This window comes from Cryptomeria japonica, chromosome 2, assembly GCF_030272615.1.
Source record: "Cryptomeria japonica chromosome 2, Sugi_1.0, whole genome shotgun sequence".
Classification (NCBI taxonomy): domain Eukaryota; kingdom Viridiplantae; phylum Streptophyta; class Pinopsida; order Cupressales; family Cupressaceae; genus Cryptomeria; species Cryptomeria japonica.
In genome coordinates this window covers 626,275,399-626,347,487 of record NC_081406.1, presented here as the reverse complement: position 1 = coordinate 626,347,487, position 72,089 = coordinate 626,275,399, and the positions used below count along the sequence as shown (strand labels likewise).

Genomic DNA, 72,089 nt, shown 5'->3' with positions numbered 1-72,089 from the left:
GCAGTGTTTTAATAGTGACAGTGGTATTTCACTTCTTTTCTCAGTTGTTTGCCAAGTGTTTGGCATTATGTTTGCAGGGCAGTAATAGGGGAAGGCTTTATTTGGTGTGGTAGAAGTTCTAAGCCAGTCTAGAGGCTTGATGAGTGGAGTTGGAAAGACCTTTCAATGTTCTTTGGTCTAAACCCTACCAAACCCTACAATTATGCCAGAAATAGTGGATAGTCCTCATTTTGCTCTAACAGTGGCCTAAACCATGAAAATCCATTAAAACGTACCTCTAAAACACCATCCAAAACAATTTTGTTGGAGGAGAAGCCCATCGTTGGGTAGGGTGAGCAAAAAGGTGCCAATTAGGCCTCCACGGGCTACAAGCCTTTTGACTGCATAACACACAAATTTCATGAACCCGATCACCTTGAACTCATTTAGATTGGGGAGAACTTTTAAAGACAGTCCAAGATAGTGAATGAACTCTTAGAAATCTCCATGGCACCCTTGTGAAGCATTTTGGGTTGTGAGACCTAGGGAGTTGGTTTGAGCAAGTGAAACTAAGAGGCCAAAACAAGAAGATGAAAACAAGTTTTTTGAACAAAACCTTCATCTCTTCCCCTAAATAGATTGGAGGTGCTTGTGAGAACAGAGAGTAGTTAGAAACATGCCCAAATGGACAGAGGAGTGTGTTGGAAGAAATGTAATGGTTTGGCAAAACCAATAGGGAACGAGTAAGGGAATGAGCCCACTCAAAAGGGGAGTTTGTTAAGGAAGTGAAGCATGGGTTGCTTAGCATGAATACCTCAAGAATGATTTGTAAACATATACAACTGCCACAAGTAAGTATTTTGGAAACAAATTTGAACCTTTAGACTCAAAACCTCCTTGTTAAACACTTCCTAGCAATCTCCCTATCAAGATGTCTCACAAAGTGAGGACACATGTCACAACCACATGAGGTGAGACAAAACCCCAAATAACCTATAAATAAACTTAATAAAATGTGAATAGGTCACCCTAGAAAGAAATAATAACTAACTAGATATGAAACGACTCTATTGACACTAGCAGCCCCCCTTAAGTGCAACTTAGGGAGTAATATATGCAATGATGATGATGGGTCTCAACCACTAGCCATGTTGGGTACCCATGTATAATGTATTTTCTTATAAAGATGAGAAAGAAAGAAAACCCAATGGGAAAAACTCTCCTCCAAAAGAGAGATGATATAAAAATATAAAAGAAAATGTCCCCCCCATTGGAGAGAAAAAAGAGACTATGTAGCCCCCCTATGATATGAATCTCAAATGCTCCAGGATTGCCCTACTAGAGAGAACAAGTTTGGATGCTCTTCGTGAAGTGCCTATGAAGTCTAATGCAATAGGTGATTGTGGAGGAGATGAAAAATCAATACTAGACAACACAAGTGCACAACCCTTATATTTTTCTTTGCCTTAGAAGATTCTAAACTTGATGAAGACTCTATTTTGGATTCAAGAATCTCATACCGCTCAAGAAGAGTGTTAGATGGTGAAATATTTTCTTCATACATTTGTGTTCATTATGTTCCCATTTCTTGTAAAGACACATTTCATTTTTTATAGCTTGGTTTACCCTTGATTTGAAAAAGTGTCATTTTGATTGGTGGATTGCTTGTCTTACTTAGTTTCCTTATCTTATTGATATTTATGTTTCTCCCCTTCGTGTGAAGCCTTATGTTTCCCTTTTCTTGCAATGAGAGCTTGGGGTTTATTGGTCTTCAAGGTGCACATATGGATTAACTTATCTTGATCCCTTATTAATTCTACAACGAATTCATCTGAGGATGACATTTTCCACGTAGCTCCAAGAGCTCTCTTGGTGTCATGTAAGGTGGATACAAAAAATATATATTCAAGACTTAGTCTTGAAAGAATGGAAAGGATGAGATGTTCGTCATTATTTTCTATGCCACATTATCTAAGCGTCAACTTCAATGATTTGAATTTTATGAAATAGTCCTCCAAGGTGTCAAAATCTGTTGGACTCAAACTTAAGGGAAATTTCTGTCTCATGACTTATTTGTTCACCAACCTTCCCAAAGAGTATTTTCAGGGCTACCCAACTTAATTAGGCATTTTTAAGGCCTCTACATGGAATAGAAGTTATGGAGATAGGTGTAGAAACAATAATACGAAGATATGGTTATAATTGTCAAGCTCCCGTTGAACATACCAAAATACAGAGGTGGGGGGGTGAATTAGTATTCCCCTTTAAAATAGATTAAAACTAAACTTTTCAATTTTAACCTTTTATCAATTAACTTTAGCCCAAAGGAAATGCATGGAACAAAATAAATGCACAACCATAAGAGAGAGACCAAAATTTTGTACATGGAAAACCCATGGAGAGGGTTAACTCTCAAGATAATATAAATAGTTATATGGGATTACAAAGGCTCATTGTCGGAGGGCTCACTTCCCAAATTACAGCGGCTTACTGTCAGAAGGCTTACTGCCAATAAAAAGAGACAAAAATGAACTAAGAAAGTTGTATCTACACATGCATGGGATCAGTTCTTGTTAAGCTCAAATATTACAATAACTACTTGTAGTAGATTCAGTCAAAAATCTCTTCAATTCTCTCAATCTGTCTTCTCCAAACACTATCGCATTGATTTTGTCTTTAACCTTCAACACCTAAACTCACCAACATTCACACTTGCACTTCCACTCAATCATCTCACTCTCTCTTCTTCAACTCATACCTCACACACCTACTGAATCAGATCATAACACACGCACACACATACTTCCAATATGCATCGAGTTAGCCTTAAGAACACTTTTCCCAAGAATATTTCTTCATTGGTCTTCTAAAAGAATATTCTAACGATCAAATTACATGTTGCAAGCACCAGACCAAAAACAAGAACAAAAACATTCAATGTCGTCCTAACTCAAAATGAACATATCCTCAAACTTTCAAAAGAGCACGCTTCCCAAGCATAAAGAACATGATCCAACTTAACATAAAGAAATTAAAAAATCATCAATGGATGATCATTAGAAATCAAAAGTCGGAGGAAAATGGAGCTCATAGAACTATCAAACACTACACGACCAAATCTATCTCTAGAGTAAAACTGCTGGATCATCAAATCTTGAGTACAACAATCTTAAGCAATGACAACTATTATATCAAAACTGTGCTATCATATCTGCAATGAGACAAAGATGCAGAGCACTGTAATCTTGGAATCAATCAATTGAATACCACCAGGCTGCATTATCACTATGTAACATGTACATCTGGAGAACGAAACCAATCGCCACAACCAACATCAAGAAAAACATTTCCACGTACTAACACTACTCATTTCTAGAGCAACAATCTACCAGAAAATATATCTGCAACATACATATCTAACTCTCATTGTTTTGCACACTGCATATTGCCTCACATCATCCAAACCAATCTAGATCATTGTGTTTGACATCAATCACAATCAATCAAGTAATTATAACAATCTCCCTCTTTATCATTGATGGCAAAACACTTATATAAAAAAACTCACCATATCTCCCCCTTAGAAAATGTTTCCCTAATTCTCCAATTTCTTAATATTTCTTCCTTATTCTCAAGATTTCTCCCCCTTTCACATCAAGGACAAAGGGTAACAAAGAATGTTACCACAAAAACGAAAAAGGATATTTCAGTTACACTTTGCCTGGAAAATTATTTTATATTTCCCTTTGAGTTTCAGAAGAAAGGTCTTCCAAGAATTCACAACCAAACTGAGACTTAAACACCTAAACTGTCATTTTCCACCAACAAATCAATAGCATCAGATAAGGAACTCGAGATGAAAGGGTTCCACACACACATTTTTGCTTCAAAAAGGAGATTGGAAAGATGTTCTAATCTTGCCTCAACTATATCTTTCACTTTCCAAAATGTATTCACAACATCTTCTCATTGCCTTGTGTAAAATATAAGGTCAAATTGCAAAGAATTTATCTTCTTTTTCCGAGAACCATCTCAATCACTAAAAATGTCAAATGATTTACCAATGGAATTCAATTCAGACTCAATGGAATCAATCTTATCTTTGAACTGTTCAATAGTCGTAGGTCACTAGAGACAATACTTATATACTCTAGTTGCTTCTCTGACACAATCTCTCATTTACTTAATGCATTAAGACAATCTCTTCTGAGCATAGGCACACCTTTTCTCCATATCTTCCTGAACTTCATCTTTTCCAATAGATTCTCTAGGGGATTGCTTCATACAATATTCAAGTAGCTCAAGCAAAACATCTATAAATATATTTGTTAAATTATTTGGAGTAATGCTATTATGGACCAAATGATCAACAAAAACTTCCTCAATCTTATCTTGATCATATGAAGGTTGCACAAGCCACAAATCTCCAATCTTCTTCAAACCATATTCTTCCTAAAGCATACTTAAATATTTTCAACTTTGCAGGGATCATCTTCATCCATACTGCCTTCATGCTTCTCAACTAAAGCTATATTTCCCTTAGCTTCTGTAGATGGTTATGGATCATCAAGGAAAATTATCTCTTTCTTCTCATCACTCTTTTTCAGCTTCATTAGTTCTAGAGAAGACACAACAATTTTCCTCTTCAAGATTTTTCTGTTAGAGGAGGGACTCTCCTCGAGAGTACTAGTAATAGGGAACTGGACCAAAGCACCACATCTTCTGAAGGTTCATGAAATGATTTTTACAAACCTAATCTTTTTTTGCCAAACAACTTAGATACCTGTAAATGTTCTTTCCAATAGAACACTTTGATTTCCACACAACATTCTCTTTTAATGGTAAGGATCTTGTGAAATAAAGCATTAAGCTCATTATCAAAGAACTAAATCGAAAAGGATGTCCCTAATCTTTTGACATGGTAATATTCTCTATTGATTGTGTTTGTAATAACTCACAAAAATCAAATTCTTTCCTCTTTTACCATCTAATGTGCAATATATACAGTTATCGTGCAAATTTGATCCTTCTTTGTTTCTAAAATAATTTTTGTAAGAAATTCCACAGGAAACATACCTCACAACAAGGTCGATGATTGTATCAATTATCAATGTTTGTTGATCAGCTATGATGCCAGTTAGGGTTTTGACTTCTTTGTTCTTGATAGATCTCTTCATCGGAATGGGTCCAACATCCCAAAGACCAGAAATCGCTGATATTGCTTCCTTCAAAATCGAATAGGGTTTGTCTAGTATCATATAGCCATCCTTAATATGATTCAAAAGGAATTTAAATGAATCCTCATCTGGAAACCATGGAAACTCGCTCCAAATATCTAAACCTTTGTGTCTTAATTCTCTGATTTTTTGTGAATCTTCATTTGACAAGGAACTTTCCAAATTTCTAATTTTCTCATGATCATATTCTTCCAAAAGTACATTTTCCAATTTTGCAATCGACTTCTTAGGATCCATAAAGAAAGATGTAAAGAAAAATACATTTATGTGCTAACTCTGCTCTAAATTTCCTTTTGCTCTTCAATAACTTTTCTCTTTAGACTCTTCAACACATAATGCAAAAATGATCTCAAAAAGTGGATATTTAATATGTTTGATATGCCTAGGGTTCTGTCACCAAAAACTATATTGTCATAATGATGTCAACTAAATCACAATCTACTGGAGCATGATCAATATCCCAATATCAACAACAACATGTCAAGCCACAACACATAACTCCTTCGCAAGACTGAGGAAACAAATAGATTTTTCTTTGAGACTCCCCGTAAGCCAAAGCTACCATATCAATTTCTAGAGGAAGAAGCACCTGTACTAGAATCAAGTGCAGTAGAATCAATCACTTTCTTCTTTCTCCATACCATAGCATTCTTGTTCTAGTTTCATCTGATTTTACTGGAGCAACCACATTCCTGCATCTGTTAGCAAAATGTCCATACTTGCTGCAATTATAACATTTGATATTCCTCTATCTAGAATTCATCAAAATTGATCTATATATGCACTAATTATCTCTATGAATGAATCCATAACATATGTGACAATAACCTTGAAATGACTTATTCATAAGTGGTCCATTTACTCCATTCACAAATGATCTATAGCTTCTATTCACGACTTGATTACTACAGTTATTAGCCTTGTGTCCAAAACCTTTACAATTAAAGCATTGAGTATTTTGATTTATGTTGCGCCTACATTCTATAGCTATATGTCCAAAACTCTTACAATGAAAGCAATAACCATTAAATGATGGGTACCTTTGAGCATTTGGTTGACAGAACGATGGTCTATTTGCAGCAAGTCTTGGATGCTGGACCTTGGTTGAATCTTCATGTTTCTTCTCGGCTTCCACCTTCTCCTTGCCTTTTCTTTTGTCATTCTAATTCAAGCATTCACTGGAAAAGCCTAACCCTTCTTTGTCCTTATGAGATTTCCGCATTTCCAACAACTTATCTAATAATGCACTACTTTCAATGACTTTTGCTTCTGACTTCAACTTCACGATTTCTTGTTCTAGCTTTCCCCATTCTTTTGTCTTTTGATTAATTGTATCCTTCAGACATTTTTCCACTTCATGCTTTCTTCAATCTGCTACTTCAAACTCACAATAGTTTCATTTGCTTGTTTCAACTCTTTATTAACTTCTCGATGTCTTGATTTGAACTTCTGGATCTAATCTCTCAGCTTCTTGACACATTCATTTGCTACCTTAACATTCTCTTTCAAATCTACATTCTTAGATTCCACACTCTCGAGATCTTCAAGGGATATCTTCAATTCTTCATCCAAATAATATTCTCCTGCCATATCCAAAGGAGCCATCTGGTCAAATAATCAAGATCTCCCTCAAGTGGTTTAGCTAGCAACAAGGGACCAAGCTTTGATTTCAATTGTTGAACATACCAGAATACTGAGAGGGAGGGGGTGGGGGGGGGTGAATCACTATTCCCCTTTAAAATAGATTAAAATTGAACTTTTGAAACACAACCTTTTATTAATTAACTTTATCCCAAAGGAAATGAACAACCATAAGAGAGAAACCAGATTTTTATACATGGAAAAACCAAATGGGGAAAACCACAGAGAGGGTTAACTCTCAAGATAATATAACTAGTTATATGGGATTAGAAAGGCTCATTGTCAGAGGGCTCACTACCCAGATTACAATGACTTACTGTTGAAAGGCTCACTGCCAATAAAAAGAGACAAAAATGAATTGAGTTGCATCTACACATGCATGGGATCATTTCCTATTAGGCTCAGATCTTATAATAACTCCTTGCAATAGATCATCAATGGTTTATCATTAGAAATCAAAAGTCAGAGGAAAACATAGCTCATAGAACTATCAAACACTACACAACCAGATATATCTCTAGAGCGCAACTTCTGAAGAATGACTTTTGGAGCATCAAAACTTGAGTACAACAATCTTAAGCAATGACAACTAGCATATCAAAACTATGCTATCATATCTACAATGAGATAAAGATGCAAAGCACTGCAATCCTAGAACCGGTCAACTGAATACCACCATATTGCATTATCACTACAACATGTACATACGAGGCACGAAACTAATTGCCACAACCAACACCAAAACTTAGACATGAAGAAAGACATGAAGAAAAACATATCCACATACTAACACTACTCATTCCAGAGCAACAATCTACCAAAAAAAATATTTGCAACATGCATATCTAACTCTCACTGTTCTACATACTACATACTACCTTATAGCATCTAGACCAATCCAGATTACTAGGTCTGACATCAATGACAATGGATCAAGTGTTTCTAACATCTCCAACTATATTATTGAACTTTGTGAAGATAGTCTTAGGTGCTCAAGTTACAGTGGCAAGGTATAGGAGAAAAACAACCATTAGGCATGTTTTGATCACTAATATAGTCTTTATATGTGTCAAATATATTTCTCAAGCTTACTCTTCTTTTAATCATGTTTACAAAAATAATTCATGGACATGAAGGTGTTGCAAGCTAGTCCACCAAATGATATGGACTAAGTAGAAGGGGGAGGCTCCGTGTATTTACACCTCTTTTATGGTTGGCTTTGAGATCACTAGAAGTTAACATACACATAGAAGTTCAAGATTTATAGGCTCTCCATGAATACATTAGGAAGATGCTTGTGGTTCTTCGTGTGTATCACTTTAGAGATTGCTTGGGGGTTGGGATCTATTCCATAGTTCCTCATTTCTATGCACCTGTACATCCCTACAGCACCCATGAATGCAATATGAAATGTGCCATAGTGTGTATTTTCCTATTTTGGATAGTTTTTGGTGAGATCGAGTATAAAATGAATATGAGAGGTAGATTAAGGATTTTTTTGGAATGGACATGCCTTCTCAGAAGCTTGTGAATGTTGGGGGTAGTTTGGGGCTGTGACAGACATTATGAGGCTTCATTCTCTCTCTTTTATTGTCTATGTTATTCCCTACTATGCATTTGGTGTTAGTTTATTTTATCACGCCCTTCTTGGGTTTGTGCTATTAGCTTATACTTGTTTGTTCTTTTATTTGTGGTAAGATGCTTATGAAGATTTATGTTTGTTTTCACACTTTCTCTTGAAAAGTCATTGTAATGCAAGATCCTTGTCAAGAGTGGGGCTCCTACATAACCCCTATTATTTTATCTAAAAAATAATGTTGCAATGACACCAAAGGTAAATTTTTATTTTTTATTTTTTGTTTATGCTTTTATGTTTATGACTATATGTGCATAGCAATCCTATGCTAAAGAACACAAACTAACCTTTAAAATCAATAAGCAAACAAATTCTTTTCTTTTTTTCTTTTTTGTTAAATGTAATTGAATGAAGTAGAAGAAAATAAACACTTTCAAATGATATTTGACCAAATATTTTTTCTTGTTGTTTTCCAATCGAAATTACACAATGCTTTCAAACTAGAAATATTCTTATGCTTTAAATAATTTTGCTTTGAATTCTTTAATGAAGAAGAATTAAAATTTTATTTAGAGAAATTTGATCGCATCATTGAATGAAATTCATCTTATTATTGTTTGTTGATTTGATTTGGATGTTTGGCTAATTATTGAGATAAACAATGTTGTTATGAACTTGTTTTTTTGCCATTAAAAATAAATTCTCTCTACTAAATTGAAACTATTTTATCCCAAATTCAAACTTTGCAATCAAATGTTACAATTTAAAGCAAGGAAATAACTAAAATAACGCTAATGACCAATCTAATCTACTAAAGAAACTAATTTAAATAAAAAGAAAGTAACTAAAATTATCACATCTAGGATATACATTATTTAGAGTGTGATAAATGATTGTTGTAGCTTGATATTATCCTTAGTGACCCAGTTGTTTAGTATCGCTTCTCCTCAACCATGGACTCTCCCTATAATCAAAATAAGGCAAGAAAATCAAACAAATAGATTTGAAAAGAAAAGAAGGGAATTTTTCTAGTAATGATGTTGGAATTGAAACTTGGAAGCTTTTGGGAGGAATAATATTGATTGAAAAAATTACCTTACAAAGCTAGAGGTCTAGTAGTTGCTAAAATAAAATAGGTGCTATATGAAACATGTTAAAGGCTTGAAATCTTGGTTTGATTTTTCAAAATAAAAGCTCAAACATGTTGTTGTTAATGAATGAATAGTGACAAAAAAAAGAGTTTGTTAAAAAGAAAAGTCCAAAGGCCCTTGTAAAAAGCTTCTAAAAATCTATTCGTACCAAAAGATCTACAATTAAAGTAAACAACTAAAGGTTAAGTATGTTGGTCACATCCACTTATAATTAAACAAGAGATCAATAACTCCAAAAATGGTACAAAAATATATGCATGCAAGAAATTATACGAATAAACATAACAAGTGTTGGCGATGACCACCAAACCCAAGAGCACAATCTACAAACAACCACCTTCATAATGTGAGAGAAGCAAAAGCTATCTCACTAGAATGAGATGCATTAATATTGAGATGAAAACCAACCATCCAACTACCAACAATAATTATTAAATGCATGCTAAACATCATTAAATACTGTTCAACTAAATGCAACTAATTATTTAGTAGAATATTATGTTGCAGGTGCATAACTGAAACTTAAGCATAGGTAAATAGGTAAAACCTCACCCCCCCTCCCCCCCCCCCCCCCAAGTGCTACTTAGGCAATAGATTATTATGCAATACAAAAGTAAGATGCAATATGGGTCCCAACTACAAAACCATGTTGGGTACCCATGTACAATGCAATGAAATCTCTCACAAACCAGAGAATAGGGAGAAAACCTTGTAGGACAAAACTCCTCTCCAAAAGAGAGAAAGAATGACTCCCCCCCCCCCCATAGGAAGGAAAGAAGAAGAAGACAACATAGCCCCCCATATGAACAATTTCCTATAGAAATGGTGAGTGCTTGAAGACAAAACATAGCCCAATGTCCACAAACAAAATTTCTCCCCTTGGAAAGAAGATAAACCAAGTACAAATGCAGGAATGCTTCCCATTTTGGATAGGAATTAGTAGGAAGCAAAATCCAAATGTATAATGATGATGTCTTTAAAATCCGCTCATGTGTCACCAAGTCCTTGGATGATGAAGATGCCACAAACCAATCATGTACATGCCCAATCACAATAGATAGTGACAAATAAGGAACTAATGGAAACTGATTTTGAACAATCTCCAAATGCAAAGATGAAGTGGCAACTGATGTGCCATAATTATCATCAAATAGGAGAGATAAACCCTCAAATGTGTCCTTTGAATCTAAAATATGAGGCTCCACAAGTAATCGTGGAGGGGAACTAACAAAAATAAGGATACATGCATTAATTAAAGGCCAAAAGATAACTTTTTGACAAATGGCAAGATATAAAATCTCAATAAAAGACAAACATACACAAAACAAAGAGAGAAGAGGGTCCTAGGAGTTGACTACCAATTCCATCAAAGTAGAATTAGTTAAAAGAGAGTTTGTTTTTATGTTTCATGCCATGTAGGGTCATGTGTTAGGCCATTGGATCATCATTGGATTTACCATGTGTGCATATCCATGTGGTTTTTGACTATTAGAGTAATGCACCTTGTACAACTACTAAAGTATCATTGACAATTCCCTCTCAGAAAGCTTAGTCCCCTTCTCAAGAGTGTTGGCATGGACTCTGTGATAATGGTCATAGACATGATTATCATGGTTCTTCACCACCTCAACATAGAGCTTAGGGTCACAATGCTCGATTACAATGCACATAATTGGCCTTAATAACTTTCTTTTTCTTTTATGTTCTCCAAACCTCATGATAGGGGCGCTCCTAGTTCAATAGATAATGACAAATGTTCTCACTTGACATTAGCTATTTCTCTCATCAAGAATGATACTTAATCATTAGATAGAAAACAAATATAAAAAAGATGTCAATACAATTTAGAAATCAAATACTAACAACCAAAATCTTTCTAATAACTTAAACACGTTTAATAATTATGACTCGCCTCCACCTCTTATTAAACTAGTGATTATAATTTATCGATTTAACTACTAATTATTTTATGTCATATTTAAATATATTCATTAAAACTTTACCTTACATAAATTAAAAAATATAATATTAATGCTATTCCCCCCTTTTAATATAATATATTTCTTTATACAGAATAATAAAAAAACTTATTTCTTTCTGTTTTTTTTAAAACCCTAATTTTTCTCAGCAACATTCATTGAGAGATTTTACAAAAACCTCCCCCTCCTCGGAACCACAGCCTCAAAATACTAAAAATCTAATCATGACTGGCTGCTCGCTCATTCCATTCTCACCAAATCCAGACTTTGTTTTGCCTAGAATTAGTTTATCTTCCTTCAATTGTTGGACGATTCTAAAAAGAAATCTTGTTTGGCATTCTCACAACTGTTCAAGGAACACAATAATGTTCAATGAAAGGGCGAAGGTTCAGTAGTGAGAACAACCCTGGGTTCATTTGTTTATTTGCTTGACTTCACTGGAGGTGATGGAAACATTTGCAACAGGAATGTACAAAATGAAGTTGATTGGTACAAGCAACAACAGATCACCAGAAAGAGGAGGATCAATTGCAGTGGAGTTCTTTTGGTTCAAAAGGACAGGTAAAGCTGACAGGTTTTCCAACCTGAATATTTGTTCGTGTACACAAAATAAAGTACTAAGAAAGAGCAAAATAACTAACATAGACACAATTGCTGAAAGTAGAAGTATCACTCCAGTAGTTAGGCATGGGAAAAGGTTAGATATCCACCGTATGATTCGGATCCTGAAATCGTATCCTCATCCAAACGAAGCATTGGAGTTTTTCCAATGGGCTGCCAGGCAGCCGGGTTTTAATCACACCACAGAGTCTTATAATTCCATCTTAGAAATCCTGGGAGCGGCCCAGATGTTGAAAGAAATGGCAAACATTTTCAGCTTGATGCAAAAACAACGATGTGGGCTTGATTCTCAAACCTATATAATAATGCTTCACGGCCTTGGAATAGATGGAGGTATCGAACAGGTTCCAGGGGCCCTTGAAAAGATGAGAAAGTCTGGGTTTGTGCTCAGTGGTTTTGCATACAATGGTCTGGTAGGTTTACTTCTAAAATCTGGATTCAGGGATGAAGCTATGAAAGTGTACACGAAGATGTTGTTTGAAGGAATTTTGCCCAGCATGAAATGTTTTTCTGCTCTAATGTATGCCTGTGGTAAAATGGGAGATGCATGGCTGGTGCTGGAACTTCTGGCTCATATGCAAAAACTTGGCTTGACACCCAATGCTTACACCTTCACAATCTGCATCAAGATCCTTGGGAGAGCTGGTAGGGTAGACGAGGCTCGTGCAATGTGGAGACAGATGAAGAGAGAGGGTTGTGAATTGGATGTTGTAGCTTACACCACATTAATGGGTGTACTTTGTAGTGCAGGTAGACTGAACGAGGCAAGGGTATTACTGAACGAGATGAAAAGCAGCCAATGCAGGCCAGATTATGTCACATACAATACTCTGATTGATAAGTATGGGGATTCGGGCAATGTTGATGCTGCTTGGGAGGTTTGGAAGGAGATGGAGGCAGACGGATGTGGGCCGAATGTGGTAACCTTTACTAGTCTTATCAATGCCCTTTGCAATGGTAGCAAGGTTGATGACGCACTTGGATTTTTAGGTGGAATGGTAAAAAGAGGTCACTCTCCCAACTTGTGCACTTATAATTCTATAATTAGAGGCCTTCTCAAGAGTAACAGATTGGATGAAGCACAAAAGCTTTTGCAGTTTTTGCAAACTCATGGGTGGGATCAATCCATATCTTTCACGTACAATATATTCATAGATTACTATGGGAAAAATGGTAAGTCTGATGAGGCCTATGGGATGTTCCTGCTGATGAAGCAGAAAGGAATTTACCCAGATGTTGTTTCCTTCAATGTTTGTATGGATAGCCTTGGAAGAGCGGGTAGGATTGATGAAGTGAACAAGCTTTTTAAAGAAATGAGAGAAATGAGGATTTCTCCTGATGTGATTACTTACAATGTGATGATATATGCCCATGGCAACACAGGTAAAGTGGATGAAGCTATTAATATGCTTTCGCAGATGATAGAAAATGGATGTGATCCTGACACTGTTACTATCAATACTCTGATTGATATTCTGTACAAGACAGACAGAAGAGATGAGGCATGGAAAATGTTCAAGAAAATGCAGGAGATGAATCTTCCCCCTACTGTTGTGACCTACAATATTCTAGTGGATGGACTTGGTAAAGATGGAAGGGTTATAAAAGCAGTAGATTTGTTACAGGAAATGAAGGAAAGAGGATACATGCCAAATAATAACACATACAATTCGATCTTGAATGGTCTCTGTAAAAATAATGAGATGGATTTGGCATTCAAAATGATGGAGGAGATGACAAAAAATGGCTTTATCCCTGATGATTTTACATACAGTATTTTGCTTGATGGTCTCATCAAACTGGATAGAATGGATGATGCTTGTCAGCTCTTTAAAGACATGAAAAATAAGATTTCTCCGAATCCTGTAACTTTGGCTACTCTTCTACGGGGGCTTGTAAAAGCTGGAAAGATGGACTTGGCTTTGAAGCTGTTCAAAGAGTTGCATTGTGAAATAGGATTACTGCCTGATGATGATGCTTGTGCAGTCCTAATTGATGGGCTGGGCAAAGAAGACAGATTGGATGATGCAATCTTGATCTATAAGCAGATGTTGGCCAAAGCTGATCATCATTATGTTTGTGCTCTAAGCTTTCTCATTCAGTATCTATGTAAAGCAGGAAGAGTCTTTGATGCTTATAAATTATTTGAAGAATCAAAATGCCAAAATATTGTTCTTAGCGTTAAATCTTACAGTGCTCTTATTGATGGGCTATGTAAAGCTGATCGTATTCACATGGCTTGGGATACTTTCAAACAGATGAAGAAATTAGGTTGTATTCCAAATGCTTTTACTTACAATGCTTTCTTTGATGCTCTTGGAAAGGCTGGCAAGATAGATGTCGCTTTTGAGCTGCTTGATGAGATGCGGTCGAGAGGGTGCATGATGAGCACTATAAATTACAATACACTTATTTCAGGTCTTGTAAAGGCCGGTAGAGTTGATGATGCCATAGATTTGTACGATAATATGATGAAGAGAGGATATACACCCTCCTGCTCTACATACGGTCCGCTGATTGCTGGTCTCGGTAAGGCAGCTAGGATAAATGAAGCAGAGGATCTATTTGAAGAAATGATTGAAAAGGGATGCAAGCCTGATTGTGCAGTCTACAATATTTTTATCCATGCCCTTGGAAAGCTAGGGGATGTAGATGAAGCTTGTCATCTGTTCAAGGTAATGATTGAAGAGGGCATAAAACCAGATTTGAAATCATACACTATTCTTATAGACAGCTTCTGTAAGATGAACAGGATAGATGAGGCGCTTCACTTTTTTATGGAATTGAATGCTAGTGACATGAAGCCTGATTCAATTGTGTATACTCTTATGATCGATGGACTGGGTAAAGCCCAAAGGTTGGAGGAAGCATTAGTACTTTTGAAAGTAATGAAGAACAGTAATTGTTTCCCAAACTTGATTGCTTACAACTCTTTGTTAAATCATCTTGGAAAGGTTGGCATGGTGGAGGAGGCATGCAAGTTATATGTAGAACTCCTATCTGATGGGCATCAACCAACTGTTGCCACCTACAATGCACTAATTCGTGGGTATAGCACTGCAGGCAGACTGGAACTTGCTTATGCAGTGTTTGAAAAGATGATGGCTAGTGGCTGTAAGCCAAATTCACTCACATACTCTAATCTACCAAATCAGTCATGAATATCCTTTCATGATGATTCTCCTGTACTAACCTTGTAGTTGCTTTTATTTTTCATCGAGCTATTCTTGTATATTCAACCCAATGGAAAATCATGTCTATTTCATTTTGACATGATTAATCCACAAAACAAACTCATCAAAACAACATACCAGGACAAGAATTTTCCCTACATATTTTATTTTACAGAATCTAATTGATTTTGGTTATACAAATCAAGAATTCCATAAATCATTCTGAGAACTGTCTGACGAGTTCATAAGTTTCAAGGCCCATAAATTTTACTTTAAGAACTTGTGTATGGCAACTGATTAGAACTGCAGTAAGCATACATTGTACGTAGCTTGCTGGGCCTACTCTCTAATGCTTGGCCATGTTTTTGAATGGGATACCTCTTCTGAAGGTCATGGTAGATAAATTCTCATCTGTACCGGGGAGCAAACAGATGTTGCTTGTTCATTTAGGGCTCTATTGTGTTTGCTTTTTTATTGAATTGCAGTATCTTATTAATTCTGATGTATAATCGTTTGAAGCAGGTAAAGCAATGTTGGAGTTCATGGTCTTTCTTTATTTGACTTATTTGACTATTTGCAGATATTTACTTATTGGATTAGGAGGTCAGGATTCAGGAGTACTTTCTATCATGGGGGCATTCACAATTAAAAAGGGCAGAAGTTTGGGAAGTGATGCTACTGATAAAAGAAACAAGGATATGCTATCAATATCACAGGTGAAAAAACAATCTACTCCTTTTGGATTGTTTCTGTTTCATTTAGCATGAAATCCAAAACATGTTCTTTGTTTTGGGTTGAATAATATTCCATTTTCTTGCTTGTAAGCAGTCTTTGCTGACTTGTAATCACTCTGGGACTTGTACGGACACAAGATCAAGGGATCATGTGGTCACTATGTAATGTAAATGTTTTCTGTACCAATACTTTGCATCTTTTGTAAATGGATTTTTTTTTTTAATTTTACGACAAAGTGTTAGCAGCTAAAGATATCTTGTTTTGGACAAGCCATTGATACATTGATACATATTTTGTTTTGCAACCCTCCGTGAGAAACAGTGTATTTCATCTCATAAAAAATATACACGATGTTTTCTTAAAGATTGAATCCTGTACAGAGTTTGCAATCAGATAATTTCAAACAGAAAAAACGCAGGAAAATTTTCTCTTGAGATTTCAATGGTTGGAGAGCACAAAGCAAATAATTAGGTTAAGGTAGAAAATTCCATCTTGAAAGTAGATTAATTTTTAATTCTCTTCAAACAATATCAGTGGAGTGTTAAAGGCGAAAAATGTATAGATGTAAAGAATGAAGTTTGAAAATGGAACAACATCTTATATGGAACTTAAACCGCCTCGGTGCCTGCTACCTTCTATCCTTTATATTTAGGGATTGTTTTGAAATCCCAAAAAATAAATATTTTAAAAGTGGAGTGTTTTATTTTTATAAATCAAGTTCCTATGTGTTGGAAATGGCAAATAATTTTAACATCATCAGAAGAACTCTCTGGGCAAACTTCATTACCACATAATTGTGTCTGGGTTCAAAATGAAGCATGTGAACCTTCATTTTTTGATATTCTTCATGGGGATCATCATTGTACAGTAAGTTTCAAGGTACTTTTCAACCAATTGACATAGTATTTATGCATTACTGAATGCAGCGAGGAATAAGCCCAAATTGTTGAAGTTTAGCACAAGCAGGCAACAATGTTTCTTTATATTTGAAAATGTTTTATTGCAGGTCTAAAGGTTACCACACCACATTTAATCACTATACCATCTTCAGCCAAAACAGAGAACCATACTAACATGAAGATAAATATCAGAAACTTATTTATCTTGTAAGTTTCCTGTTAAGGAGGATAGCTTCATGCTATTCAAATCAGAGAATCGGATGCTGTACCTTATCATGATGAACAATGCAGTTTCAGGTCTGCATATACTTGTAAGTTCGGTTTCCCCTTGTCTCTACCATACCACCCTGTATGTAAGAGTATGCTGTATGTTATAGCTATAGATACCAGTAATTGTACAATGACTTAGAGTCTTGGTTTGCATTCCCTAGCCAAATCTGTATTTATATGCTAAAATATAAACAAATGTTAGAAAATAATCTACAATTTTAATATATTCCTACATTTCCTTTCATTCATAATACCATTCTCATTCAATCAATTACTGGTAGCAATAAACACTCTCAAATACAAAATTCAAGTGTCAAACTTTGATAGACAAAAATGAAAAACATATACATATTCGAATTCCAGAAGTTGACTGTCATTTTTGGATTCTAAGTTCTCTCTCTCTCTATATATTATCATATATGTATATGATAAAATCTAAGTAGCCGGGTTTGCCCCCTGGCTTGCTGGATTTCCAGAAGTTGACCATCATTTTTGGATTCTACGTTCATAATATGTATGACAAGTATTAAAACATGGTGCAAGTGCCATACATATATATATGTGTGTGTGTGTTATCATATATGTATATGATAAAATCTAAGTAGCCCGGTTCACCCCCTAGCTTGCTGAATTCGGGTCCAGTTCGCACTTGGTTCAGGTCCTGGTGTGGCGCGCCTGTGGGTCTGTGCAGGTCCTGTGCAAGTGAGTGCCAGTTCATCCTAGGTGAACCCAGGTCACACCTAGTCGCCCAACGACAGGTTTCAAATGTTTTTTTGCATTTAAAATTTTTTTTTAGGTCCACTTTAACTTGTCACCCTTCGTAACCCTAAAAGTGACCTCCAAAGGTCAAAGGGACCTTTGGAAACTAGATTTCAAATTGAGAGTCGAGACTGTTGGCCTATTGTCATTGTTGTCATTGATGTCATGGATGTCATATTTTATCCGGCATGTATGTATGTAGATCAGTTCGGAAGTTTGCTTCATGTATGCAATATCTCTTTATTATGCAATGTATGTATGCACAACTTTGAGGTCCGGTATTCACCTATATTGAAAGTTGTTTTTGGGTCCGGTCTTATCCGGATGCAATGATAACACGTCTCAAGAGGCATTAGATCCGGTCCTATCCAGATATTCTGGAAGCGTGTTCTTCAAGGCATTTAAGGATTCAAGATGGAAGTCGACACCGCGTGAAGATACTTCGATTGCTGTAACCTGCAGATAAGTCCGGTCTCACCCCTTCCAATTGCGTTGACTTATCAATATGGTTGGTGTGGATATATATTATCATCAACATTATGTGTTAGAGGCAGGGTTGTAAAACAAATATTTGTGTACTATATATGTGAAAAGACTGTGGATGTGTATTTTGGTGTGCGAATCAAGTACAATGAATGTATGAGACAACTTATGTACTTCAAAGGAATGGTAACTCATGCATATGACAGATGCAACTATAACAATTCAAATTTTGTTTAATCCACTATCCAGTTGTAAGCCATTTTTGCATTCGGATAGTGAGTCCAAACTGGCAGTGAACCACCCCTTGTACTGTGTAACCGGTTACATACTATATCATTCTTGAGAGAACTATCTCTTCGTGGTTTTTCCCATATTGGGTTTTCCACGTATAAAATTTGGTGTTATGTGTTGTGTGTCTATTTCATTTGCTGCATTTAAATTATGTTATGTTATTGGTTAATTAGAAGTTTTAATAAGTTCAAGGGAATACTGATTGACCCCTCCCCTCTCAGTATTTCGGATATTCAATAGAGACATTGTCAACCAACATGTAGCAAGATGTATTTATGCAAATGGGTTGGTTTTCAATGTTGTTTGCTCCACATATTGGGAAGAGATGTTGAAAAAAGTTAATGAAGCTCCAAAAGGGTACAAGGGCTTAGGTTATGAGAAGGTGCCTGACACCTTGTTGGAGAAAGAGGTCAAGGTGGTTGAAGATTCATTGAAGCCCATAAGGGATTCATGGATTGAGACAGGTGTGTCCATTGTTTCAGATGGGTAGAAAGATTCTAAAAATTGTCCCTTAATCAATGTTATAGCTGTGTTTCCTAAAGAGGCAATGTTTTTGAGAGTCGTCGGGTAAAAAGATGGACAATGTATTGTTGATATTTTCATCACAGCCATTGAGATAGTGGGACTCTGTAATGTTGTTCAAGTCATAACGGACAACACAAAATTATAGAGTTGTGTTGATTTTAACACTTTCAGATTAAATAAACTCAGAAATCAAAATTGTTTCTAACTAGGTTAATTAGATTAGAGATTTATAGTTTTTCAGATTTAAGCATAGCAAGGAAAGTGAATGAATAAAGACAAGACACAGTTACCCTAGGAAAACCTCCTAGGAGGAAAAACCCAGCCAGAAAAGATCCTCAGATTTGATTATGGTTTTAGATTCAAATGATGATTACACACTTATTTGGAGTACAGATGTTGCTAACACAAAAGGATGGCATAGTAGTCTACAAGATTAGCTCGTTGACAGAGATCATAATTTGCAGTCCTTCTAAACTGATTCGCTGTGCATAATCAAGGGTTCGCAGCACCTTCAACTGGTTCGCAATCCTTTTATAGGGTTTGCCGAGTCTTCAATGAAGTTCGCTATCTTCTAATGATGATCTGCTGCCTTCTATGTGTATTTCGTTGAACATGAAGATGATATATGTGATTGCTGCCTCAATGTGTATATTTCGCATGCCTTTGAAAACTAAATGAATTTGATATGAGAGGTATATGCTTATTTATATGAGGAGCAATACTTCTAAACTAGTCGGCTTGCCTTGTAAATTAAACCTTTTAATTTATTTAATTTATTTACTGCGAAATGGATAGGGTTGGCCCTATCATGATGGCGTGTTGGGGTTGAGTGTAGCGTGGAGACTTTTTAGGAGATGCCGAGAGGTATAGGGCCTAGCCCTATACGTTGGAGAAGGGGCTGGCCCCCTTAGGTGGATTCCAATGTTGCCCAAGGCAATTGGAATCCGCCATCCCTAATTACAAACAACACTCCCTCTTAATTAGGGAAGAGAACCATAACCATAATCTTCCATCTTGCACACAAGCAAAGCATGGAACTACATAATTTTAATCTTCCAGCTCACACACAAGCATAGATTGGATCCACCTTACATTGCCCGCAGAGGGTGGAGAGGATCTTTTCTACCATCTTACATTGCCCGCAGAGGATGGTTAACAATTACACTTCTCCTCGAGAAGATTACAATACCATCTTACATTGCCCGCAGAGGATGGTTAATAATTACACTTCTCCCTGAGAAGATTACAATACCATCTTACATTGCCCGCAGAGGATGGTTAATAATTACACTTCTCCCTGAGAAGATTACAATACCACTTTACATTGCTCGCAAAGGGTGGTTTGATACAACACAATGTATCATTGAGATTGAGACTCCCTCTCAATTAGGGTTTCATTTTCCACAACACCGAGTCTGTCCCTGAAGTACACAAACTTCACTTTGGACAGAGGCTTGGTAAGAATTTGCAACGTGCTCATCAGTGCTGACATACATCAGCTGAATAGCGCCTCTTTGCACCATATCTCGAATGAAGTGATAATGAGCTTCCACATGTTTTGACCTGTCATGAAACACTGGATTGATAGACATTTTGATGCAACTTTGATTATCATAATGAATAACTGTAGGATCCTATTGTGACCTTTTCACACATCGCCCCATTGCTAACGGGACCCCCTTCTTGTCGGCTTTCTGCGTTGTTAGGTTAGGGTTTTGGCTGCTTAGTGGACAATTTTGCGTTTCCCGTGCCCAAGTCTCGGAGTTTTGATCATGCCTAGTGCCGTCTAGGGTTATTTGAAGTTATAGGATTAAGTTGCAAAAGTTGATATTTTAATAATCCTAAGTTTTGTCTAAGTGTAGACCTATTGAGCGTTAACATGTTTTTAAACACGCGCATCAGTGATTTTAAAGTGCCAAGATATTCACAGACCTTTTGGAGTTGTTTTCTCACTCCTAAGGTATTATTTAAATTGGTTTTGCACTTTATTCCAATATTTTCCTAGCGTTTTGCTCATTGTTTGGAAAATTAGCCTAAGTCTAGTGTAAATTCAATGTTTCTAAGTGATTTTGAGTGGTTAAAATGATAAAATCCTAAGGGAAATTCATATTCCAAGGGTTAAAGGGTCAAATTCTATGCAAGAGGTGCTTTTCCCCTCACATTCCAGAGTACCCAACCCATTCCCCCACTCAAAATCCATACTACACATAGGTTTCCCCTGAAATCCATACTGGCTACTAATTTCCCCCACTGTTTATCCATACCCAAGTCGAATTTCCCCTGGAAGTGCTAAAATTTGGCTAAGTGTCAGGATTTATCTAGACTGCCATCGATTTTCCACCAGGAGTGCGGACTGGAGTGCGATGATAATTCCATGCCTGGGTCGATTTTCCACTAGGATTTTTGTGACAACTAAGTGAGGAGTTTTGTCCGGATTTCCATCCAGACAGAGGTCGAATTTCCCCTGAGAGCATTTGTAAGGATTTTTGTCCGGATTTTCATCCAGACAGGGATCGATTTTCCACTGGGAATATTTTTGAAGAGTTTTGAGTCCGGATTTTCATCCAGACTGAGGTCGAAATTCCACCAGGGAGGTGTGGATTTTTGTCCAGACTAATATCGAATTTCCCCTGGGGGGTGATTTTTTGCAAATAGAGTGCATTTTTGTCTGGATTTTTGTCCAAACTCACATCGATTTTCCCCTGGGGGGTTTTTGTGTGCATTTTGATGAAGTTGAGCATGGATTTTTATCCAAGCATGGGTCGAATTTTCCTTATGGGGAATTTTTGACAATTTTAATGATTTTTAAAGGGATTTTTCAATCCCAACCCATATCGAATTTCCCCTGGAGGCTTATTTTGGATTTAATTTGCAATATTTTAATAGATAAGCCCCATTTAATTGCTTTAAAATAATTATTAATGATTATTTAAAATTTAAAAGCAAATATAATAACTTGCGAATAATCATTTAATATTTGAACCTTCTAGAAGCAAGTTAGGGTTTCACCAAGCAAGTATTTATACAAGTGTTTTATCCCACATTGCTTGTGTGGTGAAAGTGAGAGGTGAAAGCAAGTATATGTGAGGAGACTTAGCATTATTTTATTATTATTTCTGTCAGGTGTCTCCATGAAAGCTCTCCATGTTGGGCGAATTTTTAGCAAGGCGTTTTTGTGAAGTGAGGGATTGAGGATTTATTTTCCTCCATTTTTTCCAGCTTGTTGATCTATTCCTCTTGGCTGCCATTAAAGACCAGTTTCAGAATTTCGATTTTGCCAAGTTTGGCGATTTTTTCAAACTTTAGCATTTTTCGGTGAAAATTGGCAATTTCATGTTTGGAGACTTGGGCGATTTTTCCTCCACTAGTTTTGCTTGCTATTCAGACCTCCATTACTACAAATTGTTGCCATTAACAACATTTTTCAGAATTCTGAAAATTTCGATTTTTGCTAAGGAAGACAATTTTTTGTCTTTGGGGTATCCAATCCCAACTTGGGTGATTTTTCAGATTGCTGCCATCCTTGCTACTGCAGATCAAGGCTGCCATTGACATCAATCTTCAGATTTCAGTTTGGCGCCATAGTTGGGAAAATTCGATTTTGCTAAGGAGGTGATTTGGTGCCACATTTTGATGGTTTTCGTGCATGCTTGTTGGCTGCCATCATTTCCAGCCTTTTGATTTGCTTCAGATTTGAGGTTTGCTTCAGATTTTGTCCTCCATTAATGGCTGCCATTAATTTTCAGACTTAAGTTTTTATTGCCCAGCCAATTCCAACTTAAACATTTAGCATTTGGAGGTGTTTTATGGAGTTTTTTGTGCATTTTTTAGACCATTTTATCGCTGTTGCAGGTCTGAAACTCCATTGTTAGGTGGTTGTCCTCATAAATTTTCATTTCCAGCCACCTAACCAGTTTTGGCGAATTTGCTTGGGGCTGTTTCCTTAGCAATTTTTCATCATTTTCAGGGATTTAAACCACTTTGCAAGGTGCTGGTAAGTCTGAAGTATCCGATTTTCAGATTTGTCCTCAGAAATAAATTTTTTACTAGCCATACTTACATTCCAGAAAATGATTGTTTTGATCATTAGAACTGATTTTTATCAAGATTATGCACATTTTGAAGATTACAACATGTTTTAAAAGTTTGATTTTTAGGTTGTCTTCACAATTGTTGACCTCCATTGTTGATTGTGAAAGGTGTCTTCAGATATTCATTGTGCGAAAACACAAACCTTTCACACCTTTCCTTAGTCATCATCAATCCGGTATACTCCTTTGCATTTTAGCTTGCATATTTTCTAAGCGTAAGGAGGTATAAATGAATTTTATGGAAGGCTTCCATGCCTTAGTGTTGTCACACTTTGAACTTAATTGCTAAAATTTACCAAGTGTATGGATTATTTTCCAGACTCCATGCTCTAAGAAGCTAAATCTTTAGAAAGTCGGGAATTTTATCAAGCATTATATTATTTTCCTAAGTCTAACTTCGAGCTTTGTACAAGTGCGATGTCAAAGTCAGGATATAAGGAAAGAAAAGAACTGCTGAGGACGCTGGAGACTGGATTTTATCCAGAGTTTAAGATTTCATCCAGATGGAAGGAGATTGCTGATACAAACATGCATTTCCTGGACTTCGACCAGATGCAACGTCAGATGATCGCAGTCAGAGATCAGGTTCCTTCCCCAGCATATGCGAATATTATGAAGAGTGGCATTTTCCATGCCGCTGGATTTTCACAGTCCATACAGTGTAGTGAGCTGATCCTGGAATGTGCACGATGTTACAATCCGCTCACAAGAATGATCAAGAGTCCTAAAGGCATTGTCATCGCCTACCTTGTTGAGGATGCCATTGCTGAGGTGTTCGAAATTCCACGCGGAACAGACATGAAGGATGTGACCAAGGAGGATTATGCAGAAAGATACACGAAGAAGATGGGTGTATGCAAGAATTTAATTAACAAAGAGTGGATGATTGAGCCTAGGTCTCATCATTGCAAGGCTCCGAAGACACTTATGTGCATAGATTTTAAGGAGGAATATAGTGATTTGATATTCCTACTCAATAGAGTGATGGGGTTGCCGCAGGGAGCAATATTTGATGGATGGATGTTCTACCTCATCCAGGATTGTCTTAGAGGAACACTAGTGAATTGGTCCAAGATTATAAGTGACAACCTGGATTTTTCAGCTAAGGAATGTAGAGCGGTCCAAGTCATTCGCCATGACTTATTACCTGGTGTACCTGCTTGCACGATTTGTTTCATACAAAGGATTAATATGCAAAGGTGAAGTTGGGAATGGGCAAGGACAATTTAAGAGTTATGAATGCTACCCCCAGCTCAGCATGCATAGAATTGAAGACTATAAGAGAGTGAATGATGCATTCACTATGTACATCACACGGATGCTGCAAGGCGGAATCCACAGAAGATTGTCCAAGGAGGCAACCGAGTTAATAGAAAAGTATGGATCATGGTATATACAATTTCCCACTTTCACATGCCTCAGGATTCATGGGTTTCAATCTGAACCCTACAGACTTCCTAGGTATCCAACCGACAGAATGATATTGTTGGAAGTGGTGAGACAATTTCTAGAGTTCAATGTTATCCAAAGAGAGAAGCACAGGACAGGAATGACATTTTCTATTTCAGTTGGGAAGACGCCAGAGGTTTGCCAGTCCACCATAGCCGCCAACACTGCGAGTGAGGAGCTTGCATTCTATTGATTTGCTACCTATAAGAAGAGAGAATTCGATCCAGACAAGAAGGTCGGAAGGATCAAAGGAGAGAAGTTCACTCATAAGATTGACATAGAAGATTATTGGGCTAACTTAATGGACGAGCAAGCAGTGAAGAGAAGAATGTGGTCCAAAATGTTAGTGGATTTCATGAGGAAGTGTGGACTTTTCCTCATTCTTGATCAGGTATTAGATGATAGAGATCATACACATCCACAGTATAAGAGTGAAATGAAGAAGGCAATCCTATTGCCTAATTGGTCAGAGTCAGAAGAGATTGACTTGAATATATTGATGAGAGAGGTCTTGAATTTCTCCCGCCTATGGGTGGATATACAAATGAATAAGTTAGTTGACATGGGTGTTCCCTTCACTTATGAAAAGATGAAACCGGAAGAGTCTACTTCCGAGGATGATCAGAGGACTGTCAGTGATGTCAGGATTCATGTAGACGAAGAGAGTCAAGCTCCCAAGAGAAGGAAGAACACGCCAGGAGAAGTCAAAGCCAGAGGGAAGAAGATTGAGGATGTGAAGAAGAAACAGAAGACTATCATTCCTCCACTTATCATTCCTTCACCCCCTCCCAGTGTCTCATCAATCCAAGTGATTGAAGTAACAAAATAGAACAAGGAGACTCAACAGTGTTCCAACACAGTGATACTACCAGAGAATATTCAGGAGTTCCATGCTACAGCGACGTCTGCACCTCCTGATGAGAATAATGATCAGCCGGACTCCCCTACTGTCCTTTTTGAAGTTAGTTTGGGAAATGAGGTATATGATTGGACCAGGGATAATCCTAATGACAATGATGATGTTATCTCGGCATTGAAAGGACTTGATCGAGAAATATGTCTCGATGATGGTATGGAGATAGCCGCTATTCTTGAATGGCTGAGGAGAAGTATGGAGAAAAGTAAACAAATGATAGAGGTCCAGCCTATTGATGATATTGATGACTACCTAGCTAGAAGTGCTAAGGGGAAGGAGCCCAAGAGAGCGGAGATTTTGTCGCACATAGCTAGAGATGAGACAGGAATGCGGATTGCGCAGATTGTTGTTCCTATTGCAGGCGTGACAGCGGCCATTGCTACTCCTATGGATTTCCAGATCACTTCAGTCGCCCTTGGTCGTACGTCCAGAGAACAGGAATTCCAGGAGATTGGTGACAACCTCCAGGCAATCAATGCAAGGTTAGACAGAGCGGTTGCGGAGAATGAAAGGTACAGAGAAGAAAATATTAGACTCAGAGAGTATATTGCAGGGACAAGGCGTGGAGATCCCACCCTTATTTCCCCTATTGCAGTTGACCATGGAATACATTCACACTGTGAGGTAGCGAGAGGTACACACTTAGAGGTGGAAAAGTGGATTGAAAGCACAAGACAGCAGGCAGATGATTTCCTTACTCAGTTCGTCCATGCATATGATAGGACAACAGGGCTTGTATTCAAAATCCGGTATTTTGAGGGAGTTTGGGAAGAATTCCGGCCTATTCAAGACAAGACTATTCCACGCCTCCAGGCATTGAAGAAGATTCCTAATTCCACCTTGGTCAGCGAGAACATTGTGCACAGTGGAGACATATATGATTTCCATGGCTGGTATTGTTCACTAGCCATGAAGAAATCAACTTATGAGAACGCCTAGTCGAGTTGTATGGAGATGGAAGGATTAATTCAGGACATTCAGATGAAGATCCTTGCCTCGATTGAGGAATTATTGGGTGTTGATTTTAGTGATGCTAGTGGTTTACACTTAGCCGAATTAAGAGACAAGATGAAATTTATGTATTTTTGCCAGTTGGACTCTTTGAAGAAGAGTCAGATAGATGACTTGGTCTCTTTGTTTCATAGTTCGCAGAAGCTCATGCCAGAATGGGAGAACACTTTGAATGCTTGCTCGGATTCATTGGACATGATTGATTTACAGCAGGATACCTTGCCTAGCATTTCCATGGAGGAGTTAGATTCAGTATTGGCTAGATTCTTGGAGTATGCTAGGAGAGAGAGAGAGATGCAGGGAGGAATCTTCTAGAAGATTCTCTATATGATGACTAGGTATCTTTTCATTGGGCCATATGTTGGTGGCACCATTTTTGATGTAACCCTAATTAGGGCAATTCTAGGGTTTTGTTGGCATGATCTCGACTGTTGATCTTAGATCAATCTGGGCCATCCATTTTGTAAGAGACTCTATATATGCTCCCTTGTCTTTCATTTGTAAGAGAGAGTTTTTGTAGAATTGTTGGTATATGTTGCAGCTATTTGAATCATAATCATTGTTCAATTGTTGGTGATTTTGCTCTCAAGTGTTGTATTTGCATTCCTGGTTCTCAATTTCTCCAAGTTAGATTAGAATTTAGATTATAATTTATTTTCATGTATGTTAGATTGAGTGGAAGATTTGTTGAATTCATTTGTGTGGAATCCTTAGTCCATACCACTAGCCTCTTGCCGCTGGTAAGTGCGCCTTGTGTGGTCAACTGGAATTTGAGTAAGCATAACTTCAACTATTACGCGTCCGTTGACAAGCATCAACTTGGATGGTGTCTACGTTTGATAGTGATAGCTTGAAAATCTTTAAGTATACCTTAGACGATTGCACTAAGCTTGTGTCAATACCTGATTGTGAGACCTTGCCTAGTTTGATTCCACTAGATCTATTCATCATTTCCTACATTCCTAGTTTTAGAATAGATTTCCTAAACCCTATTCTTTTTCCCCCTTTTTTAGTAAGAAGTAAATCCAAAGTCATATTGATAAATCTTAAGTTGTCAACACACCTATTCCGCATCATTCATGATAATCCAAACATTTGCGTAAGTCTCCAAGTGAAACACAACAATTCACATCAAACCACTGAACTTACCCACTCGTCAAGACCTAACATGTAGAAACCTTGGAATCATTTTAGTTGATCTCATTCTTAGAATCTGAGGTGATTTTGTTCAAGAGAGGGTAAATTATCTTGGTAATTTATTCTGTATTGTTATGTGTATAAAAAACACATCAACAAAGAATTGGCGCTAGAAGGAGGGCTTGGACGCAGTGAATGTGTAAGCAGCTAGACTGCAGATCCTATCAATTCAATCCGCAAGGAGTTATCCAGGACTTTTGTCCCTACTCCCGCACTCAACATTCTTTGCAATCATTCGAAGATTATGTTCCGGAATGGTGTTGCCTGAAGAAGAACTTATTCAAGGTGAACAAAGAGATATCATACAATTCAACACTCTTGCTTGGAGAAACCAAAGTAGTCACGCTGAATTCAGACAAGTGAGAAAAGTGATAGACAAAGAAGAGCGGTTGGGAAGCTTGCCTCCGATTGTCATTGTTCCTGGAGCAGTCGATGGCGCAGTCGATCGTGAGAACCAGTCTACCAATCAGCCTGGAAGAAATTGAACCTGTTGAAGATTTCAAGTTAACACGAGAGACCATGGTGCTACCTGATCCTGATAGAACGAATGAGCTTGAATTGGACGAACTTGAGTTCAAGCAATCGAACCTAGGAGACGAAAGAAAGATTATATCCAGTTTGAATAACTTTGCCTGGGAAGTGAAAACAAGTGCACCACAATACATCAGAGTTTCTCTTATCTTGGAAGAAGAAGAAGAGATAGCTGAACGAATTGACGAACAAATTGAGGAGCGGATTGAAAGAGATTTACTTGCTCAAAGATTACAACAAGTCCGGATTGATCCTAGATAGATCACCCTGGATCGCATCAATTCCTTCTCACCCGAGAGACTTCAGAGAATTCTAAGATCTACTCCTGGAGATCGAAGACATATTGAGTTGAGGACTCCTCGCAGATCCAAACTTGGAAGGCGGGAGGTTTCACCGAGTTCAGATATAGAAGATAGAGATAGATTATTCAATCCAAGGGACGTGCTGAAAGAAGACAATACTTTTCCGGATCCTCCAGATCCAAATCCAGAGGGAGCTCCGCAATTTCAAGAAGAAGACCAAGAGATGGCCTAGAATCAAGGACCACCTCCAAACGGTGCTACCTGGTTGGTTACCAACCCGTCAACGCTCGCGTTCAATGACATTCATGAGATGCCGAAGAATCTGGAGAATTTCTGTTCAAAGTACAATGCTAGCAACTCAAGCCGGACGACGGAAGATCACATCAAGATGTTTGAAGACCATTTGAGAAATAGACCAATTGAGTATGGAGATGTTGCTTGCAGACTTTTTTCCTATTCCTTAGGAGAAGAAGCTTATCATTGGTTCATCCATTTACCTGCAGGATCCATCACCTCATGGGAGGAATTAAAAGAGACATTCATTGGAAAGTTTGGAATCCAAATTTCCCCACCGGAGTTGCATAGACAGTTTGTTGAGTGCAAAAGACAAGAGAATGAACCTATCAATTCATTCAACAACCGATTCCAGAAAGCTTACACAAGGTTGCAGACTCCTTATCTCATTCCAAATGCTCGAGAGATATATTATCATGCTTTAGATCCACTTACAGCTATGTTTGTGCGAACTCCTCCCTCTCCAGCAAATTTGAACGAAGCATATGCGAAGGCAATAGAAGTTAGTAAAATATTACGTCAGAATCTTAGTGGACCTTTGCTCAATTTGGGGTCGCTCGCGGCCGCAAATCAAATTCAGAATTTAAGCCAAGCTTTGGTGCATCATACGTCGATAATGAATCAAGTTCCACAGTCGATGTATCCAGTTGCTCAGCCATCAAATCAGTTGGTACTCCATCCTAGAGCACCCATTTCTCATGCTCCGCAAACGCATCCAGTGTACCTGCAAAATGTTGTGACATCCACAAGGACACAGGAGGAGAAAAAGGAAATGAAAGAGTTAATAGATCAAGTAAAGAAATTATCTACAAAGGTTACTCATTTGAGGAACCAGAACAATCAACTCTCAAGTATGCATAGAAATTATCAAGGTGGTAATCAAAACAACAATCAAGGTTACCAAAGTAACAATCAGAATTATCAAAGCAACAATCAGAACAACCAAGGATATCGTGGCAATAATCAGAATTATCAAAAGAAAACGTGGAATACTGTGCCCAACAATGGAAATGTGCCGTCACCCCTGGACAATCCGCCTACTTCGGAAAGTCAACCGGTTGATAGAGTCTTCCTTGCAGAGGCTGCCTTATCAAATTGGTGCAGATTACACAACACTAGTGAACATTCAGAGTTGCATTGTCCCGAATTCAAGGTTGCTGCTGACATTTTCCAGCAGGAAGTGCGAAATAATGAAGCTTCAGAAACATTCCAACCACGAGATATGAAATTCTTCCAACTACAAGATATGACCAAGCCTTAATCATATTGAGGATTTCAAGTTTCCTCCAGTTTATGAAGAAAGTTTAATGTGCGAACAAGGTGGAAGATTCCCTCCAGAATCGGCAAATGGACCTATGGTTCTGCCCAATTCTCAGTTCCCACCCGCTTCAGCCAATGGACCTATTGAAGATCCAGACTACTATTTCCCACCATTGAATAACAGTGTTTTAGTTGAAGGAATTAAAGAAGTGTTTCATCAGTCGTTAGGAAACACTGGACCAAGAGTTTATCAGAGGAATCAAAGGAATCAAGAGCCTTAACTACTTCCGTTCCTCCGAATAATTTTGCTACGCCACCAAATCCAAGTGCTAGCAATACACCAAGCTATCCACAAGATTCACCTGAGTATAGACAGAAGAACATTCCCCCTCCAGGAGAGGAGTTGAAGTGGCTGAGTCTATGTGTGTTAGAAGAATTCAAGAAAGTCAAGGTAAGCCTACCATTGTTCGAACTAATGAAGGTACCTGATATCAGAGATACATTAATGAATGGATTAAATGAGAATATGACCGGGAGAGCAACAACTCAAACCAGTTCCAACATTCAAAGAGGTTCAAGTGTTCCTCAAGTGAGCATAAATGTGGTTCAAGATGAACCAAATATTCAACAGTCATTAGAAGAGGCATGTGTAGTCCAAGATTCATCTAAAATGCCCAAGAAAGAAGAATTAGTAAAGATGGCAGATGTGCCAAAGAAAGAAGATATGCTAGAAGGCAAAGCTTTTCTCACAAGAGATAATGTAAAGAAAGTTAAGGATTCACCAGTTGTGACTGAAAATCCTACCAAGGGTGAAATCCCTCCTAAGAGTGAGATTGCTTCTGTCGAGAGCACGGTTAAAAAACATGAAGTTTCCAAAGAAAGTATGAAAAAAGAAGAGAGCTTGCAAGTCCATAGGGATAAGCCAGCAGTGAATTATCAAGATGAGCCAGCCCCATTCTTACTTTCAGTAAGGATTTTCGGCAAGCTTTTACATAATTGTCTAGTGGATTCCAGAGCTTCAAGTAATGTAATGCCAAAGGCTATATGCCAGAAATTGGGTCTCATTCCCATACAGACTAGTAAAAGAGTTACACAATTAGATAAGACAGAGGTACCTGTGATTGGAGAGTTAAACAATATTCATATACAGTTGGCTGCGGATCCAAGAGTCCAACACTTCATAGATATATCAATTGTAGACATTCCAAACGGATATGGCATGCTCCTGAGTCGAGATTGGTCATGAAGACTGAATGGTTACTTTTTGACCGATTTCTCTCACATGTGGCTGCCATGGAGAGGTGTACCAAACCAAATCAAGATAGATAGTACCCCAAGATTAAGATTGATGATAACAGAATATGGGGAAAACAATGAAATTCTTTTCCTAGAAACAGATCTAGGAAATTACAGATCAAAAGTTGCAGAGGTTTTGATGCTTCAAAACCCAGTTGAAAAGATAGAAGAAAATCATGAGATTGTGAATTCCACAGAAGTTGTAGTAGAAAGTGATCATGATACAGATGAAGAAATTGATATGTTTGAAAGTTTCAGAGGATTTGTATTCAAGAATATCCAGCAGGGAGTTGAGTTAGGCAACCGTGCTCTCATTCAAAATCTATTGTTGCCTAATTGGTGCCGAATTCATGATACTGCTCATTTTGAATTCTCTTGCGCAATGTGCAAGGTAGCTTTGAATCGGATACACGAGAATTCCTGAAATTTTGACACTTAAAGAAATTAGAGAGGCCTCTCCTAGGCCAGATGAAGAAATTATAGAAGAAATACATGACGAAGATCAAGTTTGGACATTGAGATTTGATGGTTCAAAGTCAAAGAAAGGATCAGGAGCCGGATTTGAATTAATAAGTCCCTCTTGGGAAACTTATTTGGCCTCCCATAGATTGCAGTTTCCATGTACGAACTATGTTGCTGAGTATGAATCCTTAGTTCATGGATTGCTATTAGCCATTCAGAAGAAAGTGACGATTTTACATGTGTTTGGAGATTCAGAGATTGTAGTAAGACAAGTGCGGAAGCAGTATGTTTGCCACGACAAAAGATTGACAAAATACCGCAATAGGATATGGGATCTCATCGAAAGCTTTGATTCTTTCAATATCAAGTCAATATAGAGATCACAAAATCAAGTGGCAAATGCGCTTGCACAGGCTGCTAGCTCCTTGGCACCCATTGCCATGGAAGGATTAAAGAAGTTTACAGTGGAGCTCGCATCAGTTCCATCCGTACTAGACAATGTCACCAATTTCCAAGTTTTTGAAGATGATAAGCATATATTGGATTTTTTGACAAATATAGATATTTACCTGAGTCAGGTTATAGATGAAGAGGAAGACGAAGAAGCCGAATATGATTCAGATGGTATCCTAGATTTGAAGACAAAGTTCATTCCTAAGGGAATGATAGAGCTAGAAAGAATATTTGATAGAGATAAAATGAAGATTGAAAGATTGCATGACTCAAGTGGAAGTGCCTGTGAAACTGTGAATTTGGGAAATGACAAAGAAGTTAAGAACGTATTCATAGGGAAAACATGCACACCCTGTGAAAGGGAAGGCATATTAAAGAACATGAGAGATTTTCCCGATGTGATTGCATGGGGATATGATGATTTGAAGACATATGATACATCAATCATTACACATACTATTCCCTTGAAACCAGACAGTAAGCCATTTAGGCAGAGACAGAGGCCAGTGAACCCTTTGCTGGAGCCCCTTATATATCAAGAAGTGAAGAAATTGTTATCAGCAAGGATTATCTTTCCTGTGCGACACTCGACGTGGGTCGCCAACCTGGTCCCAGTTAGAAAGAAGAGTGGAGATAAGGCTTTGTGTTGATTTCAGAAATTTGAATAAAGCATCAAAAAAAGATAACTACCCACTTCCATCATTGGATGAGGTTTTACAGATTGTGAATGGATCGCAGATGATGTCCTTTCTAGACGGATATTCAGGATACAATTAGGTGATGGTAGAATATGAAGATAGATTAAAGACAACCTTCACCACAAAGTGGGGTACGTTTGCATACAGAAGGATGCCATTTGGCTTAATCAATGCTGGAGCCACGTTCCAGAGAGCTATGGACATTGCATTTTAAGATTTGATTGGAAAGTGCATCATTATTTACATGGATGACATTACAATTCTCTCAAGGAAAAGAGAAGATCATATTGAAGATTTGAGAAAAGTGTTTCAAAGATGCAGAAAGTACGGGATATCCCTTAATCCCAAGAAATGCATATTCGGGGTTATAGAAGGTAAATTGTTAGGACATATAATATCGGAGAAAGGAATCTCCATTGATCCAGAAAGAGTTGAGGCTATATCTAAGATAAACCTCCCAAACAATAAGAAAGAACTGAAGTCCTTTGGTAAAATCAATTTTGTGAGGAAATTTATCTCCGGATTTGCCGAGATAATACGACCACTGAATGAAATGTTGAAGAAAGATGCTAAAGATGGAATGGATGACGAAAGCAAAGAAAGCATTTGAAGAAATCAAGTCCACCATCGTTGAGGCTCTTGTTTTGGTCAGTCCTGATTATGCGAGACCTTTTTATGTGTATTCATTCTCCTCAAAACATACTTGTGCTGCAGTCCTTACACAGAAGAACGAAGGTAAAGATGAACATCCCATAGCATTTATGAGCGCACCGTTGAAAGATGCGGAGTTGAGATATCCAAATGTAGAAAAACAAGCATATGCTTTGGTGAAAGCAATAAAGAAATTCAGACATTACATCCTCAGGACAAAAGTTCATGCCATTGTCCCAGATGCAACAGTTAAGATGCTCCTTATGCAGAATGAATTAGTAGAAAGAAGAGGAAAGTGGGTTGCCACTATCCAGGAGTACGACATTGAGATCCAACCAATGAGACTTGTTCGAGGTCAAGCCTTAGCGCAGACTCTAGCAGTTGATGGACCCGGATTAGTCCAACAAGTCTATGCAATTGAAGATGTTACTCCAGACGAATGGTATAAAGACATTGTTTGCTATTTATTGAACCATAGATGCCTCGCGCATATGGGCCCAGCTCAGAAGAGAGCATTAAAATTGAAGTGTCAACATTTTATGTTACAAGGCTCGGTTTTATACCGAAGAAATCATGAAGGAATATATTTGAGATGTGTTGGAAAGAATGAAGCTAAACAGATTGTGGAACATTTTCACAACAAATTTGGGACAGGTCATGGTGCAAGCTTGGCTACTGCACACCAATTTTTGAGAGCAGGCTATTACTGGCCTACCTTGTTCTGATATACTCATGAACATGTGAAGATGTGTCACACATGCTAGGTTGTTGCCGTTCGAGAGAAGAATCCAACCATGCCGCTGCAGCCCGTGATCGAGTCCAGACCTTTTCGCTATGTGGGGTATCGACTTCATTGGTATGATCAATCCACCTTCCTTTGCGCAACACAGGTACATTCTAACCGCGACTGATTACTGTACTCGGTGGTCAGAAGCTCAAGCTTTAAAGTTATGTACAACTGATGCCGTGATTAAATTTTTAGAGGAGAACATCATTACCAGGTTTGGTTGTCCACATGCTATTGTTTGTGATAATGGTTCTTCCTTTACATCATTAAAATTTTCAAATTGGGCTTTTGAATATGGTATAACCCTTAAGTTTTCATCAAATTATTATCCTCAGGGTAATGGGTTAGCCGAATCAACGAATAAGAATTTGTTGAGTGTGATTAAGAAATTGTTAGAGAAAAATCCGAAAGATTGGCACACACAATTGAGATTCGCCCTTTGGGCAGATAGAATGGGAGTTAAGAATTCATTGGGGACATCCCCATATTTTCTGGTATATGGCCAAGAGCCTGTCTTCCTCGTACAACTGAGAATTCCTACATTGAGATTCATACAAGATTATATGGAGGGCGAAGACAGGGTGCAAACAAGACTGACACAGTTGATGAATTTAGAAGAAAAAAGAGATAAAGCATTAGAGAATTTCGCCAAACATCAGGGCGTAGTTAAGAGATGGTTTGACAGACAAGCACGGGTAAAAGCCTTTAGGATTCCTGACCTAGTGCTATATTGGGATAAAGCCCATGAAAAAAGGGGAGATCACGACAAATTTGACAAACTATGGAAAGGCCCCTATCAGATTGCTGAGATACTGGGAGAGAATGCATTCAAGCTGAGAACCTTAACTGGTGAGGATGTTCCGTTGCCCGTCAATGGACAATTCCTCAAGCATTAATTCCAACCTTAGGTTTCTTTTGAAGCCTACCCCTTGTATCATAGTTAGAATAGGTTTGCTTTGGTTTGCCTTAGTTTAGTTTGTTTCCGGTTCTGCTTTAGGTTTTAGTTCGTCTTTGCTTAGGTGCTGGTTCTGAGGGATATCCGCTTGTGATGTGGGAGTTGTTGTCAAGACACACTCTCTGTTTCACCAGGTTTTGTATAGTCCATTTCTTGAGCGATACCTCATGAAGTTCTTTGAATTAGAGATTGTTTTTGTATAGTGTATCATAGGTTGAATCCGTATTTGAGGGGATTGGAAAACTTTTATTGTGTTTTGACGCTGACATCATTTGATTATTATATTTTACACATTAATTTTATCTGAGTTTTTATAAATTCTCAGGTGAAGATGCGACTAGTGAAAAATCTATATATCCTGCTTCAGTGCCATTATAATTCTCGAACCCAAGTAAGTTTATTACTTACAAGCTAAATGAATTGACGGAATTTGAAAGTACGCAAAAAAGCGAAATATCAAAAGAAAAGAAAGAAATGCAAAGAAATGCAAAGAAATGAAATATCTAAATTGGCTAGTGGGAATATGCGAGTAACTCCACCGGGGCTATAGACGTCTGGCCGACAATGGAGCAATATTCGTGAGGTTATAATCGGCCGCTTGCGAAATATGGACATCTTATGTAGCTAGTCTCACTGGATCCTTTGACTTTACTATATTCTCGTGAAGGTAATGAATGCAATTGCACACACCTGGATAATCAATGACTAAGTAACTTGATACAATTCTTGGATTCCATCTTTTCAAATGTGTTTTCTGACCTTTTACTACGTTATGCAAGGATTAATTGAAGATTCTGAGTGTCAAATTGAGCTTTGTTCTTGAAATGTTCTCGAGCATTTCCTCAATGGAGTCTCCAAATGTTGTGACCTTTTCACACATCGCCCCATTGCTAACGGGGACCCCCTTCTTGCCGGCTTTCTGCGTTGTTAGGTTAGGGTTTTGGCTTCTTAGTGGGCAATTTTGCGTTTCTCGTGCCCGAGTCTCAGAGTTTTGATCATGCCTAGTGCCGTCTAGGGTTTTTTGAAGTTATAGGATCAAGTTGCAAAAGTTGATATTTTAATGATCCTAAGTTTTGTCTAAGTGTAGACCTATTGAGCATTAACGTGTTTTTGAACACGCGCATCAGTGATTTTAAAGTGCCAAGATATTTACAGACCTTTTGGAGTTGTTTTTTCGCTCCTAAGGTATTATTTAAATTGGTTTCGCACTTTATTCCAATATTTTCCTAGCGTTTCGCTCATATTTTGGAAAATTAGCCTAAGTCCAGTGTAAATTCAATGTTTCTAAGTGATTTTGAGTGGTTAAAATGATAAAATCCTAAGGGAAATTCATATTCTAAGGGTTAAAGGGTCAAATTCCATGCTAGAGGTGCTTTTCCCCTCACATTCCAGACTACCCAACCCATTCCCCCACTCAAAATCCATACTACACATTGGTTTCCCTTGAAATCCATACTGGCTACTAATTTCCCCCACTATTTATCCATACCCAAGTCGAATTTCCCTTGGAAGTGCTAAAATTTGGCTAGTGTCAGGATTTATCCAGACTGCCATCGATTTTCCACCAGGAGTGCAGACTGGAGTGCGAGGATAATTCCATGCCTGGGTTGATTTTCCACCAGGATTTTTGTGACAACTAAGTGAGGAGTATTGTCCAGATTTCCATCCAAACAAAGGTCGAATTTCCCCTGAGAGCATTTGTAAGGATTTTTGTCTGGATTTTCATCCAGATAGGGATCGATTTTCCACTGGGAATATTTTTGAAGAGTTTTGAGTTCGGATTTTCATCCAGACAGGGATCGATTTTCCACTGGGAATATTTTTGAAGAGTTTTGAGTTCGGATTTTCATCCAGACTGAGGTCGAAATTCCACCAGGGAGGTTTTTTCCAAGTTAAGTGAGTTTTGAGTGTGGATTTTTGTCCAGACTAATATTGAATTTCCCTTGGGGGGTGATTTTTTGCAAATAGAGTGCATTTTTGTTTGGATTTTTGTCCAAACTCACATCGATTTTCCCCTGGGGGGTTTTTGTGTGCATTTTGATGAAGTTGAGCATGGATTTTTATCCAAGCATGGGTCGAATTTCCCTTATGGGGAATTTTTGACGATTTTAATGATTTTTAAAGGGATTTTTCAATCCCAACCCATATTGAATTTCCCCTGGAGGCTTATTTTGGATTTAATTTGCAATATTTTTATAGATAAGCCCCATTTAATTGCTTGTAAATAATTATTAATGATTATTTAAAATTTAAAAGCAAATATAATAACTTGCGAATAATCATTTAATATTTGAACCTTCTAGAAGCAAGTTAGGGTTTCACCAAGCAAGTATTTATACAAGTGTTTTATCCCACATTGCTTGTGTGGTGAAAGTGAGAGGTGAAAGCAAGTATATGTGAGGAGACTTAGCATTATTTTATTATTATTTCTGCCAGGTGTCTCCATGAAAGCTATTTTTCTCCAAGTTGGGCGAATTTTTAGCAAGGCGTTTTTGTGAAGTGAGGGATTGAGGATTTATTTTCCTCCTTTTTTCCAGCTTGCTGATCTATCCCTCTTGGCTGCCATTAAAGACCAGTTTCAGAATTTCGATTTTGCCAAGTTTGGCGATTTTTTCAAACTTTAGCATTTTTTGGTGAAAATTGGCAATTTCATGTTTGGAGACTTGGGCGATTTTTCCTCCACCAGTTTTGCTTGCTGTTCAGACCTCCATTACTGTAGATTGCTGCCATTAACAACATTTTTCAGAATTTTGAAAATTTCGATTTTTGCTAAGGAAGGCAATTTTTTGTGTTTGGGGTATCCAATCCCAACTTGGGCGATTTTTCAGATTGCTACCATCCTTTCTACTGCAGATCAAGGTTGCCATTGACATCAATCTTCAGATTTCAGTTTGGCGCCATAGTTGGGAAAATTCAATTTTGCTAAGGAGATGATTTGGTGCCACATTTTGATGGTTTTCGTGCATGCTTGTTGGCTGCTATCATTTCCAACCTTCTGATTCACTTCAGATCTGAGGTTTGCTTCAGATTTTGACCTCCATTAATGGCTGCCATTAATTTTCAGACTTAAGTTTTTATTGCCTAGCCAATTCCAACTTAAACATTTAGCATTTGGAGGTGTTTTATGGAGTTTTTTGTGCATTTTTAAAACCATTTTATCGCTGTTGTAGGTCTGAAACTCCATTGTTAGGCGGTTGTCCTCATAAATTTTCATTTCCAGCCACCTAACCAGTTTTGGCGAATTTGCTTGGGGCTGTTTCCTTAGCAATTTTTCATTATTTTTAGGGATTTAAACCACTTTGCAAGGTGCTGGTAAGTCTGAAGTATCCGATTTTCAGACTTATCCTCAGAAATAAATTTTTTACCAGCCATACTTACATTCCAGAAAATGATTGTTTTGATCATTATAACTGATTTTTATCAAGATTATGCACATTTTGAAGATTACAACATGTTTTAAAAGTCTGATTTTCAGGTTGTCTTCAAAATTGTTGACCTCCATTGTTGACTGCGGAAGGTGTTTTCAGACATTCATTGTGTGGAAACACAAACCTTTCACACCTTTCCTCAGTCATCATCAATCCGGTATACTCCTTTGCATTTTAGCTTGCATATTTTCTAAGCGTAAGGAGGTATAAATGAATTTTATGGAAGGCTTCCATGCCTTAGTGTTGTTACACTTTGAACTTAATTGCTAAAATTTACCAAGTGTATGGATTATTTTCCAGACTACATGCTCTAAGAAGCTAAATCTTTAGAAAGTCAGGAATTTTATCAAGCATTATATTATTTTCCTAAGTCTAACTTCGAGCTTTGTACAGGTGCGATGTCAAAGTCAGGATATAAGGAAAGAAAAGAACTGCTGAGGACGCTGGAGACTGGATTTTATCCAGAGTTTAAGATTTCATCCAGATGGAAGGAGATCGCTAATACAAACATGCATTTCCTGGACTTCGACCAGATGTAGCGTCGGATGTTCGGAGTCAGAGATCAGGTTCCTTCCCCAGCATATGCGAATATTATGAAGAGTGGCATTTTCCATGCCGCTGGATTTTCACAGTCCATACAGTGTAGTGAGCTGATCCTGGAATGTGCACGATGTTACGATCTGCTCACAAGAATGATCAAGAATCCTAAAGGCGTTGTCATCGCCTACCTTGCTGAGGATGCCATTGCTGAGGTGTTCGAAATTCCACGTGGAACAGAAATGAAGCATGTGACCAAGGAGGATTATGCAGAAAGATACACGAAGAAGATGGGTGTATGCAAGAATTTAATTAACAAAAAGATTTACGAAGATGGGTGTATACAAAAAGGTTACTGGATTTGGCTTGTATATTGACTATCAAACTGGAAGAGATGCTGCTGCTTACTATGGAACTGGATCGGCTCCCCGACGTAGCTCACACGTAAAGGCAGATGAATAGATTCCATTCATAGATTGAAATCCAGAACCACTAGCAATAGCAAAGGTTGCGGAATCCCTGTCCGATGGGCATGAGAATCGAAGAGACTAGTCTGTCAATCAATGGTGGATATGTGCGTCATGATTAGATCTTGACGTGGTGAAACTGCTCTTTGCTGCTGGAACAACTGCAATGAGAGTTCGACTGTATAATCTTAAACTAGAGGTTATGCTCCTGCTTCTACACCCCAGATTGGGTATGAAGTGTTAAGTGGATACTTCAGCCCACAACTAATTGTGCCTCGCAAGTATCTTAAGATGTGCTTGGCTGCAACAAAATGAACATGTTTGGGCATGCTCATAAACTAGCTGAGATCATTCACAACAAAACATATGTCTGGTCTAGTGTTAACTAGATACATCAGTGATCCAATCAACTGCCGGTACTCTGATGGATCTGCAAAATCAAAGTTAGCTGCAGATACACTTAACTTCTTTAAGTTAGATTCCATAGGAGTAGACATAGGTTTACAATCCATCATTCTAAATCTTTTCAAAATGTCAATAGTATACTTTCCTCGACTCAGAAAAATTTCGTTAGATCTTTGCCATACTTCTAGACCTAGAAAATAATGCTTTAGACCTAAGTCTTTCATTTCAAATTTTGAAGCTAGTTATTTCTTGCATCTAATGATAAGTTCATTTTTACTAGTAAGAAATAAATCATCCACATACAGAACTAGAATTAGCTTTTCATCATTAGATAACTTAAAGTAGATGTTAGAGTCAGCATCATTTTTACAAAAACCTAGACTTAACAAGTATTTATCAATTCTTTCATACCAGGCACGAGGAGCCTGTTTAAGGCCATACGAAGCTTTCTTCAGCCTGCACACATGAGTTAATCTATCTTGAATCTCATAACCCTCAGGTTGTTCAATATAGACCTCTTCCTCAATGACACCATTAAGGAAGGCAGTCTTAACATCCATCTGATGTAGTTTCCAACCTCTAACAGCAGCAATAGCTATTATCGTTCTAATAGAAGTATATCTAGCAACAAGAGCAAATGTTTCTTCATAGTCTATGCCTTCCTTTTGAGAAAAACCACGAGCTAGAAATCTAGCCTTATATTTTTCAATACTACCATCAACATTATGTTTAATTTTAAATAACCATTTAGAGGAAACAATAGATTTACCTTTGGGTTTGGGCACAATATCCCAAACATCATTCTTGATGATTGACTGATGCTCTTCATCCATAGCAAGCTTCCAGGCATGATGATTCAAGGCTTCTTCAACATTGCAAGGTTCAGTTTCAATGAGATTGCACATCAATGCAACGTAGTTGGAGAGTACTTGAGGTCTCTTAGTTTCACGGAAGGTGCCACTAGGAGCTGCAAATCTTTCGGCTTCTTGAATGGTGTTTCTTACCCAAAGAGGCCTGTTTTTGGTAACGACAATGTCACTAGGAATGTTAGTGGGATTCATGGGCTCTGGAAGATCATTATGTTTTTCTTGAGGTGGAGGTTCAACAGGCTCCCTCTAAATCTCAGGGTTAGTATCAACATTCATATCTTGATTGTCATTAGCTTCATCAATAACACAAGAACCTTTTGATTTCTTAAAAGCAATATCTTCTTCAAATGTAACATCCCTACTTACCCCAACATACCTTTGACTAGGGATGTATATCCTGAATGCCTTGGAGGATTCACTGTAACCGACTAACATGCCTTTCTTTCCGGAGGGTTCCAACTTGGTTCGCTTTTCCTTGGGCACATGAACATAAACGGGACTTGCAAAAATTCTGAGGTGACTAATGTCTAGTTTGGATCTTGTGAAGGCTTCTTCAGGGGTCATGTTCAGAGCACAACGTGGACATCTATTTTGGATATATACTGCTGTTCTAGAAGCCTCAGCCCATAGAAAGGTCTGCAAATCTTGATTGTGAATCATAGCCTTTGTAGCCTCAACAATAGTCCTATTCTTTCTTTCAGCAACTCCATTTTGTTGAGGATTGTATGGAACACAAAACTCCCTCTTAATTCCTGACTCAACACAGAAATCATAAAAGCTACCGGAGCTGTACTCACATCCATTGTCAGATCTTAGACATTAAATTCTTTTACCAGAGGAGTTTTCAGTTAATGCCCTAAACTCTTTAAATTTACTTAAGACTTCATCAGATTCTTTAGATTTCAAGAAGTAGATCCAAGTTTTCCTAGAGAAATCATCTATGAAGATTACATAATAAAGAAATCCACTAGGAGATGCTATAGACATAGGACCACATAAATCAGAGTGAACAAGTTCTAGTTTGTTTTTAGTTCTATTTTCACTTTTATGAAAATGACTTTTAACATTTTTACCTATAGCACAACCTTTGTAAGTATTATCATGAATTTGACTGAGTTTAGGCATACCTTTGACTAACTTTTCAAGAGAGGGAAGAACTTGATAGTGCAAGTGTCCAAGTCTTCTATGCCATAGCTCACAGGATTCGGGAGCCTCATTAATGAGGGCTTGAATAGGGTTAGTAGAGAGCTTATAAAGACTCATATTTATGACCGATTACACGAGCAGATTTAAAACTAGATTTCTTAGGCCAAGTAAGAACTTTTCCCTCAAAAAATGCAATTTGATAACCTTTATCTTCTAAAGAAGAAATGGAAATTAGGTTTCTTTTAATTCTAGGAACAAACAAGATGTCACTAAGGTGCAGTGAAATACCAGAGTCTAAATTTAAAGAAGTAGTGCCACAACCTCTTACTGAATAACAAGCGTCATCGCCAATTACCACGTGAAGGCTGGTATCCTTTTCTGCTAAGTCTGAAAGGTGATCATAGTAGCCTGTGATGTGTCTGGAAGCACCACTATCAATCAGCCATGTATTACCATCTGTAGGAATATTGCTAGACAGAGCAGAGATGAATAAAAAGTCATCATTTTGTTGTGAGACTTCATTTAGGTTGGCTTCTCTTTGGGAAGGGTTATTCTGACATTCTTTAGCATAGTGACCAAACTTGTCACATCTAAAACATTGAACACGTGAGGTATCTCTTGGTTTCTTCCAAGATTGCTGGGAACTAAATGGTTTGAATTCCCTATTTCTTTTTGGATAAGGCTTCTTCCAATTTCCACCTTTCTTGCATTGGGCTGCCAGCATGTGTTGATCATCTACATGAGGATTTTTGGTTTGCCCTCTTGTGATGAGGCGAGACTCTTCTTGGATGCAATCATTCTTAAGGCGATCAAGGGTAGGTAACTTAGTTCTACCACTTATGGTTTGGATAAATGACTCTCATGAGTGTGGTAAACCATTTAGGGCAATCATGACAAGGTCTTTGTCTTCCATGTTATGTCCAATTAAACCTAGCTGATTCTTTAGTTCTGAAATTCTCATAAAGTAGGAAATAACATAATCTTCTTTTGCTATTTTGATATTAAGTAGTTGCTGTTTTAAAGTAATTGCCCTACTAAGATTGTTAATTTCATATGTACCTTGTAGATGGCTGAACATTTCCCTTGCAGTAGTAAATGAGGCAATAGAGGTGACTAGGTGGTCTTTGACTGAATTAATGAGAATCTTTCTGGCCTTGACAACATCCTTTTTGAATTGTTTTAGCTCAGCTGCATCCGTAGGTTCAGTTAGCTCTTTCGCTTCTATGAATTGAAGAAGATCTTCTTCCTCTAGAGCCAACCTGATTCGAACCTTCCATCCAGTAAAATTGAGATTCCCATCAAGCCTATCTTCAACTTTCAGCCATTGACTTGACCTGCAAATGCGACAACAATCTGGAAATAAAGGAGTACTAAATTCTAAAATTTGAAAGTTGATCTAGCCTATAGCTCTGATACCATGTTGATTTTAACACTTTCAGATTAAATAAACTCGGAAAATCGGAATTGTTTCTAACTAGGTTAATTAGATTAGAGATTTATAGTTTTTCAGATTTAAGCATAGCAAGGAAAGTGAATGAATAAAGACAAGACATAGTTACCCTGGGAAAACCTCCTAGGAGAAAAAACCCAGCCAGAAAAGGTCCCCAGATCTGATTATGGTTTTAGATTCAAATGATGATTACACACTTATCTGGAGTACAGATGTTGCTGACACAAAAGGATGGCATAGCAGTTTACAAGATTAGCTCGCTGACAGAGATCATAATTTGCAGTCCTTCTAAACAGATTCACTGTGCATAAACAAGGGTTCGCAACACCTTCAACTGGTTCACAATCCTTTTATAGGGTTTGCTGAGTCTTCAATGAAGTTCGCTATCTTCTAATGATGATCTGCTGCCTTCTATGTGTATTTCGCTGAACATGAAGATGATATATGTGATCGCTGCCTCAATGTGTATATTTCGCATGCCTTTGAAAACTGAATGAATTTGATATGAGAGGTATATGCTTATTTATATGAGGAGCAATACTTCTAAACTAGTCGGCTTGCCTTGTAAATTAAACCTTTTAATTTATTTAATTTATTTACTGCGAAATGGATAGGGTCGGCCCTATCATGATGGCGTGTTGGGGTTGAGTGTAGCGTGGAGACTTTTTAGGAGAAGCCGAGAGGTATAGGGCCTAGCCTTATACGTTGGAGGAGGGGCTGGCCCCCTTAGGTGGATTCCAATGTTGCCCAAAGCAATTGGAATCCGCCATCCCTAATTACAAACAACAGTTGGGTTGTTGATCGAGGAACAATATCAACATACCTTTTGAACACCTTGTGTAGTCCACTCATGAAATCTTATGCTACAAAAGATTGGAAATAAAATTGACCGGATCAAAGAGATGTATGCAGAGGCTGAGGACATCTAGATGTTAATCACCAACCACCACATGTCTCAAGGAACTTTTTAGATAATTTTCAGATTTAGAGCTATTGAAGGTAAGTGTAGTATAAAATTTTACATTTTCATTATTTGATTATGTATTCTAATTCTTCTTTAAAGTTTGTTTTTAAATTTTAATCTTTTTAAAAAAAAATTTGTAATAGGTTGCGGAGACCCGTTTCACCTCCCAACACAATCGTCTTGAGACAACTTGTGAAAGTTAGAGAGGCACTTTCTAATATGGCGATTAGACAAAATTGGTCTATATGGAAGCAAAGCAACACTGAGAGGGCAACAGAAATTAGGCAAAGGATATTTAGATGACTCATGGTGGAATTGTGTGGAGTATCTCCTTAGTTTCAATGAGCCCATCTTCAACATGATTCGCTATACTAACATGGACATGCCTTGCATTGGAGAGATATACGATGGCATCAACTTAATGCTTGAGAGAATGAAGTGCATTATAAATGTGAAAGAGAAAGACCTTGAGGAGGCTTTCTTCAAACAAGTGCATGCAATTGTTGAAGAAGATGGAACAAGATGATCTCTCCATTATATCTTCTTGGCTTTGCATTGTCTCCAAAATACTATAATAGTCAGTTTCTTTCTGTTCCAAGAAGGCTTCCCCCATATAGAGATTTTGAAGTGGCTGAAGGGTACGGGGCAACATTTTGTAGACTCTTCCTTGAAGATGAATTGTGAGATACAGCTACGATTGAGTTCATTGATTTTGTGCACTCAGATGGTCAAAGTAGTGAGGCTCTTGGTGAAAGGTTTACGAAGGATGCTCATAGTTGGTGGTAGTTCCATGGCCAATTCTTCCAACACTTGCAAGCCCTTGCAATTAAAATTTTATCACAAGTAAGTTTAATGATTAATAAATGTTTTTTTTAGTATTTTCAGTTTTTTATTTTTAAATGTATAACTTTAACTGTTTACTTTGTTTTCATAGGTGTTGAGACATGGACCAGCTAAGACTCGAACCTAGGACCTTCCATATGCTGTTGGAGTGCTCTACCACTGAGCTACTAGCCCCTCTTGGACCAGTCCATCGTCGGTCCGGGTGTGGCTTATTTCCAACACCAACACCCCCCCGTAAGCCACACCTCTCGTGTGCTTGGGGCTCCTAGCCTAGACCTGACTCTGATACCATGCTGAGACATGGACCAGCTAGGACTTGAACCTAGGACCTTCCATACACTACTGGAGTGCTCTACCACTGAGCTACTAGCCCCTCTTGGACCAGTCCATCGTCGGTCCGGGTGTGGCTTATTTCCAACACCAACAATAGGTTGCTAGTTCATATGCATCAGAGAGGAATTGGAGCACATATTCTTTCATCCACTCAGTAAAGTGCAATAAATTGTGCTAAAAAAGAGCAGAGAACTTAGTATATGTGCATTCCAACTTGCGTCTTCTTTCACACAACCATGACTACAAGCAAGGGGAGACGAAGATGTGGGATATAGAGCCAAAGCATACTAACTTTGATGCTTCCACTTTTTAATATATTGCATTTGAGGAGTTAGAAAGTGAGCACATTTTTAGTGCTAGTGGAACCGACATTGCTTGTGGTTTCATCTAATGATTCTACATCATGTAATGCCAATGATGATGATGATGATGATTTAGAGTATCCATTTGATGATTAAGAAATTAAGAGTTAAACCAATTGTGAAACTTGAACTTGATATTATTATTTTGATATTGAACTTGAAGTTTGAACAAAGTATTTATCATGCATGTTTTAAAATTTAAATGACATTGAAGTTTATGGTAGTTTTGTTGTTTATATGATGCTATGTGATATTCTAATCTTAATTCATGCTTCTAGGTTGCATATATGTGTGTGTGTGAGAAAGAGATTTTTACATGTTTTTTGTACTAACAAATCCAAACTTCTTAAAAATATTTAGCCAAACTGGTGAACCGAGTGTGTGTGTGTGATTTTACATGTTTTTTGTACTATTGAACCCAAACTCCCCAAAAACATTTAGCTGAATCGACGAACTGATGACAATGTTTCCCAAACAACAACAGATGCAAACTATTTTTGTCTACAAAGGCGAGAGGAACTTCAAATTCAATTGCCAGTCCATAGGAATATTAACACAATACATATATTTAGATGCATTAGGAACACTAAATTTCATCATATCAATATAGATTAATGTTTCATGGTTCTGGGAATTAAAGTAGTAGAACATAATCTTCATTTATTGTGCAAATGGTCCCAAAATTGTCTACAAAGCATCAATAGTACCCCCCTGTCTCCACGTCCCATGCAAGGTCCATCTTACATTGGTTATTCGATTGGTTAGGAGGAAGGGTGTGATCGCGGAGATAGGTGTCTTCTAAGTTTCTTGTATTCTACAGCCTATTCCTCAATGAAGCGAGGACACACACCTCCCTACCACTTCTCTCTATCTTCCTCCAATCCGGTCCCCTCTGCCAACAAAAACAATGCCAAAGAGTCTCTTACCGATCCGTCTTGTCAAACCAAGTCAAATGACTTCCATCCTACTCGATTCTGCCTTCTGTCTTGCGTCCAGTATCTCTCTACATTGTCTGATCTGTTTGACCTCGAAGTCTCTCCCCCATTCGATTGGTCTCCCTCTGCTTTTCTTGTGTTTTTCAGTCGTGGTTCTTTTCCCACCGTTTCCATACACCTTTCCTTTTACTTCCCTAACTGTATCAACTGAATCTGGTAAAAGGAAGACGAGGAAAGAAGTTGACTCCAACCAACAAGACTGAACTAATAAAACAAGAGAACCAAAAGTTGATCAATGCCCCTGCATCAGGCTCCCTGCGTGAGATCTACACTTGCAAAAGGAGTTGGGTAGTAGAACTACCTTTTCAAGCTGTCATTATCTTGCAGGATACCCACTATGCTTGGAATCAACAACCTTTATCAATTTACTTCTTTCGTTTCTTCCAACATGTGAGCGGAATAGTGCCTCCTTTACATAGTGTAATGAATTCGGGCTCTTCATACACACTTGTGGATCCATGTCCACCCTACACCAAACTGCTCCTCCCAAGTACTCCTTGCATTTGCTATCCACTTTTTAGTTTCATCTTAGTACAAACTATTGAAAAAATTAACTCCTCTCGATCCATCTTCTTCCACCCAAAATTTTGGCCTTCACACCCCATCTCATCCCCATTAACATTTGGCCACAATTCTACATGGAGCCTCTCATTGTTGCACCTTTCCCATTCTTTGCCCATGTTACAAGAATCAATTCCGTCATTAGTATGAGCAAAATTTGAGACAGTACCCATGGTGTTTGAAATGTTTCTTGTCTCCATTACTGCATTACGCTGTTTGGCTTTCTCATACCTCTCCATTGCAAACATTGCACATTCATGTAAAGCAACTTCAACAATAAAAAAAGGATTGTGAAAACTGAAATATTACCTTTTCATCCTTTGCTGCAATGTTTCGTCCCACTTCTTGTGAGTACAAGCCATTCTTCCTCAACGACCACAATTGAAGTGATAGATCATCTTCTGTATTTGTTTTGTTGTCTCCATAGTTTGTCCATGAAGAGTCTCAACTGTGTACGCATCCTTGCACTGCCGGTGTGCACTTTTGTGGATTTTTGTTTCTTCCCTAGGACCAATTTTTATTGCTGCCCTAACATGTTCTTCTTGCTTATATGTTGTAATTTGGTTATTCTCTTCTCCTATTGGCTATCCTACATGCCAATCAGTACCGTTCACATCCTTGCAACATTCAGGAAAATGAAGAGACACCTCCTTGATTGCTGCTGCAACTTCTTCTTTCTTCCTACCATCTACAAACTCTTTCCCACTTACCAACATCACCTTACTATTGCCACTATGGCCGTTCTCTTTTGGCTCTTGCAAAGGCAACAAGGTATGTTTGGTTCCATCCTTTTCAAAGGTATAAGTATTATTTCTATTATCATGCATGACATTCCAGTCAAACTGCCAAGGTCTACCAAGCAACACGTGACACACATCCATAGGCATGATATCATACATAACTGTATCCTTATAGCTTCCTGTTTGAAATTCAACCAAAGCTTGCTCATCTACCAATAACTAATGGCCCCTTTTGCAAACCAAGAAACTTTGTAAGGGGTAGTATGTTTAGTTCTCTTAAGTCCTAGTTTGTTCACCATGTCAATAGCCACAAGATTATTAGTACTTCCGCTGTCCATAATTAGTTTGCAGCACTTATCTTTAGCCTTGCACTTTGTCTTGAATAAATTTCTTCTTTGTACTAGTTGTTGATTCTCCTTTGGTGGCTTTAACAACACCCTTTTGAACAACAAAGATTTTGTTGGTTCCCAAATCAACATATTGCAAAACCCTAAGAATGTGCCAGGTTCTATGATCAGGTTCAGCAATTGACTTGGCCAACGAACAAGATTCTTCTGAAGGAAGATATCTTCTGCTCTTTAGGCTCTGCAAAACCTCGGTGGGTATACCTTAAATATAGCAGATGTATGATCTTATTAAAACTTTTGTTCTGAATCCACTTAGTATGGTACGTATACTTGAAGTGAATGCTTATTGCTTTATCACTCATACTCCTATTTTATCTTCTCAAATAAATAAAGAAAACTGAACTTTCTATGAAAACTGTTTTATATGATAATGACCAATGCCTCCTTTAGGGCTACAGAGTTAACACGCATCCAGTTCCTGACTGTTATTCAAGTTACTTGGCATTTATAAATGTTTATATCTTTAATAAACATGCAAGAATGTGATATTATCTGGTTCTTCTTGTTAATCCAATTATTCCCTTCCAAACTGCTGCAATTTAATCAAATGGAGTTTAATTCTGCCTTGCAGAAACCAATCAACTAAATTAGACAAAACAGAGAAAGCTGCTTTGATAAATCAGAATTATCCTTGATGCTTTGATTTAAACAGATAAGAAAGAAAATAGATTGGAGACAACCATACAATACTCTATCATCCACAATCAACAAAATAACTAAGCACAGGAATCTGAGATTTTTTTATTATATTTCGCCACAAAAAGAGGGTACAAGTTCTTTTCCAAATTTTTTCTGCTATTTCGCTATGTATGTTCTGTTCTACCCCCCTTTGATCAGTCCTAGTTTCTCCCCTATATACAAAATGGGGAGAAGCAACAAGCTTCAGACTGCTACATTACATCCCTTCATAACTAATTGTATAAATGTATAATTAAAGAAACTAAATTAAAAGACTTAAAGCTTTTAAACCAAGTTTTGACAACAAGTATGAAATAAAACATGATGATGAAACATGAGAATAACCGGTGGATGCAAGTAAGCCCGTTATCTTGACATTTTGAGTAGCAACCCGTGACCCTTGGGTCTGGCAAGGTTCTACTTTAAGTTGGCCGTCCTTCTCATCCACCGGCTGAATTCCTATGCATCTAATCTCCAGAGGTCTTCAAATATGTGGCCTCCCATTGGTAGACATAATAGTCACTAGGCCATTTGTGATTTTGGATGAATGGCATGTTCGCGAGGTGATCTTTCCATCTTTTATCTGTCATTGCCCTCACTTCTATAATAAATTTTGCATAACCAACATCCAATGTGATGATCCTATCCTGAAATAAATTGAAACTTTGAATACTCACATTGTTTTCTTTCCTCATATGTGTGATAATTTTCGAAACCATTTGACAAAAATCACTTTTCCAATCACTGAAATCCTTCACATGCTTATCCTTATCAGTGATTTGTGGTATGGTCCAATGTTGAAAGGTATGAAATGAGTCAATCTTGGCTATCACCTTTTGTTCTTCGCTGGCAACATACTTGAGCTCTTCAATGATTGTTTTTACTGTCTTTTCAATTTCCTTTATCGCTGGGGGAGCATCAAGATCTCTATGCGTTACTTTGCTCAAGTGACTAAAGTAGGATATGCTGGCTGCCATCTTTTTGCCAAGGATTCCAATTTGGGTTTGTTCCCCTTAAACGTGTCTAGCATCTTTATCAGGGACTCATAACACTTATATACCTCATCTAATCTATCAATAATGAATTTTACCTTGTGGGCCAAGATTTGCTCAAAAGTGTTGAGGATTTGCTGTGGCACCTTTTGTAGAGCTTCTTCATTGGCTACCCTCAATTCTTTTATTTCCTGTTCATGTTTTTTCTTTTTTTCTTCCCATCCCCGGGTATCTTCAACGCTGTCTATTGGCTTGGGAGGAGCATGCCTATGTAAAACTATAGCTTTATTCTGATTACCAAGCTATCCCTTTGCATTATCTTTTAGTGTAGCATTTTCAATGTACAATATATTTATTTCATCATTCATTTCTTTATGCCCTTGTTCAAGTTCAACTATTTTTTGCTGCATCTCTTGTAAACATGGCAGAATGCATAGTCATGGTGGCCGCCTCCAATGGGGAGGTATCTTTCATGGTTTTGAGGATTGCTATCCCTTTAGTTTCTTTCACCATGTCTATTAGCCTTGGTTTGCTAGTACTCTTGAAGTTCACCCAGGCAGCTAGTATTTCAGTTTTTGGATTATAACCTGTGCCGCTTACCCCTTCTTCAGAGTCAAACTTTGCTACCATCATGAGGTCCTCCTGCTGCCTTACTTGGTCTAACAAAAACATTTGTTTCAGGGCTAACCTTGGGACAATCAACATGTTACTTTTCAAGATCACTTCTCTGGCCTCTGCTGGAGTAACATGAATATCATCAAATTTTATTTCCTTGAAGGTTTGAGCAACAACCTCCTCATGCTTGGATTTGTCCACTCCCATGAGGTTCATTTGCTTGCTTTCCTCAAATTCCTTCATTTTTGTTTTCATCCAAAAATCTTTAAACTCCAGAGTATGGATGAATTCATCATCCTCTAAGAATCTCATTGACATCGCCACTCTTTCATCAACAACGTTCACAGGCTCTGCTCCTTTTGTCATTTGGGCTTCATAGCCATGGGTCCCTTTTTCAAATCTAGGTGGGTCAATCTGTGATTGCTCCAGCCCTTCATCTCCTTTTAGGGTCCTTAGTGCACTGGCAGCTTCATCAGTGTCACCCTCTCCTTCAGATTCTTCATATGGTACAAGGGGATTTGGATCATTTACCTTTTGTTTTTTGGTTGGGGGAGAAGTAGGAGAATCCTCCTATGCAGATTCATCATCAGAAACATCATGAATAACAACCCCTTGCGGTTTCTTCAGTGGAACTGTGGCCCTTTTTGGTGGAGATCCACCGCATGTTGATTTACCATAGATTTTCTCAAAGTTGTTTAAGCACAAATCAATTCTTTTTATTTCATCATCTTCTTCATTAAAAAACCTAATGAAAGTGGGGTCCCTTTTCCTTTTTTCTTCCTCCAACTTAATCAAAACATGTCTTTTCTTTCTCATTTGCACAATATCTTGAAATGAAATACAATTTCTAATCAAATCTTCCTCTATTAATAATTCATGTGAAACCAATTTAACAAAAGAACCAATGTAACACTCAGGATCACACATTCTCTCCTTGCTAAACTTTACTGAATAATTGGTCTATATGTAACCCTGCAATTTCTCTAACATGTTTGATCCAATGTAAAAATTTGCATATGTAACATGACGGGGCAATAATTTCCCTTTCTTCCTTTTTTCAGTTACTTCCTTTGCCATCCATAGCATCTGCCACATGAACTCTAAAAAGGCAAGTCTGTCAGACACAAATAGAGGTAACAAATGTGGAGTTTGGGGGCACCCATATACCTTGATAATGGTGTGCTCTCCCATGTAGAACCAGTCAGCAAAGTTGTGAGTGTGACCCATTTTAGGATCATAGGCTAGTGGCCTCAATACCCTCCTTATAACTTGATGATTAAGGGAACCAAAAATAATAATAACAAATGAGTCGTGGAAGACTTTGTAATCAACATCCTTGCATCTCTTGTCCCACGAGTAGCACCACAACTGTGCTGGTAATCTGTTGCCACCTTCATCCATCATCCCCAATTTTAACCAATGCGTGAAAGCTTGCCTGTTCTGATATAAAATTAAACAACACAATAAAGAATAGTGGCAAAATCCACTACTTTTCTTCTCTTTCCTAGCCACCAACTGATCATGAATTTTCTTTTCTAATTCAAATGCGAAATCAAATTCAAGATTTACTTAAGAATTTTGTATCCTCATGGCCATATACATTAGTGATACTAGCATCTTGGCCCTAGCATCCTCTCCCAACACTTGACACAAAACAAAATATGTTTTTTGGAAGTAAACCAAAAAATCATCCACAAGGAAGGGCTCACTACTTGTAATTATCATGGGCTTATTATTTATACCCCTCTTCCTATAATACGAGAGCTCGTCCTTCCTGAATCTTTTGTGGAGCCTATTATAGTCCATTTCAAAATTTTCAAGGTCAACCTTGGTGAGAACTTGCTTATTCAATATAAAGCAGTCAATGATAGCCGATTTTGTGACTACCAACAAAGAATTCCCACTAGGCATCTTGATGGTTCTTGTTACAGGGTGGTAATTGTCTGCCAACAACTGAATTAACTTGACATCTATGAAAATGCTGGGCACTACTAACTTAGCAATGTCAAGGGTCCAGGGGTTTGACACGGGGATCTTTCCATCTCTATTCTTATAGAAATACAAAATAAATCCCTCCCTGAGATGGGGATTATGGCATCCCTGCATCCTTCCAATTTATCTTTAAATACATTTTTGGCTCTAGTATTTGCTGAGCTGGGTAATGCATCTAACAATGATTTTTGCATAGGCCTCTTAGTTGAGTTTGACATTCTAGGTTTTCTTTCAGAAGTTTCTTCCCCTTTTGAACTTTCACTTTCCCTAGATTCCTCCCTTTTTCTAGGCATTTTTATCCTATATGCTTTTTACTAGAAATTCGAATAATTTTTGTGAACTTTGCAGATGGGGAAGTAATTGAGTACTTGTGGTTATAGCAAACAATTTTGGTTTGTTCCTCCTCGTCGCAAAGCCCTTTACGTACAATCTTTCAGCTTGGAATGAAAAATTCAACTGGAAAAATCGATTATTTATGGTAACTTTTGATGTCTTTTCTGCATTTAATTCTTGTGTGTCATTAACAGCTCCGCCACCCTTTTCAAAATTTTGATTTAAGGCAATGTTGATGTCATCATCAACTTGCCTCGGCTCACTGTTTTCGTAGTATCGCAAACTTTTATAATTGATCCTGTTTTATTGTTGCGAAATAGCAACATTGGTTATCACTATATCACAACTCTCATTTCTTTATTTTAACCCCTTGCGATATGGCGATACTGAGTTTAGCTATTATCGCTATATCGCAACATCATTCTTCATTAACTATCTTTGTCTTGCGATGTGGCAATGCCCCCTTGAGTTATCGCCATATTGCAACATCATAATAATTTAACTAAGCACTTCTAGCGATATTGCGATAATAGTATATTATCACTATATTGCAATGTCCCCATTTTGCATTAAGTCCTTTCTTGTGATATGGTGATGCCTTCATTATCTTGGCCCAGTTTATCGTTATTTCGCAGATCCCTCAATATGATGGGACGTGGGATTTGTGAAATGGCGATATCCTTATGAACTTTTATTCCCCTTGTCGCTATTTCGCGGGATATCCAATTTAATGAAACATGAATTTTGCGAAATGGCAATATCGTAGTATGCTTTGTACCTTTCGTCATTGTTTCGCTGGCCGCCGAGTATAGTGAAATGTAAGTTTTACGAAATAGCGATAACTTTGCATTCTTTATTTCCTTTGTCGCTATTTTGCAAGCTGCTTAGTATATCAAAATAACATCCTTGCGAATTAGCGGTATTCAATGATATTGCTTTATGATGGCCCATATAAGACGATAAACGAGATATATAAGTATTTTTAGGGGAATTATGTAGGATATGAACTATTAAGTGACAAGTAGGATTTTCAACAAAGGTGTGATTTTTAATATAGGGTCAATATATGGCTCATGACTCGTTATCAAGGCTTTAGTGTTAACTTTTAGGATTTTTAGGCTAGAAAACACATTGAATTATGTTAGACAGGGAACTCAACTTTTACAACTTTAGTTTATCTGATTTAACTGTATGGATAGTTGTGGGAAAATAATTTAGGATCTCTTGATTATTTAGGAAACTCATTTATTTTTGTAGGTTCCAACATACTCTCTTGACTCAGGTTCTTCATTGTGATCAGAAGGTGATCTCGCACTTACTTGATTTGCTTGCACAATCTAATTGCTTCCTTTGGGCCTTGTACGTCCTTGTAGAAATTCAAGACACTCCCAATTTTTATGACCAGCACACTGATTACACTTAAAACACTTACTAGATAAACCTCTTCCTCTTCCTTGATAACCACCTATTTCCAATGATCGTCCTCCTCTATTTTGATAGCCTCCTCTTTCCTGATTGACTGGTCTACTAGAACTACTGGCCCCCTCATCTTGATGTTGTTGTTGTTCTCTATTAGCATACTGTCCTCTTCCTCCATAGCCTCTTCCTCTACCTTTTTCTTGTCAACTTTAATTTCTCATAAGCTTCTCCGTGGCCTTAATGGCAAACTGATGGGCTTTTTCAAGAGATCTAGGGGACACTAGTGGCTTGATCAAATCACCAATTTGTAGAACTCTTCCATATATTCTTTCATGGACATATCCTTTTGTTTAAGATTTTGCAATCTTTTGAAAAGATTTGTTTGGTAATCTCTAGGAAGGAACTTTGCTTTTAGTTTGGCAACCATCCTATCCCAAGAATATATCTTCTCCTTATTCTTCTTTCATCTTTATGACTGAACATAATCCCACCACATAGCAGTGTGGCCTTTAAACCTTGTATAGGCGAACTTAAACTCTTCTTTCTTCTGCAACTCCTTCGTACTCAAAGTACTTGTCAAGGTCATTGATCAAATCAATGAGTTCCTCTCCATTGAGGCTTCCAGAATAGGTGGGAGCCTCTTTCCTCGGCTTGGCTCCAACACCCATGACTGCTTTTATTAATCTCTCTTCAACTCTTCCAGCTCTGCTAGAGCATCATCAACAGCCTGGGTTCCTCGTCTTCCTCGACATCACTAACATAATTTTCTACTACTCCTCTCCTCTCCTCTAGGCCTGCTCCATGGCATCCAATCTTGCCGTAATGTTCTGCAACATCTTGAGAATCCCTCCATCATGGCCTCTTTGACCACCTCCTCTAGCACGTACTCTGTGCATCCTTCTTGGTGGTATTCTGCCCACTCCACAATCACCCAATCTCTTGCAGCTCTGATACCAAATGATGACAACATTTCCCAAGCAACAATAGATGTGAACTATTTATGTCTACAAAAGCAACAAGAACTTCAAATTCAAAACAAACTATTGGTCCATAGGAATGTTAACACAACACACATATATAGATGCGTCAGGAACATTAAATTTCATAATATCAATATAGAATAATGTTTCATGGTCGTTTTGGAAATTAAAGCAGTAGAATAAAATTTTCATTTATTGTGCAAATGGGGCCAAAATTGTCTACAAAGCATCAACAATACCCCTCGTCTCCACGACCTATGCAAGGTCTGTCTTATGCTTCTGAGTTTCTTGTATTCTATAGCCTATTCCTCAATGAAGTGAGGACACACACCTCCCTGTCGTTTCTCTCTATCTTCCTCCAATATGGTCCCCTCCGCCAACAAAAACGATGCCAAAGAGTCTCTTACCAATCCGTCTTATCAAACCAGGTCAAATGACCTCATCCCACTCGATTCTCCCTTATGTCTTGCATCCATTACCTCTCTACGTTGTTTGGTCTGTTTGACCTCGAAGCCTCTCCCCCATCCAATTGGTCTCCCTCTCTTTATCTTGCATTTTTTGTTGTGGTTCTTTTCCCACCGTTTCCATACATCATTCCTCCAACTTCCCTAATTGTACCAACCGAATCTGGTAAAGGGAAGACGAGGAAAGAAGTTGACTACAACCAACAAGACCAAACTAATAAAACAAGAGAACCAAAAGTTGATTGATGCCCTTGCACCACGAACCAAATTCCTAAACCTAAACTGGCAACTAAGGATAAAATTAACTACATATCTAATACAAGGAATGCTAATTCATCAATTATACTCCATGTGAAATAAACAAATTTTGTGATCTAATGTGGTAGACAATGTTATCTAATTTAGTACTGTAGACATCTAAAATCATCCACACCCCAACCGATTTTAACCCATTCCAACATTAATTAAATAAAACCAATTATTCAATTAACCTTCATAATCACCTTCTTAACATTAATTGAATAAATATCAACCATTTATTTAATTAATTTAATCTTTTATATCTCTATCCTCCAAAAATTAAATAAATATTAAGTATTTATTTAATTTCTCATTTTTCCACCTCAAGCCTTTAGTTGACTAAAACCTATTAATGGTCAAACTTAGCATGCACTTGTTTCATCCATCTCACTTCTCCAAAAATCCTCTTATCAAATCCTATCCATTCGATTCCCCAAGAAGATCTACACACTCCATTTTGCACCTATGTGAAAACTCTTACTTGTCAAATCACATATTCACATGTCACAATCACACATTCCCATGATTCCTCTCACACGTGAGAACTTTCAATCTTCATGTTTCATTCAATTTGACCATCAAAATCTCTTTAATCCTTGCCCTCTTTAAGTGCATCAATCACAAAGTGCCACTTGTAGGCGGCTTCTCTCTCCAATCCTCTCAATCAACCTCAACCATTGATTTCTTGGATTAATCTCAATCTTTATCAATCATCTTCTCAATCTATAAATGAACCCTCTCCCAAACCATTTGAGGGAGGGCTCTTGAATGAAAAGTCATGTTGTTGGTTTGAAGAGCTACCACATATTATCTCTCAAGCACAAATCCATTGGAGGTTAACCACACACATCTTGTAACAAAAAATTGTGCATGAGAGAATATTTGTTTTCTTTCATTTTGTTTATCTGACGGTACAATTAGGTGTACAATATGATTTGATTTTGTTGTTTGAATCCTTGTTTTACCTTCTACATATCTTCGTTATTCACATTTAGAATGCCTGATGGGACCCCATGCTCCAAATCTAACCTTTTTTTTGAGTTCTTGTGAAGTTTTAGGTTGCTAGTTTGTTACGTTTGCTCCTACTTTGAAGCATCTGCTTTCACACTCCAACATGTTTGCTTTTGTTGTTGTCTACTTGCAACTTGGAGATAACTTGGCCTGGCAACTCTCACCTTCTTTCCACATTTACTTGCCATTCGCTCACGTTTTCTGGTGTTTTTTCGTAGGGATTTCTAATATTTTTTGTATCTTTTTCTAACGAATTTGGTGTAGGCTAACTCACTTTCTCTATTGATATCTCACATCTTTTGGGCCACAACTTGGTTTAATGCATTCACTTTATCAACTACCGCATTTGCTTTTTTGTGCTACATCCGCTTCATGAATCAACATCTCTGTCCTCAAAGCAAAAATCCTACATTGTCATCATTTAGATTTTTTATTTTCAAGTTTTTCATTAAAATTGCAGTAAACATTCCCCCTAACCTATTTTTCTATTCATCTAGTTGTTTTGTGCTCAGCCTAACATCTTTTTCTTGACCCCTAGCTCATTTTGATGTGTCCGTCTTTGTGGTGATGTGTCCATTTTCCTGCCATGTTTGCACTTTTTGATTCGATGCATCCACTCTAGTAATTGCTTAGACGTATCCATTGTTCAGTTTGTCATGTCCACTCTGCATCGACTTTTTCATTCTACATTTCAACATGCACGAATGTGAAAATTGGTAAAGGTAAAGAGACTTTCTTTCGCCATTTTTGTTTTTCTTCATCGTATTTGCTTTGTGATTCAATGTATGTGCCTCTTTGTCGACATGTATACTTTTTGTGGTGATGTGTCCATTTTCTTGGGGTTTAATCATTTGACTAACCATCTTTTGCAATCTAACCCCTCTTTCTTGCAGCTAAATTGTTTGTCCAAGACTCCTTTGAGAAAGTACATATGTCTTGTGTTGTAGATTTGCTTGCCAAAGGACATATCATTTTCACTAAATTGAGATGTGTACCTAAATTTATAAGGGTGAATTAATATTGTCTGCTGTGTTTGTGAGAACAACATGGTGTGTATGTTCTCTCCTTGCATTGAAAGGTGGTCTTGGAGATAAAAAAACACATCATTACACTTCATTATTGGCTATACAAATTTATTTGCAGGTTTTATGGTGTTTTTGGTATGAAGTTATCTGTTGTGTTTGGGTGCAATATAAACATTTTGCAGGCTGCGTTTGCTGAAAGGCATTGAAGCTGCCATAAATCTGCCCATACCATGGCTGAGGAAAGGGCATGAACTTGCTGGGGTAAAGCGTCTTATGTTTAAGGCCATATTTCTTGTTGTATGGAGTCACCAACTCTGCTCATATATTTCTAAATGGTTTGATGTTGGAATTTGGTGATTTTATGGAGTTATGATGACTTTTCTGGGTATTGTACCTGCTGTGCCAATGCACCTTACTGATCTGAGTTACCTTTCTTTCCTACCAGGGTGTTGTGGTGAAATTTGGATGATTTTGAAGTGGTATGTTTATGGTCAACTTGTATATGTTGTGTGAGTTTCAAATTTCTGGGCAATTATCTTGGCTGTACAGACCTGTTGCAGTGAATTTCAGTGCACTTTCAAACCTGCACCAACTTTCTTATTCATACACTTAAGGTATCACATTGTTATTTCATAGTTGGGTTGTTTGGTGCATGTTATTTGGCATCATTTTGGGATGTAATAGAAATTGCTCCTTTCATTTTTGGTGTTGATTGCATATGAGCTAACTTTGTAAACACCGAATGGTAGTACCGCCTGTATTGGACATGCGTTAATGAATTGATTTTACTCACCCCACTGAACAAGTGGTTTAATTGTCTTAATCTTTCCTGTTGAATAAGTGGATATACCCCTTTTCACTCTCCATTGGAAAGTAGTTTTCATTTCGGTATTTTATAAGCTTTCCCATTGAAAAGTGGAAGTGCCCATGTTCCCATTGAATAAGTGGATAGTTACTTGTTTCACTACCACATATTCACCCCACTGAATAAGTGGTATGGCTGGCTTGCCACCTGGTGCTTTCCTTTAAGTTGTTGCTTTCATTTTAATTGTAACCTTGAACACCACATGCTCTTACCTTGCCCATTTGCATCTCAAGTTCAGTTGAAAATATTTTAGAAAAAAAAGGAAGAAGTGTCTATTACATTGTCCTTCCTCCATGGCACTAGACACACCAGTATCTACATAGCAAGCCTTCTAGTGTTTCTTAAACCATTTGCACACATCACTCTCACATTTACACTCTAGGAAGCACACACTCATAGTATTATCCTATTTGAGGCTAAAACATACCAAGCAGTGGCTTGACTGGCTATACTGAGGCAAGCTGTTGCCCACAAACCCTAATTTTTTTCTCCCTCGAACGTTTGACAGGTTACTTCGCACTGCTGACACATACTCCAATTCTGCTAGCATCATAGGGGAGCCATATTGTTGGCAAGCAACTCCAGGAATGTTGCAGAGCCACTCGGTCAAAAGACATCAGTATCTGTACCAGCTCACCAGCATGCCCAGCAGGTCACTAGTGATCTGGACAATAGCATGCCTGGCAGATTGTCTGTGTCTATCGAAGTTTCCAGACCTATGCACAGCTCCAAAACACCTCCCAGTTGCATCTGTAGCGTCCTTCAGCCTTTTGTTACCATTGGATCACAATCAAATATGAAAGCTAACACACATCTCAATCCTCATACTCATCCTTTCTAGTTTCATTTCATTTATCAGCTTTGTGCTTTAATTTACATGGCATGTCTGAGTTTCTGCACTTTACTATCTTTAAAAGTAAAATCCGATTAGTTAAGTAGAACAACTAGTATTTAATGTGAACACTACTTACTACTGAACCTAGAAATGTTAATTTTTTTGACACACACACATGGACACACAGGTTCAAGTATATATATTGGGTATTTGGGATGAGATGCCCTCTTGGGGAGTCAGACCCTAAATACATATATATACCCGTGTGTGTGTGTATGTTCTTGGGATGAGAGCCCTCTTGGTGAGTCAGTCCTTGACTTGAATTCATACCAGCAATAGTAAATTTCCCAGGATTTCTTGCTTGATGACAGCTCTCAGGCTCAGATAACAAGATAGTTCATGTTGCTAACATCTTTCAAAGGAACTTAGAAATTTCTTGCTTTTTTCATGAAAAGCTTGTGAATGGCATGCAACTTAATACTACTGTATACAGACATTTTCTAAAATTTTCTGCACATATCCAAATTCTAAAGTCAAGATTGCAAGAGATTAGTAATGTGTTAAACGTCTTGTTAATCAAAGTTGTTTGTGTCTTGTGATACATGTAACTGGATTTTTTAATAGGTATATCATTCATTGCTACTTTTTCCTTTCTGAAAAGCATGCAATTTACTGTCAGATGCTTTTTGTAGACTGTGTTATGGTTTTACTGGATATTTCTCATATATATGGTCCTGTACATGTTTCTTTGATAACATTGGTCTCCCTTGCATTGTTGTTCTGTTTGCTTTACAGGAGAGTGTTCATATATGGTAGGATAGTACCAATTGTGCTGAGACCTATGGTGTTGGTTTTATTAGAGCAAGTTATGTTGATTGTGAAGAAGAATATACCACACATGCAGAAGATGGAGGCAAAGAGCTTTTGAGAGGGAATAACATGCCGAAATGCTCCCCCTGCTAATGGGGTAGCAGGGGAAGAAAGGAGCAACATTTAGCAAGTAAATGGATTCCTCCTGGTGATGGATTTCTTGAGCTTTTATTTTTGATGGTGCAGTGAAAGGGAATCTGGGTCCTACAGGAGCATATGTGCATATTAGGACTACTTTGGAAACCTTTGTCAAAGGCAGTTCTTTCTTCCTTGGTTTCACATCGGACAATGAAGCAGAAGTGTTAACTCTCCTTGAAGGTTTGAAACTCGCTTCATGTTTGAAGTGCAAGCTTTTCGAGGCAGAAGGAGATTCTCAAGCCATTACATCTGGTTGTGTCAAAGATAGCCTATGTGATTGGAATCTTAGAAACAATAGTAAGTGAAACTGATTGGCAGTGGCTTTGACATTGTTAAATTTAGCCATTGTCACAGAGAGAGTAACTATATAGTGAATGTAGGTGAGAATTAACATCCCCTTTTGGTTAAAAGCAGTGTTGATCCTAGCAAATGGGAGATTGCAGATCTTCTAAGGGCAATGCATCTTCTTCCGTTCCACTACCTATACCAACTTTCCATTTGCAGGAATGATGATGATCCCCTTTTATCATCAGGCAGGATATATTAATGTTTAACAGCTGAAGTTCTTCAAACTTTTTTTTCATGTATCCTTATGGGATGATCAAGGATTGTAGGTGCAGGCAGGTAACAATTTGATTTTTAATCCTGCCTGGGTTTTTTGTGACATTCATCAGCTTTTCTTGTGGAGCCTCTGTTGGTTTTGCTTGTAGGTTTGTGCTGATTTTTCCTCCATTCATGAAGGATGCTGTGTGGAAAAAAGAAGCCTGAGACACTCCATATGATGGAGTTGTTTTGGACCAGAGACTCAAAAGGACATTTAACATCAAAGATTATGCCACGCTGGCCTTTGTGAAAGAGGTGCTTGGGGAGGATGGCCTAGGGAAGACTGGAGTTTTATGAGCAAGAGAGTCCATAGCTGTCAACTTTGCTTTGAAATTGGAGGCTTGGATGGATGATTATCCAGCCAGAGAATGGATGTTGCTTCCCTTTCCTTGTCTCAAGAGGTGCTCTATGTAGAGCAAAGTTCAGAGGAATGCCGCCAGGGAATGAATATTTCACTCCCTTTCCCTGTATCAAGAGGATGTCCTCTATCTAGGGGAAAAGATTCTGCTTCTGGAAATTTGTGGTGGTAAGGCTGGTATATTTGGAGTTTCTCATGTCAGCTGTTCAGATCCTTCTGCTAAGTTTGTTGAGGATATATGCCAACAACCTTAGAACTATTTTTAAGGAAGGTAATCTACTAATTTCTAGTCTTTCTATGATACCTTCTTTTTCTAGAAAGATTGTGGTCAGAACTGGGCATAGGGATGTTATTGAGCGTGGGGTTATGATAGTTGACAAAAACAGGGGATCTTCCACCGCTTCTGCTAATGCTTACATAGCTTTCAATGACTTTTTTCATTTTTAGGTTTCCCTAGTTGCTTGTGTCTTTTCAGGGCCTTTTCAGATTTCATAGGTTAAGTATGTTTCTGCTTATTTTGCTTTAGTCTTATGTAATTGTTTCAAATCTTTGGTGTGGACCTATACAGAACCTACAACTTAACGATTAAAAAAAATGTCAAAATGCTCAGTCTTTTTTCGTCTGTGGCAGTGCTTTACTTATTGGAAGAGTATGCATATGTCGCATGGAAAGAAAGTATTACATTGGAAAGAGAGGTGCATAAAAGTTAATCTGGCATTTAGCTTTCAACTCAAATTTAAAAGAGATTTATAATTACTTTGATTCTAGAATTCCTAATGCTTTTGTAATGTCATGAAATGCTAGGTATAAATGTTTCTGGCAATTTAAAGATCTGAGATAGATCTTTACTTTCAAGCATCCATGAAATTTTCTTGAAGAATAGGCTGTTGAAATCATGAAGAGGAGGAAAGTAGAAAAAGTTTCAAAAGAAAAATTTTAAAAATTGAGGTAAGAGAAGCTGATAGAAAAAGAAGAGAAAGAAGGGGCTCTATTTGCTGAAGTTTCTGACTCTTCTTAGAGAATGGCTGACAATATGGAGGTGGAAAATCTTGAATGAGCGTGGAACTGATTTTGCATTTTCCATTATCGAACCTGAAATATTGAGCAATTGATAGGCATGGGAGTGCTTACCCAGCTTGGAACAATCAGTGGACCAGTGCCTTGGGACATAGAAGATATTTTACAGGCAACAGGATTTTCCACTGGCCAAGTCAATAACAGCCTTCTGCATACGACAAATGGCATAAACAGTAGTTTGGAAATGACATCCCAACAGCATATGCTGCCCATGCTTATTTCAAGTACATCTTTGTTGATATTCCGTTTGCATTATTAACATAACCAAAATTGTGTATTACCAAAGAAGTGGGGTATAGTCTCATCTCTTGTAGTGGTTATTACTCTTTCCTCATCAAAATATATCATTTTTCCAGTCCAGGTTGATTTAGGTAATCTTTAGTCTGGTTGCCTGGCTTCTTCTTGTCATATCTTTCCTTCAGCCTTTGCCATCAGTAATTGTTGCAAGTCAATTTCCCTCTGTAATGTCCCCTTTTTGAAATAGAATTTAATAATAAATGATAATAATAAAATTAAAACATTAAAAATTAAATCAAAATATAAAATAATATAATTAAATATGATTAATTAAAAATCAATTAAGTTAATGAAAAGTCAAAAGACATGAAAGGAAAAGTTGTGATTCCCTCAACAATGAGATATAAAAGGGAGAAGAAAACCTCATTTGAGGGGGGGATAATTTGGAAATGAGAAGTGCAGATCTGATTATGAAAGGTTGTGCCCCTTTCAAAGGGTAGAAATAATGAAGAGTTGCACTCTTTCAAAGGGTGCTAATGGTGAAAGGGTATGTCTCTTGCCAAAGGGCATACATGATGAAGAGGTGTGACCTCTCCCTCAAATTGAGAGATATAAAGGGAAGGAATCAAAAGCATCTAGTGACATCACCATTGATTAGATCAGATCATAATTGTTATCAAGTTACAGGCAGTAACGTTTGTGTTTTTGGTGGTATGCATGCGGATGTGCTTAATATGTATGCTTAGTATATGAAGCTTGATAAAGTTGTTATGCAGAAGCTAGTAATAATATTGTTATAAATTGCAATATGTATGACAGTCATACTTAATTTCATATATATTTATAATACATGAGAAGTTAGTGTACTTATAGTTTAAATCATGTTATTACTGTCAGTATTTAAAATGGGGATGAGATGTTCCAAAGAGGGGCAGTCTAAATCCAAGCAATAGGTTAAGTCCCAAGATAGGGTGGGGATCAGTGACCCATAAGCCTTGAGGCTATAGACCCAAGATATTGAAGGGCTTGGATTTGTAAACTTTGAGGGAACCTATTGTAGTTGGTCTCTAAGCGTTTTGGTAACATACGTAAACCCTTCTCCCTTAAAACTGAAGTAGTAACAAGGTCTGATATCTATATTAATAATGATAATAATGATATTAATCATCTAATGAGGAAAATAGATAAGCACTTGTTAATAACTAATTGAAGCATATTAATCAATTTTAATATGTTGAAATAGATCAGGTAGGGGACATTACAAATGGTATCAGAGCTATGATCCTACCATCCTACAAGGTAAAGATGAATCATTAAATCATTCTAGTCAATAAGAATAAATCTGACAATACGTGTATTCACGTGTATGCTTTGTGTTTGCAATTATCCATGTGCAAGCTTTGTGTTTTTCATGTGTAAGCTCTGTGTTTTTTATTCATATTGGTAGATGACTTAGTTTGAGAAAGTTAAAATCGACATTGCTTGAGGACAAGCAAACTTGGGAGAGGTGGATTGTAATGTCCCCACTTTGAAATAGAATTTAATAATAAATGATAATAATAAAATTAAAACATTAAAAATTAAATTAAAATATAAAATAATCTAATTAAAAATCAATTAAGTTAATGAAAAGTTGTGACTCCCTCAACAATGAGATATAAAAGGGAGAAGAAAACCTCATTTGAGAGGGGGGATAATTTGGAAATGAGAAGTGCAGATCTGATTATGAAAGGTTGTGTCCCTTTCAAAGGGTAGAAATAATGAAGAGTTACACTCTTTCAAAGGGTGCTAATGGTGAAAGGGTATGTCTCTTGCCAAAGGGCATACATGATGAAGAGGTGTGACCTCTCCCTCAAATTGAGAGATGTAAAGGGAAGGAATCAAAATCATCTAGTGACATCACCATTGATCTGATCTGATTAGATCAGATTTGTTATCAAGTTACAGGCAGTAACGTTTGTGTTCTTGGTGGTATGCATGGGGATGTGCTTAATATGTATGCTTAGTATATGAAGCTTGATAAAGTTGTTATGCAGAATCTAGTAATAATATTGTTGTAACGTTTGTGTTCTTGGTGGTATGCATGGGGATGTGCTTAATATGTATGCTTAGCATATGAAGCCTGATAAAGTTGTTATGTAGAATCTAGTAATAATATTGTTATAAATTGCAATATGTATGACAATCATACTTAATTTCATATATATTTATAATACATGAGAAGTTAGTGTACTTATAGTCTAAATCATGTTATTACTGTCAGTATTTAAGAAGATGGGGATGAGATGTTCCAAAGAGGGGCAGTCTAAATCCAAGCAATAGGTTAAGTCCCAAGATAGGGTGGGGATCAGCGACCCATAAGCCTTGAGGGTATGGACCCAAGATATTGAAGGGCTTGGATCTGTAAACTTTGAAGGAACCTATTGTAGCTGGTCTTTAAGCGTTTTGGTAGCATACGTAAACCCTTCTCCCTTAAAACTGAAGTAGTAACAGGGTATGATATCTATATTAATAATGATATTAATCATCTAATGAGGAAAATGGATAAGCACTTGTTAATAACTAATTGAAGCATATTAATCAATTTTAATATGTTGAAATAGATCAGGTAGGGGACATTACACCCTCCCTTTCACATGGATCCACTTGCATATATTTAGATGTTTCAAATTCCTCTAGATCTGGAAAGAGTCATCATGGAAGTCAAGCTTTGTATCGGAGGGTTTTTTGTTTTTTTTGTTTGAAAATTAAGAAAACCCCCTAGAAAGTTAATTCCATTGTTTCTCTAAATTAGAGATATCATATTGTCGCCAATATGGAACTTTTGGAAATCACCTAATGATACATCAACATTTTGGTGGTCCATGAGTGGTGAAAAAAGAAGAAGTTTCAAGTCCCTTGAAAGAAGAAACTATTTTCAACTATCAAGATACTTTGCATTGCCCTACTGCTCCCAAATGGACATCATTGTACACAAGGAATAGAAGAATAAAGCTTGTTTGGTGTGAATTGTGGACACAGGTTAATGTCTTTTCAGTGGAGTTTAATAATGTATGACACAAATTCTTCTGGTTCAAAGGCTAATGATTTTTCGCTTCATTTCTTGAAATATGAATGTAGATAGATTTAGCATCTAAAAGTGGCTTCATAAAGTCTTCCTATATGGGTAGAAATTCAATCTATTATATTTGATGAGTTTGTTGATTGTCATTCCATGCTATTTATTGTTTGCAATCTTATAAACTTAAATGATTGTTGCACATGTTGACAAATTAAAAATTTATGTGAAGCACAGTAGAGTTTATGGAGTTTATCATGAAGAGTGATGGAGCTTATCTAAATATTGTGAAACAATGATGATTGAGGATAGTGTTGATGTGTTTTATGCACTATACAACACAAAATAAAATACTAAGTATTTTATCCTCTCTTGAACAAAATCCCCCCAAGTGCTAAATTGCGTGAACAAATGGGATGATTCCAAGGTACCAAATGTCAGGTCTTGACGTGCTCTTGGATAGACTCAATGTGTGATGTGATTTTGCTGGAATCACAAGGGGACTTACATTGATACTTGAATGTTTGAATACTATTGGAACATGGAAATTCACTTGACTTTAAAAAAAGATAAAAAGAATGAGAGGTGAGAAAGTTAATCTAATCTTGGAATGTTAAAAACTATGAATGACTTAGTGAAATTCAACTAGACTTTGCTTTGCCATGCAAAACAACAACTTCACAAAGTTTAGTGCAATCTCCTAAGGTAAGTGTATGATGTTCAAATCACCACTACAAACATAGACACCATCAAGATGATGCATATAAATGAGCAAGTAGCAATTGGAGTTAAGCTTATAAAAACTCTAGCTGACCATGCAAGATATTTCACAATCAATGAAATACTATTAGTATGAACGTAAGAATTTCACTCTTAGCTATTCACAATACCTTCCATCCATCCAATCAACATAAAATAAATGAGAAGGAGAGACCATGCAAAATGTTGAATCAACACATGAAGTTCATTATATCTTCAATGAAATCTAACATGCATCTAGCAACAAAGTCTTGACAACAATCTTTTTTTCTCCTACTCTACTCTAGCTTCTCTCTAACTATTGACTATTCATTACTACTGAACTATTAACTTTTACAAATGAAAAAGTGGAGCCTTGTAAGGAAGTTAAGTAGCGGAAACAACTTCCTACACTAACCTTGAGAGGAGGGTAATGCAAAACTTTTTCAGATCATTACAACAGTTACAGAAAATAGAAATAGATATAATAGCAATCATACCACAACACAATGATTTACGTGGGGAAAACCCTTTCGGGAGAAAAACCCCACCCTCCAAAAGCAGCTCAATATTTTATTCAGCAATCAAAAACAGATTACAACATACTTGCAGAGCAAGCTCTTCGCAGGAGTACCACTAATCAGAGATTCAGAGGCAACTCAATAGCCATAAGACTCTTACACACAACCTCTATCTCACACACCTCATAAATAGGAGATACAATACAAGAAACCGTCAAACAGTATTACAAAACCATGGGCTAAAACCACCCAATAAGGTGTAGCCGACCTTATCTCCCTTCTAGATACCCTATGACATGTTAAAGCACACATCAACACGTGTCGCTCCCTTTTACAGCTCATTTATGTATCCGATACAAATTATTTTTCCTATTTCAGGAGTACAAACTTCCGGAGGCCATAACTTGAGAACCGGGTGTTCGATTGACGAACCGTTTGAAGCGCCGGAAAGCTCGTGAAGTGCTCTATCACCTCGTAACCCGCTTCGCCGGTTACGGCCACTTTTCAGGGCGTTTCGGAGTCTCTAAAGTCCCCAAAATTAAGTTTAAATATTTTATTGCACCCCTCCAAGACGAAAACATTAATATCTTCAAAACTAGCTGTGACCTTGCGACGCAACTTTACCGGAATGCTTATCTAACCAACCAGAAGCTTTAGGGAGAGTTTCGCACCATTTCGTGCTCAAATGAAAACTTACTATAAATAGTAACCTCACATAAATGCAAGGTTGAGACACCATTTTTCCCAACATCTAGCAACAAAGTCTTGACAACAATCTTTTTTTCTCCTACTCTACTCTAGCTTCTCTCTAACTATTGACTATTCATTACTACTGAACTATTAACTTTTACAAATGAAAGAGTGGAGCTTTATATAGTGCTCTCATTACAATGAATGACTCAGATTGATTTGCAATCAATGACGAAGATCGAAAGATGAAAACCCTAATTAGGGTTTGTTACACCCATAACATAACATTTAATGCTTGACCAATGATAAAATTACATTTTATGAGATGTCTTGAATTTCAACCAATAGATGATAGGGTAGGTGCATCGAAGTTTGTGTCCACATGTGGTAGTTATCTGTCTTATTGGATGAGTTAGGTGCATTGAACTTGGATGCCTCAACTTGGAATGATGTGATTAGATAGGTGATGACTAGATGTCACCTTGGCTACTTGCTCCTTGAAACTCATCACAAGTGTAAGTGATTGCAATTCTTCTTGATCATCTCACTTTTCATCTTCTTGTTTGAGAATTCAGCCTTAGTGTTGCATTTGAGGTACACCTGGTGATGTTTATGTTTGTTCTTTCCTTCTTGTCTCGAACCCTTGATGCTGATGTCCTTCTCTTTATGATGGTGAGTCTTTATCTCTCCTTTGCAATGTTATCAACTCCCTCTTGTGCTTGGAAATTCCTTAGTCTTGGATGTGTTTGTATTATTCTTCACTGTATTGTAGAGTTCTGCATCCATGCTTGCCTTTGTATGTCTTGATGTTCACCTTGTACGTTGTTGAGTCATTTATCTACATCCTTGGAATGTTGTTGAATCTCATCTCTTTAAGCCTTCCTTTGCAAATTCTTCTCTCTTGCATTGTTGTCTTTGTGTTTGATTCCTTGATCCTGCTCCTTGCATCAGACCTTGATGCTACTTGCAGCCAACTCTTTCATCTGGTCATCTGCAATAGCAAACAAGATAGCATAAAACATGACTAATACATAGATTTCATACATTTTCTGAGTTTTTTAATCTGATATGTCTTCCTAACAAAGTTTTTATTCTTTTTACCTCATGTTTAATTTTGCTAGGTTTTAAGGTTTGATTCTGATTTGTTTGCCCTTATCATGGATTCTAGGGGTCATTGGAAGTGTTACAACAAGAAGTTCGTGTTTTTTAGATGTCATTGGAAGTAACACATAGAAGGTCGAAGTTTTGATATCCAACTGGCAGTAGTCACAAGCAAGTCAAAGTTTTGAGGTGCTACTTGCACTAGTTGATGGGAGGTCAGACTTTTGAGGTCCAACTAGAAGTGCCTTCCAATAGGTTAGAATTTTAGTGTGCCACTGACAATGACCACAAAGTGGTTGGGGTTTCCATGTGCAAGTGGAAGTAGTCAAGAGGCAGGTTGGAGATCTTTAGGGCAAGTGGAAGTGTTGATCCCTAATGATCTTAATCACTTTTTGATCTCTTCATCACATCAATCCCTTGCTTGATCAGAATTTTGAATCATTGATACCCTTTTCATCAAGGCAACCTTATTACCCTTGACGCATTGAGATAGCGGTACTTTTGTTCATCATTGATCTTCACTCCTTAGGGCGGACTTTTGGATACCAATTGGAAGCGACTCCCAAGCAAGTCGTGGATTTTCACTGGAAGTCATCATGAGCTTGTCATGGATTTCAGTGGCAAGTGGAAGTAATTTCTCAGTAAGTGTTCCACTTCATTAAGCATTAATCTCCAAAAAAATGAAGGTCATGATTATCCTAGCTGAGCCTTGATGGTTAAGTGTGAGTGGTCCAAGACAAATCGAATTTTTAGGCACTCACTAGAAGTGGAAGCAAAGGAAGGTTGGGATTTTGAACACCCAGTGACAGTGGTTGGGGTTTTCACCCCTCACTGGAATTGATGCAATTAGTTTGGGTTTTTTTAACTCCAATTGGCAGGGTTGACAAGCATGTCGGGGTTTTGGGAGGTCATTGATAGTGACCATAAGGGGGTCGGAGATTTAAGGGGTCACTACCAATGATATCTCCCTTCCTAAATCATTGGCATCTCTTCATCTTTCTCGATCACATGGTTACTTAAACACTAAAATCACTCTCATTTCTAATGGCACAATCATATCTTTAGGTTGGTTTTTGAGCACCAAGTGGAAATGACAAGGGCAAGTCGTCGATTTGAGCATGCACTAGAAGTGGGTTCAGTTGGTCGTGGATTTGGCCCCTCATTGATAGCGGTCTCAAGATATCAATACAACTCACTCAACGAACTCTTCAATGCATGTCCATTCCCACCTAACAAACTTTATTGACCTCAAACAACATTATCCTTCAAATCATTAAGTATTTGCCTCAATCAAAGTTGATTTTACCAAGTATAGAGACCTTCCCACCTTGATCAGGCTTTTGATGGGTCATAAGAAATGCTCCCTCAAGGTGGTTGAACTTTTGGGGGGTCAATAGAAGTGACCTCAAGCAATTGGTCAAGGTTTTGGGGGGTCACAGGAAGTGACCTCACATGTTCAATTTGATGGGTTGTGGCACTTACTTCACTCATTCAAAGGGTCTTTCAACATCAACAAAGCCTCGTCATAGTTGCCTATGCCTTCATCCTTATTAGCATTCATCAAACATTTCAATTCCTGTAACTGACCTCCACACTTGCACTCAAAATTTCACCTCTGACCTTGAAGGCACATGGTGATGCTCAAATGAAATGATCATCACAAATTGTTCATTTACTAAGCCTTGAGAGCTAACTAACTCAATTTCACTTAAAGAGAGAGACATGACTTGATTACTTTCTAATGACTTGGGGCATCACACCTCCCACAAGTAAAAGGTTAATAGCTAAAGACACCATTGAACGACTAAACTAAGACCACTAACCTAGAAAAGCTAAAAAAAGTAAGGGCCCCCATTTGCAATGGGGTGATGTGTGAGAACGTCACAACAGATAGCACTAACTTGATGTTTAAGTGATATTTTCATTTACCATTGAAGGGAAATGACTGACTATTCACTTGGTCACGTGAAGAAGGCATTTGAAGGGAAATGACTGACTGTTCACTTGGTC

At 37.6% G+C, this 72,089-nt stretch overlaps 1 protein-coding gene and 1 non-coding gene across 17 annotated transcripts; one reads left to right on the top strand and one right to left on the bottom strand.

Annotated features, from left to right (window-relative positions):
• The first annotated feature begins 11,689 nt into the window (after nt 1-11,689).
• LOC131078666 (pentatricopeptide repeat-containing protein At4g31850, chloroplastic) lies at nt 11,690-64,122 on the top strand. Of its 16 annotated transcripts, none has more exons than XR_009113835.2 (9): nt 11,690-14,859; nt 15,938-16,073; nt 16,186-16,258; nt 17,099-17,302; nt 59,171-59,602; nt 61,484-61,993; nt 62,111-62,928; nt 63,288-63,352; nt 63,462-64,122. XR_009113835.2 is itself a non-coding variant. In XM_058016417.2 (1 exon), the coding sequence occupies exon 1, from the start codon at nt 12,010-12,012 to the stop codon at nt 15,343-15,345; it is 3,336 nt and encodes a 1,111-aa protein (XP_057872400.2). In that variant the 5' UTR covers nt 11,691-12,009; the 3' UTR covers nt 15,346-15,802. The 16 variants fall into 16 exon arrangements, 1 of the variants encoding a protein (XP_057872400.2); XR_009113825.2 differs by having other exon boundaries at nt 59,171-59,249; nt 59,434-59,602; nt 61,484-62,928; nt 63,462-64,121; XR_009113824.2 differs by having other exon boundaries at nt 61,484-62,320; nt 62,438-62,928; nt 63,462-64,121.
• Nucleotides 46,083-46,154, bottom strand: TRNAT-AGU (transfer RNA threonine (anticodon AGU)). Its single transcript has one exon. It is a non-coding gene; the product is annotated as a tRNA-Thr (tRNA).
• Nucleotides 64,123-72,089: the final 7,967 nt, after the last annotated feature.

Excerpts from the sequence above, each read along its gene's own strand:
- LOC131078666 (XM_058016417.2), top strand. The coding sequence starts at position 12,010 with ATGGAAACATTTGCAACAGGAATGTACAAAATGAAGTTGATTGGTACA.